We start from the raw sequence: 72,089 nt of genomic DNA, 5'->3' as shown, positions 1-72,089 counted from the left end.
TGTCAGGCAATGACCATCTCCAAGAAGAGAGAATCCAACCATCACCCCTTGATGTTCAATGGCATTACTATCACTGTATCCCTCACTATCAACATCCTGGGGGTTTCCATTGATCAGAAACTGAACTGGACTAGCCATATAAATACTGTGGCTACAAGAGCAGGTCAGATGCTGGGAATCCAGTGACGAATAACTCACCTCCTGACTCCCCAAAGCCTGTCCACCATCTACAAGGCACCAGTCAGGAATGTGATAGAATACTCCCAACTTGCTTGGGTGAGTGCAGCTCCTACAACACTGAAAATGCTGGACACTGTCCAGGACAAAGCAGTCTGCTTGATTGGCATCACATCCACAAACATTCAGTCCCTCCACTACTGACACACAGAAGCAGCAGTGTGCACCATCTACAAGATGTACTGCAGGAATTCACCAAGGCTCCTTAGACAGCACCTTCCAAACCCACAACCACTACCATCCAGAAGGGCAAGGGCAGCAGATAGATGGGAACACCACCACCTGGAAGTTCCCCTCCAAGTCACTCACCATCCTGACTTAGAAATATAGAAACCATAGAAAAGTTACAGCACAGAAGGAGGCCATTTGGCCCATCTTGTCCATGCCAGCCTGAGGACACCCAGGTGCCCTTTCTAATCCCACCTTCCTGCACCCAGCCCATAGCCCTGCAGCTTACAGCAATATAGTTCCTTCACTGTCCCTGGGTCAAAATCCTGCAACTCCCTTCCTAACAGCACTGTGGGTGTACCTACACCACATGGACTGCAAAGCTTCAGGAAGGCGGCTCACCACCACCTTCTCAAGCGCAATTAGGGATGGGCAACAAATGCTACGAAGCCCGCATCCCATGAATGAATTTTTTAAAAAATGATTGGGTCGGGCTCCTAGCTTATCTGCCCACTCAAGCAACACAGAGCCATCAAAGTGCCACCAAGTTCTGTAGAGCTCTCACTGCACCCCCCCACACCCCACACCCCCCACCCCCCGGCAGAGACTGCAAATTCATGAGCACTTTAGTGGACTGCAGAGCAGTTGGGCTGCACGCCTTGTACAATCTCCTCGCCAACGCTGGCCATGTAGCAGTCACTGCTGGAGGCGCTCACAGCCCTTTGCAATGTCAGCATCCGGCTTGGACCAGTATCCCTCCTGGTTCAAGCTAACAGGGCAGCCATGCAATGCACTAATCTCTGGCCATCAAGTGGTGGACAGCACTCTCTAGAAAGCATTAAGGGGCTGTCACACTTAACCAGGGCAGGTTCCTAGTATACCCATGCTAAACACGTGTCTTTCTCTTTCATCCTCAGGAGCAGTACATCAGGATCATGGAGCATGGTCACCTAATTGTATGTCTGATGGTCTACAGAGCACAAAGAAGACGGAGGAGAAAGCGACTGAGGCTCCTGGCTGCGCAGGGCAGCAGCAGCAACCTCAGGAAGAAGGGGCAGCTGGGGCTCCCGCATACGCCGCCCAAGAGCCACAGTGAGCTGTTGCTGGTCAGCACCTAGTAACACCCAGGGTGTGTAGACGCCGCCTTTCATTCCTGCAGATGACTGAGAACCAGTGTTGCATCTACTGCCAGTGGCTGTGAAAGTGACCACAGCACTCAATCTCTATGCCAGTGGCTCCTTTCAAGGCTCCACAGGTGACCTCTCACAAGCTGCCACCCACAAATGCATTCATGAGGTCACAAATACCACCTTCACACAGGCACACAACTTTGTGCATTTCGCCCAGGACCAGTAGAACCAGGATGCAAGAGCGATTGGATTCGCCCTCAGATCTCAGGTTTCCCACAAGTGCCACGTGTGATTGACTGTGCTCAGATATCTGTCACAACATATGGTGGACTGCAAGGGCTTCCATTTGCTGAATGTGCAGCTGGTGTGCGACCACCAGAAACCTGCATCCTGCAGGTTTCCAGGGACTGTGCGCAAGGCCTACATCCTCAGTAAGCCACAGATCCCTGGAGTCTTCCAGGGTCCACAGAGGCTGCAGGGATGGCTCTTTGGGGAAGAGGGCTACCCGCAGAGGCTGTGGCTGATGGCACCCATGCGGCAGCCTCAGACTGCAACAGAGCAACGGTATAATGAGGTTCATGCAGCAGCTCACAACTTGGTGTAGGAGACCATCGAGATGCTGAAGATGAGGTTCCAGTGCCTGGATCAGTCTGGTGGAGCCCTGCAATATAGTCCACAGAGGGTGTCACTCATCCTCGTCATCTGCTCTGCCCTTTACAACCTGGCACTCCAACGGGGAGACGAGCTGGCTCAGGAGGAGTTGCACATCTCCAATGAGGAGGATGTCGATGGGGATGAGGCGGCGACGATGACGCCCTCGACTGGTTAGATGAGGCAGGCGCCTTCGGGAGGCCCTCATAGCTGCTAGATTTGTGGAGGATGATGACAACATGCAGTGAGGTGACCCCATAGATCCTCACGTTGCATCTGTGAATGTTTGGCTCCAGCCTGGCTTATGGCAGCACGAATACCTGTCATGGAGACGCAGTGGAGGCCCTAATAGTCGCTCAATTGCAGGAAGATACTGGCGACATGCATTGAGGACGCTCCATAAATCTTCACACAGCCTCTGAGAATGTTTGACTCCTGTCTGACCGAAGGCAGCTCGCTTGCATTCCGTAATCAGGGTCATATCATAGAGATGCAGCCATGAAACTTTAGAAGCAGCTGGTGCTTTGTCCTGTGGAAGAGGACACATCACTCATGACATAGTTTTCTGATGGATGTTGCACTACTGGGCCCTCAATTGGTAGAGCAGCACCAAACTCACTGTCAGCACAGGGCTGGTCCAGATCCTTGCTGTCCAGCTGGATGGCTCTGTTTTCAAAGTCTGTGAGGACCTTGCTTTCGGGCATTCCTCTACTAGTCTGCGGCCTCTCCCTCTTCTTGTGTGCCAGTTTGTCCCTTTTTTATTCAATCATGGGATTTGGGTGTCACTGGCTAGGCCAGCATTTATTGCCCATTCCTAATTGCCCATTGCTGTGGGTCCAGAGTCACATGTAGGCCAGGTCAGGTAAGGACAGCAGATTTTCTTTCCTAAAGGACATTAGTGAACCAGATGGGTTTTTACAACAATCGACAATGGTTTCAGGGTCATCATCAGGCTTTTTAATTCCAGGTTTTTATTGAATTCAAACTTCCACATCTTCTGTGGTCATGGTCCACAATTGTACCAATGACATAGATAGGACTAGTAAAGGTTCTGCTGAGGGAGTATGAGCAGCTAAGGGTCAAATTAAAAAAACAGAACCTTAAAAGTAATAATCGCTGGATTATTACCTGAGCAATGAGCAAACTGGCATAAGGGAAATAAGATTAGAGAGGTGAATGTGCGGTTCAAAGACTGGTGTTGGAGAAATTGGTTTCGATTGATGAGGCTCTGGGATCAATAGTGGGGAAAGTGGCAGCTATACCGTTAGGACAGTCTTTACCTGAACCGTGCTGGGACCAGTGTTCTGGCAAGTTGTATAACTAGGATAGTAGAGAGGGCTTTAAGCTAAATAGTAGGGGGAAGGGAAGGGAAGAGGAGCTGTAGTAAATCAAAGGGCAACAATGAGGTATTGGAGCAGATTAACAATTTGGGTAATGATAACCAGAGTGTGGCAGGGAGGGGCATAGAGAATAAATTTAAGTGTGCACCAGCAGATAAAACTGGGGAGTGCAAAAAAATAGTAAAGAGACAGAGTTCGAGGCTCTGTGTCTGAATACGCGTTGCATTCATAACAAAATCGATGAATTGTTAGCACAGAGAGAAATAAATAAGTATGAATCGATGGCCATCATGGTTGCAGGCTGACCAAGGCTGGCACCTAAATATCGAAGGATATTTGACATTTCAGAAAGATAGGAAGCTAGGAAAAGTGGAGGGGTCGATTTGTTAAGTAAGGATGTCATTACTACACAAGTGAGAGATGGCCTTGGCTTGAAAGATACTTGACCTCATCTCACCAACCTGCCTGCCGCAGATGCATCTGTCCTGACAGTATTGGAAGGAGTGACAACTGCACAGTCGTTGTGGAGATGAAGTCCCACCTTCACATTGAGGATACTCTTCATCATTTTGTGTGACACTACCACCGTGCTAAATGAAATAGATTTCGAACAGATCAAGCAACTTAAGACTGGGCATCCATGAGGCGCTGTGGGCCATCAGCAGCAGCAGAATTGTATTCAATCACATTCTGTAACCTCATGGCCCAGCATATCCCCCACTCCACCATTACCATCAAGCCAGGGGGTCAACCCTGGACCAAAGAAGATTGCAGGAGGGCATGCCAGGAGCAGCAACAGCCATACCTAAAAGTGAGGTGTCAACCTGGTGAAGCTATAACACAGGACTACTTGCATGCCAAACAGCATAAGCAGCATGTGATAGACAGAGCTAAGCGATCCCACAGCCAACGGATCAGGTATAAGTTCTGCAGTCCTGCCACAGCCAGTCGTGAATGGTGGTGGATAATTAAACAATTCACTGGAGGAGGAGGCTCCACAAATATCCCCATACTCAATGATGGAGGAACCCAGCACATCAGTGCAAAAGATAAGGCTGAAGCATTTGCTACAATCTTCAGCTAAAAGTGTCGAGTGGATGATCCATCTCGGCCTCCTCCGGAGGTCCACAGCATCATAGATGCCAGTCTTTAGCCAATTTGATTCAGTCCATGTGATATCAAGAAACGGCTGAAGGCACTGGATACTGCAAAGGCTGTGGGCCCTGACAATATTCCAACAATAGTACTGGAGACTTGTGCTCCAGAACTTGCTGTGCCCCTAGCCAAGCTGTTCCAGTACAGCTACAACACTGGCATCTACCCGGCTATGTGGAAAATTACCCAGGTATATTTAGTACACAAAAAGCAGGACAAATCCAACCTGGCCAATTACCATCCCATCAGTCTACTCTCCATAATCAGTAAAGTAATAGAAGGGGTCATCAACAGTGCTAACAAGCGGCACTTGCTTAGCAATAACCTGCTCACTGATGCCCAGTTTAGGTTCTGCCAGGGCCACTCAGTTCCTGATCTCATTACAGCCTTGATTCAAACTTGAACAATCAGGGCTTCCTGGGGGTGCGTTCGGACCTGCAAGCCCTCACAGCGGCAATGACCTCAGGTGGTCAGTGTCAGCGTGGGAGATGGATTGGGCACTCAGTATCCCAGCAAGGTGCCCATCCATCAATGATAAGCAGGGAGGTCCGAAGCAATGAAACGTTGGCGCACAAGCTGCCTGTCGTCTCTACGAGCTCCTCTCAGGGCGTTCTGGATGATGGCAGCAGCTCCTCTGCCTCTCTGCCAGTGACTGTGGCATCTGGTGCGGCGACTGGGGAGATGCCAGCCGTGCCACTGGCCACTCCCTCCCAGTCGGGACCAGCACAGGCTCTACAGGCTCTACAGGCCAGAGGGCGCCCGCCAAAGTCATCAAGGCCAACAGGACAGCAGAGTGAGCAGGCTGTCTCCAATGGCTGTGCCAGCGAGGGGGGAGCACCTAGACGTAGCACCCGCAAATCACCTTAGGCACAACACGGGCTTATCACTGGTGGTTTTCTTTTTCCCCACGATTCAGTTGTTTTTCAGTAGGTGTGCTGTTCAACACCTTTTAATGTACTTTGATTTCTGTATGCAAGTTGGCAATCATTAAATGTTTTGGTTCTCAACAAGCCTCTGGGTGCTTCATTAGTTCTGCAGGTGAAGGGGAACCCATGATGTTCTGAGTGACTTGCTTGTCATTAAGCTTTATTGAATTACCCTATTCCCTGGGTAAGGGAAGGCCATCTGATACCTGGGAGACCCCAAGTGTTATGATTCCTCCAGAGCCCTAAACTGAAGCCTGTTCTTTCTGTCAAAGCAGCTCTGAAGCAAAATGAAGTTGTCCTGTTCACACAAGCAAGTAGCAGTAAGTAAAAAAGTAAAGTTCCAACTACTTGCATTAGTGAGCACACTCACCCCTCTTACCCCGCCCATGGATGAGGTTTTTAAAAATGTGGCCTACCTGCCTGCCTGTTGTACCCGTGCGATGCACTAAAAATTACACGGGCTGCGAAAAGTCGTCTTCAATTTGCTGCCTCAAGGGCCTTAACTGGCCTATTAATTAATGGCGGGCGCGCCTTGGAACTCACAGAGCCTCATCTTCTGAAATATTGCGATGGCGCACAGTGACATCGGGACGCAAGCCTGATGTAATTGCGCCTGTTGGGTCCGCCCCCGCATGCCAACCGGAAAATTCTGCCCCATGTTTAACTAATTTATTAGAGTTTTTTGAGGAAATGACAAACAGGGATAAAGGGGAGCCTGTACTTGAATTTCCAGAAGGCATTTGATAAGGTGCCACATTAAAGATAAGATTGATGTAGGTGTGTAACATGTTAGGATGGATAAAGGATTGGTTAGCTAACAGGAAGTAGAGAGTAGGGATAAATGGGTCTTTATCAGGCTGACAAGCTGTAACTTGTGGAGTTCCACAGGGATCAGCGCTGGGACTTCAACTATTTACAATCTACATTAATGATTAGGATGAAGAAAACAAATGTATGGCAGCTGAATTTGCCAATAACATCAAGACAGGCAGGAAGGTAAGTTGTCAAGAGGAGGTAGAGAGTCTGCAAAGGGATATAGACAGGTTAATTGTGTGGGAAAAAATGTGGCAGATGGAGTATAATGTGAGAAAATATGAGCTTGTCCACTTTGGCAGGAAAAATAGAAAAGCAGTATACTATTTAAATAGAGAGAGATTGTAGAACTTGGTGGTACAGAGGGATCTGGGTGTCCCAGTACATGAATCACAAAAAGTTAGTATACAGAAACAGCAAGTGATTAGGAAGGCAATTGGAATGTTGCCATTTCTTGCAAGGAGAAAGGAATATAAAAGTGGGGAAGTTTTACTGCCACTGTGCAGGGTCTTGGTGAGACCACATCTGGAGTATTGTGTACAGTTTCTGTCTTCTCATTTGAAAAGAAGACATAATTGCTTTAGAAGCAGTACAGAGGAGGTTCACTGGACTCATTCCTGGGATGAGGGGCTTATTCTATGAAGAAAGGTTGAAAAGGTTGTGCCTAAACCCATTGGAGTTTAGAAGAATGAGAGGTAACCTCATTGAAGCATATAAGATCCTGAGGGTATTTAATAGGGTAGATACTGGGAGGATGTTTCCTCTTGTGGGTGAGACTAGAAACAGGGGACACAGTTTAAGAATAAGAGGTCTGCCGTTTAAGATGGAGATAAGGAGAAATTTTTCACATCACATGGTCGTTAGTATGAAGACTACTCTTCCGCAGAGAGCAGTGGAGGCTGGATCACTGAATTTATTCATGACAGAGTTAGACAGATTTTTGATAGACAAGGGAGTCAAGGGTTATGCGATGCAGACGACAAAGTGGAGTTCAGGCCACAACCAGATCAGCCATGTCCTTATTGAATGGTGGAGCAGGCTTCAAGTGCTGAATGGCATACTCCTGTTCCCATGTTCCTAAAGATAAACAAGGAAGCTGAGTCATTCACGCGGTTTGTGGCAGTTCATGCTACACCCAGACCAATGACAAGAGAGATTGAAAGAGAGGCAGACAAAAATCCAAAATTGGATGACATCAGACAGAGAATCCAAGCTGGAAACTGGGAGAATTGCCTATTCAAGCTGTACAACTTGAGAAGAGGCAGCAGATTTGTAGTAGCTCAAAAGCTTCGGCTTAGACTGGTGACACCAGTTCATGAGGGGAACCATCAATGGCAGCATCTCCAACGTCCTCTGTGCCTGCACTAGCCTATCTGTTTCAAAATGTATGTATACACTCAACCTACAGAATAGGGCACCCATGAACAGCCTGATGGCATGATGAGTGGCCAACTGCAAGATGCCACCCAAGTTCGCAGCTGATCCCTGGAACGATAAAAATTCAGCGCCACAGTGACCTTAATAACTGCAGGTAGAGGGCTGCCATGGCGGCAATGAAGCATCAGGTCATTATGGACAAATGTCCTGGACCATCTGATTGGATAGGCATAGTCTCCTATGGCACTGGCATTCTGTCATTTGCAGGTCATGGTCGATACATCCGATGTCTTGAGTAGCACCTTCTTCCCCTTGCAGCCCCTCACCCTGTTTCTGTGGCCTCCTCTTGACCAGGAGGATGCCTCAGCTGAAGCTCCCCCTTGCTGCTCCCTCCAATGCTAGAGTAGCCTGCTCCATCTCAACTCACTCAGCCATTTTCCATTCATTCACCAGAGCTTCCTCTGCCAACCTCTGCTGCCCAAGTGATGCCAGCATCCTCCCACCACTCACTGTTCACAAATACAAGCCTCTAAGTACCAGTGATGGTATCTTGGTGCCACTGGTTAAGCAACTGAGCATTATTCCCCATTTCTTAAGTATGTTGACTATTGCACCCAATAGCCCTGATGATTCCCGCTGTGTTCATGACAGCTGTACCCTGACATATCCCAGACAGTACATATTCCCCATGCTTGCCTATTAAAAATTTCAAACTGCTCCTCTAAGGCCTGTTAATGAGCTCATCAATGAGCTCAGCACGCAGTTAATTGGAGACGTGAGAGTTCTCAGCTCCCTTCCCCGCACCCTCCCACCCTCCCCTTAAAAATCACATCATGTTCCGAGCATGTCAGAATCCAATGACACCCTCCAGATGCGAGATTTTCAATGCGAGTCAGCACTCATTATTGTCCCTTCTGGCATTGGAAAATCTAGCCCAAGGTCTCTGATCCTTATCTTACCCGCCAATAAGTTGAATGATATGAGAGGCAAAATAACTCAAAGAACAAAGAACAAAGAAAGGTACAGCACAGGAACAGGCCCTTCGGCCCTCCAAGCCTGCACCAATCATAATGCCCATCAACTAAAACATTTTGCACTTCCGGGGTCCGTATCCCTCTATTCCCATCCTATTCATGTATTTGTCAAGCTGCCTCTTAAACACCACTATCGTATCTGCTTCCACCACCTCCTCTGGCAGCAAATTCCAGACACTCACTACCCTCTGCATAAAAAACTTGCCCCGCACATCTCCTGTATAGTTTTCTCCTCTCACCTTAAATCTATGTCCCCTAGTAATTGACTCTTCCACCCTGGGAAAAAGCTTCTGACTATCTACTCTGTTCATGCCACTCATAATTTTATAAACTTCTATCAAGTCGTCCCTCAATCTCCGTCGCTCTAGTGAGAACAATCCGAGTTTCTCCAACCTCTCCTCATAGCTAATAACCTCCAGACTAGGCAGCATCCTGGTAAACCTCCTCTGCACCCTCTCCAACGCCTCCATATCCTTCTGGTAATGTGGTGACCAGAATTGCATGCAATATTCCAAGTGTGGCCTAACCAAGGTTCTATACAGCTGCAGCATGACTTCCCAGCTTTTATACTCAATAGCCCTGCCAATGAAGGCAAGCATGCCATATGCCTTCCTGACTACCTTATCCACCTGCGTTGCCACTTTCAGTGACTTGTGGACCTGTACACCCAGATCCCTCTGCTCGTCGATGCACTTAAGGGTTCTGCCATTTACTGTATAATTCCTGCCTGTATTAGACCTTCCAAAATGCATTACCTCGCATTTGTCCGGATTAAACTCCATCTGCCATTTCTCCGCCCAAGTCTCTAACCGATCTATATCCCGTTGTATCCTTTGACAATCCTCTTCACTATCTGTCATGACGTGAAATAGTTTTGCATAAATAAAATTACCAAATAATTAACATTTTTTTCAAATTATATAATGTTTTACTTAGAAGCCATTGTACCTTTAAAGTGAGATGCATAACACCATGATGATAACAGGGAGGAATTTTTTAAAAGATTTTTGGACACCTTTTTCAAGTGCAATAATACAGTTTTTATAAAGACTTGTTAGAGACTAAATAAGCCACTAATGAGATTTGTAAACCAACTGTCAATCTATATTGGTTTATGTTTGAAAACAACAGCAACTTATGATTTTTATAGCAAGTCTCTTGATTTTTAATAGTTTATCCCTTGATTTATGAGGGGTTGACATGTAAAGTGTAGGTTCATTTCCCAGGCATAGTGAAGAATTTTAATTATGACAGTGTGGGTTATTCCTCTGGGACTTTACATGTACAGAACCTATGGCACTTTCAGTATATTCCCATACAGCTGTAATTAAGGATCAATTTTTGAGGCATGTTACTTATTTCTGTTTAAATCAATTGTATTTCATAACTCAGTAAATTTGAATACAAAAACAAAATATTGCAGATGCTGGAAATCTGAAATAAAAAATACTGTTCTTGGATCTTTAAGGAATAATTTGACTCTCTGGGTTCCCAACAGAGCAGCGGTTGTAAAACCTTTTCATCTGTGGATCACTTAAACAGAGCAAAAGACCCTGTGAATCACCTACCATCGCAAAACAAAAACTTCAGAATTAATGGGAACTTATCAAAACCATAAATGTTTTACTGCTTTTTGCTACTAAATGTTATAAGTTTATGTTCATTAATTTTTCTTTTGTTAATTAACATTAAGTTAAGTAAATTATTAATACATGCCAGATATAAAAGTATAGAGATTTTCATGTCATAAACATTAGTACAATAAGAAAACAATTTTATTTGAAACATTCTACTATCTTAACACAATGATCTTCTGAGAAGCTAATTCTTACCTTACATCTATATTCATAAAATAAATTTAATAGTAACAAAAATCTTGCTTATATAACTAAATAGTTGTTGTTTGTGTTTATGATGATTCGTGCCATGCACGAGCTGGTCCGATTGTGTGACTTCATGCGAGTGGTGTGGATGAGGGCTCTGACCTGTTCTCTCATATGGCCTTGGCCATGGCCTTTTGCGTCAGTGATTTGTGTTCTGGATCTGTCCACGGACCGCCTGGAGGATCCTTGTGAACCGTTGACACTTTGAGAAACACTGCAATATAGCACTGTGCCTATGAGAGGGGCAATGCAATAACATTTCATTTTTTGGACCAGTTGTGAGATCAGCTCTCCCTCACAGTGCATGTCTGTCCTATGGGTCGAGGGGCTGAAGCAGGAGCATAGTTGCATGCCTGAGGAGCCTGCAGTTATGCCTCTGGCCGGTTCATGCAGAAGTGAGGGCTGGTGAGCGGTTAGAAATTTGAACATACCTGGTTCCTGATTGTATCTTTGAGCTGCTACTAGTCTGTGGAGTGTCCCAATGACAGCTGTTTTGAGATGTCCCTCCAGTTGGCTGCCTTTCATGAAAAATAGAATGACCATTGCAAGATAGGAAACTAAGTAGGTCATTCAGCCCCTAGAGCCATCATGGCATGGCTGAGATGTATCTCAACTCTATATTTCTGCCCTAGCTCCAAATCCCCTGATATCCATACTTAACACAAATCTATTGACTTCAAAACTTGAAAACTCCAATTGACCCAGCATTCACACCCATTTAAAGCAGAAAGTTCCAGATACTATGCTTTGTGTGAAAAAGTGCTTCCTGTTGTTTTTCTCTTAATTGGCCGGGGTCAAATATCAATATTATATCCTCCCATTCTTGTTTCCCCAATCAGAGAAAATGGTTTATTTGTATCTGTCTTTTTGAATCCATTTAACATTTTCAACACCTCGATTAGATCACCCTTCAATCTTCTGTACTCAAGAAAATACAAGTCATGTTTATGTAAGTCACATAATTTCTCTCTCTAAATTACAGTATCATTCTGGTGAATCTATGTTATATCCCATCAAAGACCAATACACCCTTCCCAAGGCATAGTGCCCGAAGTGAATGCAATACTCAACATGAGGTCCAACAAGGCTCTATACAAGTGAAGCACAATTTCTTCCCTTTCATATTGCAAGCCTCTTAAGATAAAGGCTAACATTCTATGAACATTTCTTTTTGCTTTTTGACAAGAGGGCAGCCCACTGAACAAGTATGAGTCGAGGTAACCTGTATATGATTTATTGTGCGTATTAATTTTCGCTTAGGAACTTAATTTTTTTTTTTATTCATTCACAGGATATGGGCTTCGCTGGCTAGGCCAGCATTTATTGCCCATCCCTAGTTGCCCTTGAGAAGGTGGTGGTGAGCTGCCTTCTTGAACCGCTGCAGTCCATGTGGTGTAGGTACACCCACAGTGCTGTTACGAAGGGAGTTCCAGGATTTTGATTCAGCAACAGTGAAGGAACGGCGATATATTTCCAAGTCAGGATGGTAGGTGACTAGGAGGGGAATTTCCAGGTGGTGGTGTTCCCATTTATCTGCTGCCCTTGTCCTTCTAGGTGGTGGTCGTATGTTTGGAAGGTACTGTCTAAGGAGCCTTGGAAAGTTGCTGCAGTGCATCTTGTAGATGGTACACACTGCTGCCATTCTGTGTCAGTGGTGGATGGAGTGATGTTTGAGGTGGTGGATGGGATGGCAATCAAGCAGGCTGCTTTGACCTGGATGATGGCAAGCTTCTTGAGTGTCATTGGACCTGCACTCATCTAGGCAAGTGAGGAGTATTTCATCACACTCCTGACTTGTGCTTTGTAATTGGCGCACAGGCTTTGGGGAGTCAGGAAGTGAGTTACTCACTGCAGAAATGCCAACCTCTGACCTGCTCTTGTAACTGTAGTATTTTTTATGGCTGGTCAAGTTCAGTTTCTGGTCAATGGTAACTCTCAGGATGTTGACCGTTGGAGATTCAGCAACAGTAATGCCATTGAATATCAAGGAGAGATGGTTACATTTTCTTTTGTTGGAGATGGTCATTACCTGGTACTTGTGTGGCACGAATGTTACTTGCCACTTGTCAGCCCAAGTCTGCACATTGTCCAGTTTGGCTGCACATGGACATGGACTGCTTTAGTATCTGAGGAGTCGCAAATAGTGCTGAACATTGTGCAATCATCAGCGAACATCCCCATTTCTGACCTTATGATGGAAGGAAGGTCATTGATGAAGCAGCTGAAGATGGTTGGACTTAGGACACTACCCTGAGAAACTCCTCCTTCCTGAGACTGAGATTATTGACCTCCAACAACCACAATCATTTTCTTTTGTGCTAGGTATGACTCCAACTAAAGGAGGGCTCTCCCCCTGATTCTCATTGACTTCAGTTTTGCTAGGGTTCCTTGATGCCACACTTGGTCAAATGCTGCCTTGATGTCAAGGGCAGTCACTTTCACCTCACCTGTTGAGTTCAGCTCTTTTGACCATGTTTGGACCAAGTCTGTAATGAGGTCAGGAGCTGAATGGCCTTGGCAGAACCCAAACTAAGCATCAGTGAGCAGGTTATTGCTGAGTAAATGTTGCCTGATAGTACTGTCAACAACCCCTTCCAGCACTTTGCTAATGATGGAAAGTAGACTGATAGTGTGCTAATTGGCCGAGTTGGTTTTGTCCTGCTTTTTGTGTGCAGGACATACCTGGGCAATTTTCCACATTGCTCAGTAGATGCCAACGTTGTAGCTATACGGGAACAAGCTTGGCTAAGGGCGCAGTTAGTTCTGGAGGACAAGGCTTCAGGGCTATCATTGGAGTGTCAGGGCCCATAGCCTTTGCAGTACCCAGTGCCTTCAGCCATTTCTTCATATCATGTGGAATGAATCGCATTGGCTGAAGGCTGGCATCTGTGATGCTGGGGACCTCAGGGGGAGGCCAAGGTGCATCATCCTTTTGGCACTTTTGGCTAAGGATGGTTGAAAATGCTTCAGCCTTGACTTTTGCACGGATCTTCTGGACTCCACTATCATTGAGTTTTGGGATATTTGTGGAGCTTCCTCCTCCACTTAGTTGTTTAATTGGCCACCACCATCCATGTCTGGATGTGGCAGGACTATAAAGCTTTAACCTGGTCCAATGGTCATGGGATCATTTAGCACTGTCTATCATGCTTGGCATGCAAGTGGTCCTGTGTTGTAGCTTCACCAGGTTGACATCTCATTTTTAGGTATGCCTGGTTCTGCTCCTGGAATGCCCTCCTGCACTCTTCATTGAACCAGGGTTGATCCTCCAGCTTAATGCTAATGGTAGGGTGGATATGCTGGACCATGAGGTTACAGATTGTGGTGGAGTACAATTCTGCTGCTGCTGATGGCCCACAGGGCCTCACGGATGTCCAGTCTTGAGTTGCTAGATCTGTTTGAAATCTATCCCATTTAGCATGGGCCAGAATTTTAACGCTCCGCCACTGGCGGGTTTTTAGACGGGGGGGAGGAGCGTGAAATTGAAGTGAGGGGACTCCCTCTGTGTTCCCGCCTGCCCTGACCACACAGCGACTTTACTTTAGGGCAGGCAATTATTGGCCACTTACAGGCTGTTTCCTGTCCATCCTCAATTTTTAGGCTGGCAGGAGGATTGAACTTCCGTGGGGATGCTCGAAAAAGAAGAGTTACATCTCGGGCAGGAAACAAGGGAAGCCTCCATCAGTAGCCCCCTTCTAAAGTTAGGTGCCCTCCCTTTAAGGTCCAGTGGCCTCCGGAACTCCCTTCCCTCCCAGCCCCCCAGCCGAGACCCCGATCGCCCTCTTCGCCTGCCCCCCCAAGCTTTCCCTACCATCCCCACCCTGGGGCCTCTTGAACTTGCCTGGGCCTCTGGGGGCCGGACTTGGGCTGACGTCCTCCTGCATTTCTTCTTCTGACCACTGTAACGCTGTCACTGCAGGGACTGGAAAGCTGCCAGCCAATCTGGTTGGCTGGCAGCTCTCCAAGGCGAGACTTCCTCCCGCGTGATGGGGGAAATCCCGCCTGCAGCCACTTAACGCTCTTTCGAGCATGAAATGGAGGTGTTCCCCGCCAAATCTTCAGATGGCAGGAAGCGAGACCCCCCATCCGAAAAATTCAGGTCATGGTGGCAGTGCCACACAACATGATGGAGGGTATCTCAATGTGAAGACAGGACTTCATCTCCACAAGGACTGTGTGGTGGTCAGTGCTACAGATACTCTCAAGGACAGAGGCATCTGCGGCAGGTAGCTTGGTGAGGATGAGGTCAAATAGGTTTTTCCTCTTGTTGGCTCCCTCACCATCTGCTGCAGACTCAGTTTAGCAGTTATGTCCTTTATGACTCAGCCACCTTGGTCAGTAGTGGTGGTACTGAGCCACGCTTGTTGATGAACATTGAAATCCCCCACCCAGGGTACGTTCTGTGCCCTTGCCACCTTTACTGCTTCTTCTAAGTGACATTCAACATAGATGAGCCCTGATTGATCAGCTGAGGGGGGAGCGGTGTGTGGTCATCAGCAGGAGGTTTCCTTGTGCATGTTTGACTTGAAACTATGAGACTTCTTGGGGTCCGGAATCAATGTTGAGGACTTCCATTGCAACCTGCTGTACACTATTGTGCCACAACCTCTGATGTGGCTGCCCTGCCAGTGGGACAAGACATACATGGCAAATGGTGTTGTCTGGGACATTGTAAGATATGATTTTGTGTGTATGACTATATCAGATTGATTTTGACTAGTCTGTGAGACAACTCTCCTAATTTTGGCACAAGCCCCCAGATGTTAGTAAGGAGGATTTTGTAGGAGCAACAGTTTCAGGTGAGTACGTTGATGTCAGGTGGTCTGTCCGGCTTCATTCCTTTTAAACTTCATAGCATTTGCTACAATTGAGTGGCTTTATAGGCCATTTCATTTCAGAGGGCATTTAACAGTTAACCATGTTACTGTGAGTCTGGATTCACATGTTGGCCAGACTTGGTAAGGAAGGCAGGTGTGCTTCCCTGAAGGCCATTAATAATCCAGATGTGTTTTTGCAACAATCGACATGGCAGTAGCTTTTAATTCCAGATTTATTAATTGAATTTAAATTCCACCAACTGCAATGGTGGAGATTTTATCTCCTATCCCCACCGCATTAGCTGGGCCTCTGAATTGCTAGTCCGATGACATTACCATGACCATTACCCCACCGCCTCCTTTATAATACACGAGAGGCATGCATTTCACTATGCAATTTCAAAACATTGCACATATCATCAAAAACTTCCCTTAGTTATACTGTCAGAATGTTTGCTTTTAAGGTGTCTTGAAACATTTGTATTATGCATGCATTGATGGCATAGGAAAGCCAACACAGCATTATTTGAGTCTTTCCAAACAGAATACTGTCCATATTGATAATCAATGTCAATGACAGAAGATGGATGACAACCTTTGATCAAACAAAGAGTAACTACTTGGGGATGATGCTGATGGGTTGTACTGAGGCTAAGTTAAGGAACCAATTAACGTGACAATATAAGGTCAGTGTTATTCTGCTTCAAGCCATGCTGTGGCTGAGCCTGGATATTTTTATTCTATCACTGGCTGCCAAAAGTGAAAATATGGCACTTTCTATTGAATGGATATCCAGCACCTTGATAAGTGACATTCTTCTCCAAAAGTGTAATTTTAAACTTGTGAAGTTGTCATAAAAAGTGTTTATTCAAATTATTTTGTTAATAATGTGAATTATGTTAAACTCAAATTGCGTGAAGGAACAAAAAAATTTGAAGTGCTGAGCATCATTTTTGTGACATCAAGTATTGTATTTGAAAGAGATTTATACTGTTGTTTCATGCATTTCTGTGAAAGGGTTGCAAAGTATTGCTTCATTACTGTTTTTTTTGAGGAATGGTATTAATCCTGAAGGATTAATATTTGAAGGAATAACTAATTCTTACCCACTCAAGAAAGAGGTGAAATCTTCCACCTAAGATCTAAATTCAGGTTCCATTTTTTAAAATATTGATATGTTGTGCTACTTCACTTCTGTCTCTACGTGCATCGTTGACTGAAGTGACCACACCTGTCGCTCAACAAAATAAGACTGCACATTCTCTTTATTCCTCCCAAAACACATTGAAGGATTAACTGCTGACAGCCATGGTTAGAGTTTAATTACAAGTTGGGGTAGAATTACGCTTTCCACATCTGCTTTATGAATCTGTCAACTTGAGATCAATCATTGATAGCTCCAGATGAACAAATTACAATTTCAGATTCTTGTCGTCTTCCCTGCCTTGGGCAGGAATACAATACAAGTCAAAAGCCCATTCGTCTGATGGCTTCTCACTAACACTCATTAACTTGTGTTAATCGAAGCCAATGGTAGTGTCTCCATAGCAATGGTAATTGAGATCATTGTTTTTCTTCTCCTTGGTAAAGATTATGGCTACATGGTTAACTTAAAGGAAGACAGAGATAGAGAACTTATGTTGAGTTTGTACTAAAAGACCAGAAGGTGGGAGAACAATTACTATATCTAATATTTACAAAAGTCCATGGACTACCAGCCCAAGCTCACCGATGTGGCACTTAGCTTACAACATTCAAGATAATTTTCAGGATTCACAGGTAGGATTTTCAAAATATTGGAATGGACTTTCATTTGATCATTGCTAGTATCAGTTTAATTCACCCTCATCTGAAGTCAGGAAGATGTGTATTCCTGGACATGAATATAGACCAACACTATAAAATGCAAAACTTGCACTTGTATAGCATTCGTGGATAGCATGTATAGAGAGGTGGTCACACCGCACGCTAAGAGTCCACAGGCAGGAAAGGAATGGGTGACCACCAGGTAGAGCAAGAGGACTAGGCAGGCAATGCAGGAATCTCCTGTGGCTATTCCCCTGCAAAACAGATATACTGCTTTGGATACTGTTGAGGGGAATGGCCTCTCAGGGGAAAGCAGCAACAGCCAAATTCGTTGCACCACGGTTGGCTCTGCTGCACAGGGGAGGAGTAAAAAGTGTGGGAATGCAATAGTTATAGGGGATTCAATTGTAAGGGGAATAGATAGGTGTTTCTGTGGCCGTAAACAAGACTCCGGGGTGGTATGTTGCCTCTCTGGTGCTAGGGTCAAGGATGTTTCAGAGCGGCTACAGGACAGTCTGAAGGGGGAGAGTGAACAGCCAGTGGCCGTGGTTCACATTGGTACAAACGACATAGATAAAAAAAGGGATGAGGTCCTAAAAGCAGAATATAGGGAGTTAGGAAGTAAATTGAAAAGTAGGACTTCAAAGGTAATGATCTCAGGATTACTACCAGTGCTATGTGCAAGTCAGAGTAGAAATAGCAGGATATATTGGATGAATATGTGGCTGAAGAGATGGTGTGAGGGGGGAGGGTTTGAGATTCCTGGGATTGGTTCTGGGGGAGGTGGGACCAGTACAAACTGGACGGGTTACACCTGGTCAGGACCGGGACTGATGTCCTAGGGGGAATATTTGCTAGGGCAGTTGGGGAGGGTTTAAACTAAAATGGCAGTGGGATGGGAACCTATGCAAGGAGTTAGCGGAGGGGGAATCAAGGACAAGAACAAATGACATAAAAGGAAATAAGGAAAATGATAGGCAGAGAAATCAAGGGCAAGAATCAAACAGGGCCTCAGTGAAAAATAGTGGGAACGGGACAAGTAATGTTAAAAAGACAAGCCTTAAGGCTTTGTGGCTTTGAGGAGCATTCGCAATAAAGTGGATGAATTAACCACGCAAATAGATGTAAATAGGTATGATATAGTCGGGATTATGGAGACATGGCTGCAGGGTGACCACGAATGGCAACTGAACATCCAGGGGTATTCAGCATTTAGGAAGGACAGACAAAAAGGAAAAGGTGGTGGAGTTGCATTGCTGGTTAAAGAGGAAATTAACGCAATAGTGAGGAAAAATATTAGCTCCAACGATGTAGAATCGGTATGGATCGAGCTGAGAAACACTAAGGGGGAAAAAAACATTAGTGGGGTTGTATATAGACCCCCAAACTGTAGTGGTGATGTTGGGAATGGCATTAAACAAGAAATTAGAGACGCATGCAATAAAGGAACATCTGTAATTTTGGGTGACTTTAATAGGCATATAGATTGGGCAAAACAAATTAGTAACAATACCGTAGAGGAGGAGTTCCTGGAGTGTATAAGGGGTGGTTTTCTGGGCCAATACGTTGAGGAACCAACTAGAGAACAGGCCATCCTAGACTGGGTATTGTGTAATGAGAAAGGAATAATTGGCAATCTAGTTGTGCAAGGCACCTTGGGAATGAGCAACCATAATATAACAGAATTCTTCATCAAGATGGAGAGTGACATAGTCGATACTGAGACTAGGGTCCTGAATCTTAATAAAGGAAACTACGATGGTATGAGGCGCGAGTTGGCTATGATGGATTGGGAAACGCTACTTAAAGGGATGATGGTGGATAGACAATGGCAAACATTCAAAGAGCACTTGGGTGAACTGCAACAATTGTTTATTCCTGTTCTGTTGAAGGGTCATGAGGACTCAAAACGTCAACTGTGCTCTCCTCTGCGGATGCTGCCAGACCTGCTGAGTTTTTCCAGGTATTTCTGTTTCTGTTTTTGTTTTGGATTTCCAGCATCCGCAGTTTTTTACTTTTATAATTGTTTATTACTCTCTGGCGCAAAAGTAAAACAGGAAAGGTGGCCAAACCATGGCTTACGAGGAATATTAGAGATAGTATTAGATCCAAGGAAGAGGCATACAAATTGGCCAGAAAAAACAACAGACCTGAGGACTGGGAGCAGTTTAGAATTCAGCAAAGGAGGACCAAGGGATTGATTAAGAAGGGGAAAATAGAGTACAAGAGTAAGCTTGCGGGGAACATAAAAAATGAATGTAAAAGTTTCTATAGGTAAGAGAAAAAGATTGGTGAAGACAAATGTAGATCCCTGACAGTCAGAAACAGGGGAATGTATAATGGGGAACAAAGAAATGGCTGACCAACTAAATACACACCTTGGTTCTGTCTTCACAAAGGAGGACACAAATAACATATCAGAAATGTTGGGGAACACAGGGTTTGGTGAGAGGAAGGAGCTGAAAGAAATCAGTATTAGTAGGGAAATGGTGTTGGGGAAATTGATGGGATTGAAGGGCGATAAATCCCCAGGTCCTGATAATCTACATCCCAGAGTACTTAAGGAAGTGGCCCTAGAAATAGCGGATGCATTGGTGGACATCTTCCAAGATTCTATAGATTCTGGAACAGTTCCTACAGATTGGAGGGTAGCTAATGTAACCCCACTATTTAAAAAGGGAGGCAGAGAGAAAGCAGGGAATTATAGACCAGTCAGCCTGACGTCGGTAGTGGGGAAAATTCTAGAGTCCATTATAAAAGATTTAATAGCTAAGCACTTGGAAAACAGTGGCAGAATCGGACAGAGTCAGCCTGGATTTATGAAAGGGAAATCATGCTTGACAAATCTACTGGAATTTTTTGAGGATGTAACTAGTAGAGTTGATGAGGGGGAGCCAGTGGATGTGGTTTATTCAGACTTTCAGAAGGCTTTCGACAAAGTCCCACATAAGAGATTAGCGTGTATAATTAAAGCACATGGGATTGGGGGTAGTGTATTGAGGTGGATAGAAAACTGGTTGGCAGACAGGAAACAAAGAGTAGGAATAAACGGGTCTTTTTCCGAATGGCAGGCAGTGACTAGTTGGGTACCGCAGGGATCGGTGCTGGGAACCCAGCTATTCACAATATATATTAATGATTTAATGATTTAGATGAGGGAACTAAATGTAATATCGCCAAATTTGCAGATGACACAAAGCTGGGTGGGAGGGTGAGCTGTGAGGAGGATGCAGAGATGCTTTAGTGTGATTTGGACAAGCTGAGTGAGTGGGCAAATGCATGGCAGATGCAGTGTAATGTGGATAAATGTGAGGTTATCCACTTTGGTAGCAAAACAGGAATGCAGATTATTATCTGAATGGCTATAAATTGAGAAAGGGGAATGTGCAACGAGACCTGGGTGTCCTCATACACCAGGTAAGCATGCAGGTGCAGCAGATGCTAAACAAGGCAAATGGTATGTTGGCCTTCATAGCAAGAGGATTCGAGTACAGGAGCAGGGATGTCTTACTGCAATTATACAGGGCCTTGGTGAGGCCACACCTGGAATATTGTGTGCAGTTTTGGTCTCCTTATCTGAGGAAGGATGTTCTTGCTATAGAGGGAGTGCAGCGAATGTTTACCAGACTGATCCCTGGGATGGCGGGACAGACACATGAGGAGGGATTGAGTCGGTTAGGATTATATTCGCTGGAGTTCAGAAGAATGAGGGGGGATCTCATAGAAACCTATAAAGTTCTAACAGGACTAGGCAGGGTAGATGCAGGAAAGATGTTCCGATTGTGGGGGAGTCCAGAACCAGGGGTCACAGTCTGAGGATATGGGATAGACCATTTGGGACTGAGATGAGGAGAAATTTCTTCACCCAAAGAGTGGTGAGCCTGTGGAATTCGCTACCACAGAAAGTAGTTGAGGCTAAAACATTGTACATTTTCAAGGAGTTAGATATAGCTCTTGGGGCGAAAGGGATCAAAGGATATGGGGAGAAAATGGGAGATTGCTATTGAGTTGGATGATCAGCCATGATCATAATAAATGGCGGAGCAGGCTCAAAGGGCCGAATGGCCTATTCCTGCTCCTAGTTTCTATGTTTCTATATCGAATTTTTCACAGCCACTGGATGTCTCAAAGCATTTTACAGCTAATGAAGTATGCTTTGAAGTGTAGGCATTGATATAATGTAGAAAACCCAGCAAGCATTATATGCACTGCAAAGTGCCACAAACAGCAATGTGATAATGACTGGGTCATCTGTTTTTGTGGTGTCAATTGAGAGATAAATGTTGGCCCGGACACCAACAGTTCCCTTGAACTTCTTTGAAATCGTGCCATGAGATCTTTTACACCACTGAGCAGACAGATGGGGCACCAGTTTAATGTCTCATCTGAAAGATGGCACCTCTCGTAATGCAGTACTCCCTCAGCACTACACTGAAGTATTAGCTTTGATTTTTGTACTCAAACCCTCCAGTGGGACTTGAACCCAGGTGGCAGTGCTACCAAATGAGCCACAGGACTGAGAAAGTGCTAGATTATTGGATGTCTCATTACTCAGCTGGTATGTCAAGCTGAGGCATCTCTTGCTTGTCTTGGTGTTTCAAAAGATGTTAATTATCCATTCCACCACTTGATGAAGAGCAGGAAGTTCTCTTATTGTTCTGAACTACATTCTTCCCTCCAAAAATAATTTGGCACATCAAGTCTGCCCCACACCATGATAGCTAGGGCAGTGTGACTAAACACTTCATCTCAAGATTCTATCTTGTGAAGTAACCTTGTGCGAGGTGGTTTATCAAAGGCTTTCAGAAAGCCCAGGTGATTAATACCTATCTCAAAAAACTCTACTACATTTGTACAGCACAGCATATCTTTTTGGGAGCAGTGTTATTTCCAATGGCCCCTTTCCCTTTCCCAGTGATCATAAAGGGCATCTCTTACAATCCCTTCCAATATCAAACTGATAATCCATTTCTTTGCTGCCTCTAGAATTTAATGTATGCAAACATAGCTGCTATATTTACCAGTAATTTTAGTTAAAATTAATTATTTGACTGCAAAACACTTAGGTATGTTCCTGTAAGATGTGATAAGATACTGCAGGGGCAGGGGGAACTGAAATTCAATTTTGGCTTGGGTGAGAAATGGGCAGATCAACTCCAGTGGAAAGAAAAATCCGACAAGGTGGTTCAGACATGAGCACTGGATACTGTTTACTCCCATTCCAATCTGGTGGGCTGCACACTTCCAGCTTGTGATGAGCATGTGCTTCCTGCTTAGCATATTGGAAGCTTATGCATCGTTAGCATCCAAAAATTATGTGTAGCCCTATCAGATTTTTAGAACCATATAGAATGCTTGCAGCAGACATGAAAGCCGTAGGGACTATCGAGTCCATGCCAAGTCTCTCTCCCCTGTTCTCTCCCTGTAGCCTTGCAAGTTCTTTCCTCTTCAGGTATTTATCCAATACCCTTTGGAAAATCACAATAGCATCTGCCTCCATCACCCTTTTCAGTCAGTGCAATCCAACACATAGCCACTTGCTAGATAAAAAAAGATTTCCTCATGTTTCATTCATTTGCTAATCACTTTAAATCTGTGTCCTCTGGTTCGCAACCTTTCCACTAATGGGAACAATTTCTCTCTATCTACTCTGTCTAGACCCCTCATGATTCTCCTGTTAACCTGCTCTTCTCCAAGGAGAACAATCCAGCTTCTCCAATCTAGCTACAAGACGGATATTCCCCACCCCAGAAGCATTCTCATAAAATTTTTCTGCAGCCTCTCTAAGGCCTTCACATCTTTCTCAAAGTGTGATTTCCAGAATTTGACTCGATACTCCAGTTGAGGATCTAACCAGTGTTCCATAATGGTTCATCATAATTCCCATCCTTTTGAACTCTATGCCTCTGTTATAAAGCCAGGATCTCATATGCTTTTTTACCGCTTTCTCAACCTGCCCTCGAACCTTCAACGATTTGTGCGCATACATCCCAACACCATCACACACACCCCCTGTGCCCCCGCTCCCACCCCCACAACTTGGTCCCTCTGCTCCTGCATCCCCTTTCAAATTGTATCTTTTGTTTATGTTGCCTCTCCTCATTCTTATCAAATTGCATCACTACATACTATTCTACATTAAATTTCATCTCCCATCTGCCTACTCATTCCACTAGCTTGTCTATAATCTCTAAGCCATGATCTTGAGCAGACCAGGATACTGTGTTATAAAATATTGAAAAGATTCCTTGTAATCTGTGCATTTTATATTGTTTCCACTTGACACAGGGGCTGCCAACAGATTGTTACCTACAATTCAGAAATAATCAACATCAGCAAGTTGCCATGAATTTCTGGTATCTGCACAACATGTACAAATGCTAAGAACAACCAACACTGCTAAGACCACTACAATTGACCTAAATGCGACTGTGCAAAGAAGAGCACGAAAATGAGCTTCTGACCCCTGCTAGAGAGAGAATGCATATGAACGTCAGGTGAGAACGAGACCAGGCTCAGCTGTAATGCCCTCTAGTCAACTAGCCTGCCAGCAATAACCATTTCCTCATGCCAACAGAGGGCGATGATGAGAAGTGACTCAAGCATTCTGGGAGAAGTCACCGCAGCCAGCGACTCAGGAGGGAATTGAGGAGAAGGACTCTTACACGCAAAAGGAGGAAGAGCATCCAACAGAGGGTGTTGGTGAGAAGTGACTGAAGCATTCTGGGAGAAGTCACCACAGCCACTACGACTCAGGAGGGAATCGAGGAGGACCGACTGTCAAAGAACCTCGGGGATTCGTGGCCTTGTTTCCAGGGAGCAGACTCGAAGGGAGGAGCACCGGAGCAGTGAGTATAAATCTAGCTTACCTCGGATTCGCGGCCTTGTCTCCAGGGAGCAGACTCGGAGGGAGGAGCACTGGAGCGGTGACCTCGGGGCACAGAGTAACTGAAGCCAAAACTGAAAAAGTGACATCACAGGAAAGCTGTGACCTGATTGGTTGGTAGGAAATCTACATCAATTTTGAAAAAAAAAACTGCAAAGCTAATTAATAAATTAATTATCTAAGTCGAGATGGCTGGGCAGGTGATGTGCTGTAGCTGTATGATGTGGGAGCTGGCAGATCCCATTGCGAGCTGCAATGACCACATCTGCAGCAAGTGTTGGTTGCTGGAGGAACTCCGGCTCGGAACTGATGAGCTGGAGTCCGAGCTCCAGACGCTGCAGCACATCCGGGAGGGGGAGAGTTACCTGGACGCTTTGTTTCAGGAGGCGGTCACACCCGGTAGATTAAGTACCTCAAGTTCGGTCAGTGGTCAGGGTCAGCAGGGTGTGACTGCAACTGAGGCAGGTAGACGGATCCTGTGTTCAGGAACAGAGGAACCTCAGCTCTTGACCTTGTCCAACAGGTACGAGGTACTTGCTCCCTGTGTGGATGAGCCAGCCGACCACGGCACCGTGGCACAGGAGGCCATTCAAGAGGGGGGAGCAAAAAGACAAGTGGTAGTTGTAGGGGATTCTATAATTAGGGGAATTGATAGCATCCTTTGTAAGCAGAATCGAGAGTCCCGCATGGTATGTTGCCTGCCCGGTGCTAGGGTGAGGGACATCTCTGACTGGCTTGAAAGGATATTGGAGAGGGAGGGGGAGGATACAGTTGTTGTGATCCATGTCGGGTCAAATAACATAGGTAAGACAAGGAAAGAGGACCTGTTTGGGGATTATCAGGAACTAGGAACTAAATTAAAGAACAGGTCCTCAAGGGTTATAATCTCCGGATTACTACCTGAGCCACGTGCAAACTGGCATAGGGACGCGAGAATAAGGGAAGTAAACACGTGGCTAAAGGAGTGGTGTGGGAAAGAGGGGTTCCATTTCGTGGGGCACTGGCATCAGCATTGGAACAGGAGGAATCTGTACCGTTGGGATGGTCTCCACCTGAACCAATCTGGGACCAATGTTCTATTGAAAAAGGTAAATAGGGTGGTCAACAGGACTTTAAACTAGAAACTGGGGGGGGAGGGAAGGGTAAAACTCCAAGAAATATGACTAATGGGAAACAAATCAGCAGGTTAGCGTTTGCGGGGGTGGATTCAACTTCATGGAAAATTATGAAAAACCTGAAAAAAAAAGGAGAGCCCAGGAGAGGCTATTAAAGTCTCCAGAACACAAAATAGAACAGAGTGTTTGGAAAGGGCTAAGAATCTAACTTCAAGCACATCAGACAAAGGGACAACAAAGAGAAAGGGGACGGGAAATACAGGACTGAAGGTGTTGTATCTGAATGCACGCAGTATATGAAATAAGGTAAATGAGCTTGTGGTGCAGATTGAAATTGGCAGGTATGATGTGGTGGGCATCACGGAGACATGGTGGCAAGGGGATCAGGACTGGGGCTAAATATCCAAGGATATACACCCTATCGAAAAGATAGGCAGGTTGGCAGAGGGGGTGGGGTTGCTTTGTTAGTAAGAAAGGAAGTTAAATCGATAGCAAGAAATAACGTAGGTTTAGATGATGTAGAATCTGTGTGGGTAGAGTTGAGGAACCGCAAAGGTAAAAAAAAACATAATGGGAGTTATGTACAGGCCTCCGAACAGTAGACAGGATGTGGGGCACAAGATACACCAGGAGATAGAAACAGTGTGTAAGAAAGGCAAGGTTTCAGTGATCATGGGGGATTTCAATATGCAGCTAGACTGGGAAAATCAGGTTGGTAATGGATCCCAAGAAAAGGAATTTGTGGAATGTCTACGGGATGGCTATTTGGAGCAGCTTGTGGTGGAGCCCACTAGGGAACAGGCAATTCTAGATGTAGTGATGTGTAATGAGGCAGATTTGATAAGGGAGCTTAAGGTGAAGGAACCCTTAGGAGGAAGTGACCATAATATGATAGAATTTACCCTGCAATTTGAGAGGAAAAAGCTGGAATCAGATGTAACGGCATTACAGTTGAATAAAGGCAACTACAGAGGCATGAGGGAGGAGCTGGCCAGAATTGACTGGGAGATGAGACTAGCAGGAAAGACAGTGGAACAGCAATGACAGGAGTTTCTGGGAGTAATTTGGGAGACACAGCAAAAATTCATCCCGAGGAAGAAGAACCATACTAAAGAGAGGACGAGGGAACCATGGCTGACAAGGGAAGTCAGGGACAGCATGAAAACTAAAGAGAAAGCATAAAATGCAGCGAAGAGCAGTGGGAAACCAGGGGATTGGGAAGCCTACAAAGACCAGCAGAGGACAACTAAAAAAGAAATAAGGAGGGAGAAGATTAAATATGAGGGTAAACTAGCCAGTAATATAAAAGAAGATTGCAAGAGTTTTTTTTAGATATATAAAGGGTAAGAGAGAGGCAAAAGTGGACATTGGGCCACTGGAAAATTATGCTGGAGAAGTAGTAGTGGGGAACAAAGAAATAGCGGAGGAACTGAATAGGTACTTTGCATCAGTCTTCACAGTGGAAGACATGAGTAACATCCCCAAAGTTCAAGAGAGTCGGGGGGGCAGAGGTGAATATGGTGGCCATTACCCAGGAGAAGGTGCTAGGAAAACTGAAAGGTCTGAAGGTGGATAAATCACCTGGACCAGATGGATTACACCCCAGATTTCTGAAGGAAATAGCTGAAGAGATAGTGGAGACGTTAGTGATGATCTTTCAGGAATCACTGGAGTCAGGGAGGGTCCCAGAGGACTAGAAAATCGCTAATATAACCCCCCGTTTAAGAAGGAAATGAGGCAAAAGACGAGAAATTACAGGCCGATTAGCCTGACCTTGGTCGTTGGTAAGATTTTCGAGTCCATTATTAAGGATGAGATTTCAGAATACTTGGAAGTGTATGATAAAATAGGGCAAAGTCAGCAAGGTTTCATCAAGGGGAGGTCATGCCTGACAAATCTGTTAGAATTCTTTGAGGAGGTAACGAGTAGTTTAGACAAAGGAGAGCCAATGGATGTTATCTACTTGGACTTCCAGAAGGCCTTTAACAAGGTGCCGCACAGGAGGCTGCTCAGTAAGATAAGAGCCCATGGTGTTAGAGGCAAGGTACTAGCATGGATAGAAGATTAGCTGTCTGGCAGGAGGCAGAGAGTGGGGATGGCGGCTGGTGACTAGTGGAGTTCCGCAGGGGTCAGTGTTGGGACCACAACTTTTCACTTTATACATTAATGATCTAGATGAAGGAACTGAGGACATCCTGGCTAAGTTTGTAAATGATACAAAGATAGGTGGAGGGACAGGTAGTATTGAGGTGGCGGGGAGGCTGCAGAAGGATTTGGACAGGTTAGGAGAATGAGCAAAGAAGTGGCAGACGGAATACAACGTGGGCAAGTGTGAGGCCATGCACTTTGGTAGAAAGAGTAGAGGCATAGACTATTTTCTAAATGGTGAGATAATTCAGAAATCTGGAGTGCAAAGGGACTTGAGAGTCTTAGTCCAGGATTCTCTTAAGGTTAACTTGCAGGTTGAGTCGGTAGTTAGGAAGGCAAATGCAATGTTGGCATTTATTTCGAGAGGACTAGAATATAAAAGCAGGGATGTGCTGCTGAGGCTTTATAAGGCTCTGATCAGACCACATTTAGAATATTGTGAGCAATTTTGGTCCCCGTATGTCAGGAAGGATGTTCTGGCCCTGGAAAGGGTCCAGAGGAGGTTCACGAGAACGGTCCCAGGAATGAAAGGCTTAACATATGAGGAACGTTTGAGGACTCTGGGTCTATACTCGATGGAGTTTAAAAGGATGAAGGGGGATCTGATTGAAACTTACAGAATACTGAAAGGCCTGGATAGAGTGGACATGGGGAAGATGTTTGCATTAGTAGGAGAGATCAGGACCCGAGGGCACAGCCTCAGAATAAAGGGAAGACCTTTTAGAACAGAGGAGAAACTACTTTAGCCAGAGAGTGGTGAATCTATGGAATTCATTGCCACAGAAGGCTGTGGAAGCCAGGTCATTGAGTGTATTTAAAACTGAGATAGATAGGTTCTTGATTGGCAAGGGGATCAAAGGTTACAGGGAGAAGGTGGGAGATTGGGGTTGAGAAATTTATAATCCATGATTGAATGGCGGAGCAGACTCGATGGGCCGAATGGCCTAATTTCTGCTCCTATGTCTTATGGTCTTATTTAGGCAAAGTACTGGAAGGCTGGTGGCATTCGTAAAACCAAAAGCAGGATGAGTCAAAGCCCTTCAGGAGGGGAGGACAGGAAATTGTGAGTAAAAGAAAGTTCACAAAAGGTTCTTTCATTTACATCCACTATTTTTCGCTTGTGTATGTGCTCCCAATATGAGGCAGAATGTAACTTCGTAAATATTATCTTTGGTTGATAGCACCTTAAAGAGCTGATGTATTTTACTTATGCTGGCTAGGCTTCAGGTATGTGAGCAATAAATTAACATTTATTATTTTGAATTCATCCCTTTTTGACAATTAGATAATACTGGTGTCTGTACCTTGTGATGTTTCTAACAGCAGTGATCTTAAAATCCAGGCTCTTCAGCAGCAGTAACTGGAGTCAGTTCCCATTAGTGTTGAAAATGGAACAATGCCATGTAAGTTAAATTTCCAAGCAACAGCAAAGTGAACAGCTTTACATTACTTAAATAAAAAGGGAAAGACAAATAGAAACCATCAAATTGCATTTACAAACCACCAGGGAGCACTCTTTATCAACATTGCCTTGACATGATAATACAAGTGATCAGGCTGAGCAGCAGACAATTAGTAATGGGAGGAATGAAATACAATCAAAATGAATAATATTTAATCTTGCATTTAGCACTTACCTTTGCAGAATACAATGAGATATATTGAACTATGAATCCAGTAGAACACCGCATATCAGACTTCAATGATGCCAAGCAGTGGGTGGTAATGTGACGAGGTAAAATAAAGTGAGTAAAAGTGAATGCATATGATTTTCCATATAAAAAGATAGTTAAAAAAAAGAAAGAGCTTGCATATGCTCAGGATGTCACCAAACACTTCACAGCCTATTCATTACTTTCTTATATGCTTCATTACATAGGCAAAGATATCGTGCAATAATCACAAAAAGATCTCAATCCTGATAGTATCGCACAGAAAAGAATTGCAAATGGAAATGAAAGACAGTGCAATGTAATGTTCTCATATCATTGAAGCCTCATATTGGTGAGGACGCACTATATTGTTTTACATGAAGGACGAATAACATTAAAAAACAAGTACACTGTTTGTGTGAGCTGTCATATAATTGAGATTGATGCTGATCAGGCTGAATATGTGACATTTGGATATAGAATAATGTAACTACACTTTCAACTCTAAAGTGCTCAACTTTTAAAATGGTAGGAGGGTACCTAGCTGTAAGCAAAGCACTCAACATTTTTCCAGACATCAGAATGTAAATGCAGTAACAACTCAGGGGTGAGGTTTGCCAGCACTGGTTATGTTAAATAAAACAAATATGTTAAGATCATATGATCATAAGAAATTGGTTGCAGGAGTAGACCATTCCGCACATCAACCCTGCTCCAGCATTCATTAAGATCATGGCTGATCTGAACTCCATTTCAATTCCACTTTCAACTTCCTCAACTCCATTTTCCTGCCTGCCCGCCCAGAATCCTTAACTTCCTTGCTGATCTGTATAACTCAACCTTGAATATATTCAATGAGCCAGTTTCCATTGCTGTCTGTGGAAAAGAACTCCAAAGACTCACAACCCAAAAGAAGAAATTCCTCGTTATCTCTGTCTTAAACATAGAAAATAGGAGCAGGAGTAGGCCATTCAAGCCTGCTCCACTAAACTAGCATTTAATTGATGTTTATTTTTCCTTTGAGGTTGTATTTAAATTCCACCTACTGCCTTTGTGGGATTTGCACCTGTGTCCCCATCTTGCACTATCCATAGTTGTACCCTCTTGTTTATTTTGCCTCTCCTCCTTCTTCCTCCTAAAATCTATCATTTCACTTTGCTGGGAGTTGGAGCAGAGTGGACCTGCGGGAGACAGTCGAGAGCTGAGGAACAACTATAAAAACAGACTGGGGATTCGAGTGAGGCCTACCTTGCTGGGAGTCAGAGCTGAGCTGAGGACTGCACTGTTTCACAGTTTCAGCTGCTGTGAGGCTGCAGGAGGAGCTAGGGAGGCAGGAAAAAAGCAATGGTAATGTCATAGGAAGCTATAAAGTTGACTGGCCGGTAAGTGCTCAGTCTAAGGGACTGTGTGTGAAAAACCAGCTTAGGACAAGCGAGTTCAGGTAGATCTATAAATAAAAAGAATTAAAACTTTAAAATAATAAAGCAAAATTTGAAAACTTTAAAATTAAAATAAAACAATGAAGATAAAAAAGCAATAAAAATAGAGTAATTTAAACAAACATCTAAAACACATACCTTGAGGTTAAGAAGCATATAAGCTTTAGTTGTCAGTGGTACCAGCATTAATATCTGGATCTGGGCACTGCTGGCCATGCCAGCATTTGTTGCCCATCCCTAATTGCCCTTGAGACGGTGGCAGTGATCCCTCTGTACCACAGCATTCTGCAGTTTCTCTCCATTTAAATAATATTCTGCTTCTCTATTCTTACTGCCAAAGTGGACAACATCCCATTTTCCCACATTATAGTCCATCTGCCAAATTTCACCCCGCCTCCTTTTCCTTTATTCCTGTACTTCTAAAATGTCAAATACCCTTGAATGTTCACGGTCCTAGTCATGGTCACTTTACAACCATGTCTCTGAAATGGCTATCATATCATATTAATGTATTCAATAAACACAGTAAATTGTAGCATACATAGGAACAAAGTAATTAAAGTAAATTAACTAAATAACATAAGTTAGAATGGGGGGACAGATGTTATATTGCAGCTATGAGATGTGGGAGCTTTTGGACGCCAAGGCAATTCATGACAAACACGTCCATAGGAAGTGTAAGCAGCTTGAGGAATTCCGGATCAGGATTATTGATCTGGAAGCCGAAATCCCAACATAAGGGAGGGGGAGAAATAGACAGTCACACCTCATAGAAGGGGGTCATCTGCTTTGGTCAGCAGTGAGGGACAGAAGAATGTAACTGTCAGTGAGGCAGGTAATGGGACCGAGCAGACAGTAGGGGAGGAGCCTCAGACTTTGCAATTGTCAAAAAAGCCTGAGGTGCTCACAACCTGTGTGGATGAAAGCAAAGTCTGCAAGGTGGATGAGCTCGCTGGCCATGGGACTGTGGTACAGGAAGCCGTTCAAGCGGGGGGAACTAAAAGTAATGTAGTGGTAGTAGGAGATAGTATAGTGAGGGGGATTGACACTGTTCTCTGCAGCAAAGAACAAGACTCCAGAAGGCTTTGTTGCCTGCCCGGTGCCAGGGTTCAAGACATCTGCTCAGGGCTGGAGAGGAACTTGCAGTGGGAGGGGGAGGATCCAGTTGTCGTGGTCCATGTCGGTACCAATAACACAGGTAGAACTAGGAAAGAGGTTCTGCAAAGTCAACATGAGGAGCGAGGTACCAAATTAAGAAGCAGAACCTCAAAGGTAACAATCTCTGGATTATTACCTGAGCCATGTGCAATTTGGGCATAGGGCAAATAAGATTAGAGAGACGAATGCGTAGCTCAAAGACTGGTGTGGGAGAAGTGGATTCTGGTTTGTGGGGCACTGGCATCAGCACTGGGGAAAGTGGGGGCTGTACCGTTGGCACGTTTTACACCCGAACCATGCTGGGACGAGCAACCTCGCAAATCGCATAACTAGGGAAGTAGAGAGGGCTTTAAACTAGACAAGGGGGGTGAGGAATCAAGCTTGGGTAAAGGTAGTAATTCAAGTTGTAGAGTCAAGACAGGAGAGCAAAATAGTAATGTGAGAAATGAGAGTCAGAGAATGGCAGGAAGGGACAGAGAGAAAAAACCTAACAATACATCAACAGTCAAGACTACATGTTACAAAGGTAACAAAAAGACAAAATTGAAGGCTCTCTGTCTGAATGCATGTAGCATTCATAACAAAGTAAATGAATTGATGTCCCACATTGAAGTAAATAAATGTGATCTGATAGCAATTATGGAGTCGTGGCTGCAGGACAACAAAGACTGGGTCTTTAATATTGTGGGGTACATGACATTCAAGAAGAATAGGAAGCTAGATAAAGGTGGAAGGGCAGCACGGTTAATCAAAGAGGGCATTGTTGTAATAGTTAGAGATGACCTTGGTTCAGGAGATCAGGATGTCAAATCGGTTTGGGTGATGAGGAATAGCAGGGGAGCAAAATCATTAGTGGGAGTGATCTGCAGGCCCCCTAACAGTAGCCACAGTGTAGAACAAAGTATTCAAGAGAACATATTGTGTGCTTGTGATAAAGGGACGGCAATAATCATGGGTGATTTTAATCTACACATAAACTTGAAAAATCAGATATGCAGTAGTAGTCTGGATGAGGAGTTCTTAGAATGCTTTCGAGACAGTTCTGGAACCAACCTGAGAGCAGGTTACATTAGACTTAAATAAGGGCAACTATGTGGGGATGAAAGCTGAGCTAGCTAAAGTGAACTGGGAAACCAGGCTAGAGGATAGATCAATAGAGAAGCAGTAGCAGACATTTAAGGGGATATTTCAGAGTATTCAGAATAAGTACAATCCTACTATAAAGAAAAATTCTAAGGGGAGGACCCACCATCCGTGGTTAACTAAAGAAGTTAAGGAAAGCATCAAACTTAAGGAAAAAGCATGCAACTCCGCAAGGATGAGTGGCAGAACAGGCGATTGGCCAGAATATTAGGAATGGCAGAGAATAGCTAATTGGTAAAATAGGAGAAAGAAATTAGAGTATATGGGGAAGCTAGCTAGAAATGTAAAAACGGATAGCAAGTATTTCTACAGGTACTTAAAAAGGAAAAGAATAAGTAAACTGAGCGTTGTTCCTCCAGAGAGTGACAGTTATTAGTAGATAATAAGGAAATGGAAGAAATGAACAAACATTTTGCTTCTGTGTTCACTATACAGGATACAAAAAACATTCCAGTAATAGTGAAACATCAGGAGGTGATCGGGAGAAAGGAACTTGGTGAAATTGAAATCACTAGGGAAATGGTACTGAGCAAATTGATGGAGCTGCAGGCTGGCAAGTCTCCGGGTCCCAATGTACTACATCCTAGGGTCTTAAAAGAGGTGGCTAATGAGGTAGCCGATGTTAATTTTCCAAAATGCACTAGATTCTGGAAAGGCTCCATTAGATTGGAAAATAGCAAATATAAGCTCTATTCAAGTGGGGAGGGAGGCAGATAAGAGGAAACTATAGGCTAGATATCTTGACGTCTGTCATGGGGAAGTTATTGGAATTGATCATTAAGGAGTTTATAGCTGGGCACTTAGAAGAGCTCAAGGCAATCGGGAAGGGTCAGTATGGTTTTGTGAAAGGAAAATCATATTTAACCAGTTTATTGGAGTTTCTTGAAGGAGTAACATGTGCAGTGGATAAAGGGGAGCCTGTAGGCGTACTGTACTTGGATTTCCAGTAGGCATCTGATAAGGTGTCACTTCAAATAGTATTATGGAAAATAAAAGCGCATGGTGTAGTGGGTAACATATTAACATGGGTAGAAGATTGGCTGGCTGGCAGAAAGCAGAGAGTATGCATAAATGGGTCTTTTTCTGATTGGCAGGATGTGATGAGTAGAGTCCCACAGGGGCCTGTACTGGGGCCTCAACTTTTTATGATTTACATCAATTACTTAGGTGAGGGGAGTGAAGACATGGTAGCTAAATTTGCAAATGACATAAAGGTAGGTAGGAATGTATGTTGTGAAGAGGGCGTGAGGAGGTTGCAGATGGATATAGAAAGGTTGAGTGAGTGGGCAAAGATCTGGCAAATGGAGTTTAATGTGGGAAAAAGTGAAGTTGTTCACTTTGGCAGGAAGAACAAAAAAGCAGATTACTACTTAAATGGAGAATGGCTGCATAATTCTGAGGTGCAGAGGGGTCTAGGTGTTCTAGTACATGAGTCACAAAAAGTTAGTATGCGGGTACAGCAAGTAATTAAGATGGCTAATGGAATACGATCCTTTATTATGAGAGGGATTGAACATAAAAGTAAGGATGTTATGCTTCAGTTATGCTGGGCATTGGTGAGCCAGCACCTTAATTACTGCATGTAGTTTTGGTCTCCTTATTTAAGGAAGGAGGTAAATGCATTGGAGGCGGTTCAAAGGAGGTTTACTAGATTGATACCTGGAATGATTGGGTTGTCTTATGAGGAAAGGTTGGGCAGACTGGGCTTGTTTTGACTGGATCTTAGAAGAATGAGGGGTGATTTTATTGAAGTATACAAGATCCTGAATGGCTTTGACAAGGTGGATGTCGAAAAGATGTTTCCTCTCATGGGTGAGTCCAGAATTAGGGGGCACTGTTTAAAATTTAGGGGTCATCTTTTTAGGGCAGAGATGAGAACAATTTTTTTCTCTCACAGGGTTTTGCAACTTTGGAATTCTTTACCTCAGAGTGTGGTGGAGGCGAGGTCATTGAATATTTTTAAGGTAGAGGTAGGTAGATACTTGTTCGGCAAGGGAATCAAAGGTTATTGGGGGTAGATGGGAACATGGAAATCGAACCACAAGATCAGCCATGATCTTGTCGAATGACAGAGCAGGCTCGAGGGGTTGAATGGTCTCCTCCTGTCCCTATTTCTTATGTTCTTATGTTTGCATTAAATATTATCTACAACATGTCTGCCCATTCTACCAGCCTATGTCCTCTTGAAGTCTATCATTATCCTCCTCACAATTCACAATACTTCCAAGTTTGTATGATCTGAAAATTTTAAAATTGTGTCCTGTACATTCATGAATGGGTCATTAATATTGATCAAGCAAAGCAGTGGCCCTAATACTGATCCTTGGGGAATCCCACTGTATACCTTCCTCCAGTCTGAAAAACAATCGCGACTCTCTATTTCCTATCACTCAGCCAGCTTCTTGTCCAAAATGTTAATGTCCCTTTTATTCCAGGGGCTTCAACTTTGCTGACAAGCCAATAATGTAGCATTTTATTAAATTTATTTTGGAAGTCCACCTACACCATATAAACTGAATTCCCCTCATCAACCTCCTCTGTTACTTCATAAATTAACTCAATTATATAGGTTAAACATGATTTACCTTTAAAAAAAAATCATGTTGACTTTCATTACTTAATCAATACTTGTCCAAGTGACTGTTAATATTGTCCTTGATCTAAAACTTTTCCTCCATTGCAATTAAACTGACTGGCCTGTAGTTTCTGCTTTATCCTTATAGCCTATTTTGAACAAGGGTGTGGTATTTGCAATTCTCTGATCCTCTGGCACCATCCCATATCTTAGGAGGATTGGCACATTATGGCCAGTTTCTCCGCAATTTCCAACCCTACATCCCTCAGCATCCTCAGATGATCCCATCCGGTCCTGGTGATTTATCAATCTTAAGCACAGACAACCTTTCTAATACCTCCTCTTTATCAATTTTTAGCCCATTCAGCATCTCAACTACCTCTTTTTTCACCATGACTTTGGCAGCATCTTCCTCCTTGGTAAAGACATATGCAAAATACTCATTTAATCCCTACCCTTAGCCATGCCCTCTGCATCCATGTGTAGATCCTTGTTTTGGTCCCCAAATTGGTTCCACCCTTCCTCCAACTATCCTTTTACTATCATATCCCCATGGAAGACTTTAGGATTTGCTTTCATATTAGTTGCTCATTCTCTTCTCATACTCCCTCTTTGTGCCTGCTATTTGCTTTTTTACTTACCCTCTGAATTTTCTATATTTTGCCTGGTTTTCATTTGGATTATCAAACTGAGATCTGTCATACATACCCTTCATCTTACTCCCTATCGCTTTTGTCAACCCGTGAGTTCTGGATTTGGATGCCCCTCTTTTTCGCCTTGTGAAAATGTATCTCAACTGCAGAACTTGCGACGACCCTAGCCACACTGTTCCATTACAGCTACAACACTGGCATCTATCCAGCAATGTGGAAAATTTCCCAGGTATGTCCTGTTTACAAAAAGCAGGACATATCCAACCTGGCCAATTACTGCCCCATCAGTCTACTCTCAATCATCAGTAAAGTAATGGAAGGGATCATCAACAGTGCTATCAAACGGCACTTGCTTAGCAACAATCTGCTCACTGATGGCCAGTTTTGGTTCAGCCAGAGCCACTCAGCTCTTGACCTCATTATAGCTTTGTGTCAAACATGGGCAAAAGAGCTGAACTCCAGAGCTGAGGTGAGAGCGACGGCCCTTGACATCAAGGCCGCATTTGACTGAGTGTGGCATCAAGGAGCCCTAGCAAAACTGGAGTCAATGGGAATCGGGGGAAAACTCCCCACTGGTTGGAGTCATACCTAGCACAAAGGAAGATGAGTGTAGTTGTTGAAGGTCAATCATCTCAGTTTCAGGACCTCACTGCAGGAGTTCCTCAGGATAGCGTCGTAGGTCCAACCATCTTCAGCTGCTTCATCAATGACCTTCCTTCCATCATAAGGCCAGAAGTCAGGATGTTCGCTGATGATTGCACAGTGTTCAGCAGCATTTACAACTCCTCAGATACTGAAGCAGCCCATGTCCAAATGCAGCAAGACCTGTGCAACACCCAGGCTTGGGCTGACAAGTGGCAAGTAACATTTGCACCACACAAGTGCCAAGCACTGACTATCTTCAACAAGATAGAATCTAACCATCACCCCATGACATTCAATGGCATTACCATTACTGAATCCGCCACTATCTTCATCCTGAGGGTTACCATTGATCAGAAACTGAACTGGAATATCCATATAAATACTCTGGCTACAAGAGCAGGTCAGAGGCTAGGAGTCCTGCAGTGAGTAAATGACTTCCTGACTCCCCAAAGCCTGTCCACCATCTACAAGGCTCAAATCAGGAGAGTGTTGGAATACTCTACTTGCCTGGATGAGTGCAGCTCCAACAACACTCAAGGAGCTTGACACCATCCAGGACAAAGCAGCCCACTTGATTGGCATCCAATCCAGAAACATTCATTCCTTCCACCACTGACATATAGTGGCAGCAGTGTGTTCCATCTATAAGATGCACTGCCACAACTCACCAAGACTCCTTGTACAACATCTTCCAAACCCATGGCCATTAACATCCAGAAGAATAAGGGCAGCAGATAGATGGGAACACCACCACTGGAAGTTCCCCTCCAGGTCACACAACATCCTGACTTGTAAATATATTGCCATTTCTTCACTGCTGCTGCGTCAAAATCCTGGAATTCCCTCCCTAACAGCAATGTGGGTGTACCTACACCACACAGACTGCAACAATTCAAGAAGGCAGATCACCCCCTATGATGGATTGGGAAACGTTACTTAAAGGAATGACAGTGGATAGGCAAAGGCAAACCTTCAAAGACTCATGGGTGAACTGCAACAATTGTTTATTCCTGTCTGATGCAAAAGTAAAATAGGAAGGGTGTCCAAACCATGGCTTACAAGGGAAATTAGAGATAGTATTAGATCCAAGGAAGAGGCATACAAATTGGCCAGAAAAAACAATAGACCTGAGGATTGGGAGCAGTTTATAATTCAGCAAAGGAGAACTAAGGGATTGATTAAGAAGGGGAACATAGAGTACGAGAGTAAGCTTGCAGGGAACATAACTGTAAAAGTTTCTACAGGTATGTGAAGAGAAAAAGATTGGTGAAGACAAATGTAGGTCCCTTACAGTTAGAAACATGGGAATTTATAATGGGGAACAAAGAAATAGCTGACCAACTAAATACATACTTTGGGTCTGTCTTCACAAAGGAGGACACTAATAACATGCCAGAAATGCTGGGGAACACAGGGTTTAGTGAGAGGGAGGAGCTGTATAAAATCAGTATTAGTAGGGAAATGGTGTTGGAGAAATTGATGGGATTGAAGGCTGATAAATCCCCAGGGCCTGATAATCTACATCCCAGAGTACTTAAGGAAGTGGCCCTAGAAATAGTGGAAGCATTGGTGGTCACCTTCCGAGATTCTACAGACTCTGGAACAGTTCCTACAGATTGGAGCGTAGCTAACGTAACCCCACTATTTAAAAAGGGAGGTTGAGAGAAAACAGGGAATTATAGACCAGTCAGCCTGACGTCGGTAGTAGGGAGAATTCTAGAGCTGATTGTAAAAGATTTAACAGCTGAGCACTTGGAAAACAGTGGCAGAATCAGACAGAGTCAGCATGAATTTAGGAAAGGGAAATCATGCTTGACAAATCTACTGGAATTTTTTGAGAATGTAACCAGTAGAGTTGATGAGGGGGAGCCAGTGGATATAGTTTATTTGGACTTTCAGAAGACTTTCAACAAAGTCTCACATAAGAGATTAGCGTGTAAAATTAAAGCGCATGGGATTGGGGGCAGTGTATTGAGATGGATAGAAAACTGGTTGGCAGACAGGAAACAAAGAGTAGGAATAAACTGGTCTTTTTCCGAATGGCAGGCAGTGACTAGTGGGGTACCGCAGGGATCGGTGCTGGGACCCCAGTTATTCACAATGTATATTAATGATTTAGATGAGGGAATTAAATGTAATGTCTCCAAATTTGCAGATGACACAAATCTGGGTGGGAGGATGAGCTGTGAGGAGGATGCAGAGATTCTTTAGTGTGATTTGGAAAAGCTGAGTGAGTGGGCAAATGCATGGCAGATGCAGTATAATGTGGATAAATGTGAGGTTATCCACTTTGGTAACAAAAAAAGGAAGGCAGATTATTATTTGAATGGCTATAAATTGAGAGAGGGGAATGTGCAACGAGACCTGGGTGTCCTCATACACCTGTCGCTGAAGGTAAGCATGCAGGTGCAACAGGCGGTAAAGAAGGCAAATAGTATGTTGGCCTTCATAGCGAGAGGATTCGAGTACAGGAGCAGGGATGTGTTTCTGCAATTATACAAGGCCTTGGTGAGACCACACCTGAAATATTGTATGCAGTTTTGGTCTCCTTATCTGAGGAAGGATGTACTTGCTATAGAGGGAGTGCAGCGAAGGTTTATCAGACTGATTCCTGGGATGGCGGGACTGACATATAAGGAGAGATTGAGTCGGTTGGGATTATATTCGCTGGAGTTCAGAAGAATGAGGGGGATCTCATAGAAACCTATAAAATTCTAACAGGACTAGACAGGGCAGTTGCAGGAAGGATGTTCCCAATGGTGGGGGAGTCCAGAACTAGGGGTCACAGTCTAAGGATACGGGGTAGACCATTTAGGACTGAGGTGAGGAGAAATTTCTTCACCCAGAGAGTGGTGAGCCTGTGGAATTCGTTACCACAGAAAGTAGTTGAGGCCAAAACATTGTCTGTTTTCAAGGAGGAGTTAGATATAGCTCTTGGGGCGAAAGGGATCAAAGAATATGGGGAGAAAGCGGGAGCAGGCTATTGAGTTGAATGATCAGCCATGATCGTAATGAATGGCGGAGCAGGCTCGAAGGGCCATTCAGGCCTACTCCTGCCCCTATTTTCTATGTTTCTCAAGGGCAATTATGGATGAGCAATGAATGATGGCCTGGCCAGAAATGCCCACATCCCATGAATGAATAATAAAAAAAAATGAACCATCTGCTCTCTAAAGGCAACCCATTGTTCAGTTACAGTCTTTGATTTCCATTTACATCAGACAGATGCACTCTCAACCCACTGAAGGTGGCCCTCCTCTAATTATGTATTTAATTTTAAATTGTACTTTATCATAGCCAATCTCAACCTTATGATATGATAAATACTGAATGCACTAATTAAGTACTTTTGAATGTAATTAATGGAAAAATGTAGGAAGACAACAATTTTTTCATGCTGTAGTTTACTGAAAATGCAAGCTTATACCAGTAGTGCTGGCAATAGGACCTCTAGAACATTAATGAATGGCAGGATCACCAGTGTATCTCCTTAGTCAGTGAGATTTAAGGATTGAGAAGAACCAGATGATCAATAGAGAAGGAATGTGACTTACAATGGGTGAATTAATCAAAATCAGTTACAGAGAGTGAAATAAGAGTGAGAGAGAGGCCTCATTAGATATACTTGGCTGAGAGCCCAGACATCAATTAAAATATCAGAACTCCTGCTCCCCAGAGGAATCAGTTTTTTAAGCATAGGAGAAAGCTATCAATGGATTATTTTTTTTCAGATCTATTTTTTACACACACCACTATACACTATGGGGTTCATTGGTCCTACAAAGTGTACACTGGGTCAATGGGCATGGAAGTGCCCGTGTTTGGCATGGAGGGCATGAACAGACATCGCGGTGGAAGGACAGAGCCTGGTATAGTGGGCATAAGAGAACATAGGGGGTGGGTGGGAGGGCAGAGCTGGTCATAGACGGCATGAGGGCCTTTTGAACTTACCTTTTAAAAGGTCCCCTCATTCATATTAGTATTCACAACTCCTTTAATGAGCCGTGAACCATGACTCTTTAAAAACCTGGCCTGACTCCATGGAAATTGCAGAGGCATGAGCACAATGGAAGTGACAGGTCATGAGTGCCAGATTTGGGCTTCTGACAGGAAGCAACCCACATCCTTTAAAGGCACTCACAAAATTCACAAAGCCCGGGAATGCATCGAGAATCCCGGAATTGGGACATGCCCACCATCACTTAAAGGGCTCTTGACTTAAGCCAACTCAGTGGAAATCCTGGCCTATGACTCAAATTTATACAGATTTCTGATCGGCTGAATTGTATTTTACTGAAAACTCTTAATTGGATCAACAGAGGCTATCTGCTAAAATCACTGGAAGTTTCCAACCTCCTTAATTCCAGGTATAAAAAGACAAGGGTCTTGTGGATTTGGGTATGTGCCAGTAAATCTCTCACCTCTTTCAAGGAAATATAGTTTAAACATATCTTTCAAGTTTGGCATTTAAGTTGCAGGTGAAAAAATTATGAATTATCGGTAGACTCGTGGAATCTCAAATCAAGCACATGAGTTTTGGTTATTTATTAAAATCTGATCTTTACTACTTTACCTTTCCAAGAATGTCATTGATACTTCTATTATAAGTATATCATTGTATTATATCACTGTTAGTTTATTTGCTTGTTTTTTTATTTATTTAATAAATTTTCCTCATGATTTATACTTTAAGCAAGATATATTCTAAGTAATCACTTGATAGTACAGAACTTGAATAGAGAGACATGTTGCCAAAGTTTTTGTCTTGCACTCATCAGGACAAATGCGAGAATGCCAAATTTCAAATGACCAACAACAATTTATACTACAGGAGAAAAGCGTGCTTGTTGGTTGTAGGGGAGGTGATGACGTGGTGGTAATGTCACTGGATAAATAGTCCAGAGGCCTAGGCTAATGCTCTGGGATGTGGATTTGAATCCCGCCACAGTAGCTGGAGGAATTTAAATTTAGTTAATGAATCTGGAATTAAAAAACTAGTCTTGGTAATAGTGTCCATGAAACTATTGTTGATTGTCATAAAGGCCCACTCAGGGAAGGAAATCTGCCATCCTTACCTAGTCTGGCTTATATGTGACTCCAGACCCACAGCAATGTGTCGACTCAAGTACCCTCCAGCAATCTAGCTCAGGATGTTCTCAGTCATCAGCTGTAGTAAATCACTACAAAGTGCCCTCCAGCAATCTAGCTCAGGATGTTCTCAGTCATCAGCTGTAGTAAATCACTACAAAGAGGAATGATACCAGACGGATCACCTGGCATTGACCTAGGCACCGGAAAAAACAATGGCAAACCCAGTCCTGTTCACCCTGCAAAGTCCTCCTTACTAATATCAGGGGGCTAGTGCCAAAATGGGGAGGGCTGTCCCATAGAATAGTCAAGCAACAGCCTGACATAGTCATACTCACTTACAGAAATGTCCCAGATACCACTATCACTATCTGTCCAGTTGGTGGGACAAATCAGAGATGGTGATAGTGTTGGGACCAGAGGTGGCGGCACACGAAGCAGTTGCCCAGGGAGTTCTCAATATCGATTCTGGACAACATGAAGTCTCATGGCATCAGGTCAAACATAGCCAATCATAGGTAGCACCATAGCTGGTCAAGTCCTAGAGGAAATCGCTGCTAGATTGGGTCTGCCACAGGTCGTGAGGGAACCAACAGGGGGGAAAACATACTTGACCTCACCCTCACCAATCTACCTGTCACAGATGCATCTGTCCATGACAGTATTGGTAGGAGTGACCACCTCACAGTACTTGTAGAGATGGAGTCTCACTTTCACATTGAGGATACTTTCCACCGTGCTAAGTGGGATAGATTTTTAACATATCTAGCAAACTCTAAACTGGGCATCCATGAGGTACTGTAGGCCATCAGCAGCAGCAGAACCATGCACAACCACAATGTGTAACCTCATGGCCTGGCATATCCCCCACTCTACCATTACCACCAAGCCAGGGGATCAACCCTGGTTCAATGAAGAGTGCAGGAAGGCGTGCCAGGCATGCCTAAAAATGAGGTGTCAACCTGGTGAGGCTATAATAGAGGACTACTTGCGTGCCAAACAGCAAAGCAGCAAGCGATTGACAGAGCTAATTGATCCCACAACCAATGGCTCAGATCTAAGCTCTGGAGCCCTACCATATCCAGTTGTGAATGGTGGTGGACAATTTAACAACAACCTGGAGGAGGAGGCTCCACAAATATCCCCATCCTCAATGATAGAGGAGCCCAGAACACCAGTGCAAAAGATAAGGCTGAAACATTTGCTACAATCTTCGACCAGAAGTGCCGAGTGGATGATCCATTTTGGCCTCCACCTGAGGCCCCCAGCATCATAGATGCCAGTTTTCAGCCAATTCGATTTACTCCACGTGATATCAAGAAACGGCTGAAGGCACTGGATACTGTAAAGGCTATGGGCCCTGTTAACATTCCAGCAATAGTACTGAATACTTGTGCTCCCCAACTTGCCATTGCCGTGCCCCAAGCCAAGCTGGTCCAGTACAGTTACAACACTGACATGTACACAGCAATGCAGGAAACTGCCCAAGGATGTCCTGTCCACAAAAGCCTGGACAAATCAAACCCAGCCAATTACTGCCCCATCAGTCTACTCTCAATCATCAGCAAATTGATGGAAGGACTCGTCGGCACGTACTCAGCAATAACCTGCTCACGTAGAGAGCAGCTTCCAAACCCACAACTGCTACCATCTAGAAGGACAAGGGCAGCAGGCACATGGGAACACCACCACCTGGAAGTTCCCCTCCAAGCCACACGCCATCCTGATTTGGAAATATTTCACCGTTCCTTTACTGTCACTGGGTCAAAATCCTGGCACTCCCTCCCTAACAGCACTATGGGTGTTCCTATACCACATGGACTGCAGCAGTTCAAGAAGGCAGCTCACCATCACATTCTTAAGGGCTATTAGGGATGGGCAATAAATGCTGGTGTAGTCAGTGACGCCCACATCCCATGATTGAATTTTTAAAAAACTAACGTTCATTTGGGTTCCGCCAGGCCCACTCAGCTCCTGACTTCATTACAGCCTTAGTCCAAACATAGATAAACGAGCTGAGTTCAAAAGGTGAGGTGAGGGTTACTGCTCTTGACATCAAGGCTGCATTTGAACGAATGTGGCATCAAGGACAAAAACAAAAATAGCTGGAAAAACTCAGCAGGTCTGACAGCATCTGCAGAGAGGAATACAGTTAACGTTTCGAGTCCATATGACTCTTCATCAGAACTAAGGAAACTGAGGTGAAATATTTCTGTTAGAAATAATGCTGTCAGACCTGCTGAGTTTTTCCAGCTATTTTTGTTTTTGTTTCAGATTTCCAGCATCCACAGTATTTTGCTTTTATCTTCGCGGCATCAAGGAGCCTGGGCAAAACTGGAGTCAATGTGAATCGGGGGGAAACTCTCCGCTGGTTGGAGTCATACCTAAGACAAAGGAAGATGGTTGTAGTTGCTGGATGTCAGTCATCTCAGCTCACTGCAGGAGTTCCTCAGGGTAGTGTCCTAGGCCCAACCATCTTCAGCTGCTTCATCAATGACCTTCCTTCCATCATAAGGTCAGAAGCGGGATGTTCACTGATGATTGCACAATATTAGAAATATATCACCGTTCCTTCACAGTGGCAAGGAAAATTTGCACCATTCAAGTGCCAGACAATGACCATCTCCAACAAGAGAGAATCCAACCATCTCTCCTTGACATTCAATGGCATAACCATCACCGAATCCCCCACTATCAACACCCTTGGAGTTACCATTGACCAGAAACTGAACTGGACCTGCCATATAAATACTGTGGCTACAAGAGCAGGTCAGAGGCTGGGGATTCTGCAGTGAGTGCACCTACTACTCCCCAAAGCCTGCCGACCAGCTACAAAGCACAAGTCAGGAATATGATGGAATACTCTCCACTTGCCTGGATGAGTGCAGCTCCAACAACACTCATGAAGCTCAACACCATCCAGGACAAAACAGGCCGCTTGTTTGGCACCCTATCCACCACCTTGAACATCCATCCCCTCCACCACCAACACACAGTGACAGCAGTGTGTACCATTTACAAAATGTATTCACCAGGATCCCTCAACATCACCTTCAAAATCCCTACTACCTAGAAGGACAAGGGCAGCCAACAGATGGGAACACCACCACCTGCAAGTTCCCGTCCAAGCCACTCACCATCCTGACTTGGAGATATACCGCTGTTCCTTCACTGTCACCTTATCAAAATCCTGGTACTTCCTCCAGAAAAGCACTGTGGGTGTTCCTTCAACACATATTCTGCAGTAGTTCAAGAAGGCAGCTCACCACCACCTTCTCTAGGGCAATTTGGATGGGCAATAAAAATGCTGGCTCAGCCAACGACGTTGGCGTCCCGTGAATGAATGAAAATTGGTCGACTCTGATCAGCCAGAGCATTGGCATGGAGAATGCAATTGGGAACTATAGGTTCTGCATGTTTCCAGGTTATTTAAAAAAGGCATAAGGCTTGAATAAGTTACTTATGGGCAGAATTTCCCCCCCGCCCATCAGGGGGGGAGTTGAAGAGAGGGCGCGCGGAGGCGCACCTCCAATCGGCACCCCTGATTGGGAGTGCGCCACCATTTTATGTGGGCGTGCCAATTAAGGCCCGCCCAGCGTTGCATCTGTGTGGAAGTGCTGTGCGCTCCTTGTGCGGGCGGGGGGGAAATCCCTAAACCCAAGAGTGCGCTGTTTCGCGCACGCGCACGAAAGAGTGCACTCATCTCCCTGAGGCTAAGTGCTGCCTCTGAGACATCGGCTGTACATTTAAAAATTTGAAAAATAGAAAAAAAAAAATCCCTGACATGCCCCCTCATGTGACACTGTCACATGAGTTGGGACATGTCCATAACTTTTACATACACTTTAATTCCATTTTTAAAAACCTACATGAAACCTCATCCCGCCCGTGGATGAGCTTTCATGCTTTTTCCAATGCCCGACAGGGCTCCTGGCCTGCCTGCCAATCTTAAGGTTGGACAGGCAGGTCCATTAATTAGTTCAATGACTCTCATTGGCCATTGACAGGTCGGCGGGCGCACAGCAGATTCTGCTGAGCTCCCGTCTACCTGAAAATTTAAATGGGGCACGGTGACGTCGGGCGTTCCGTCCAACGTCACCGCGCGTCATTTTACGTCGGCAAGCGGACCCCGCTCCCCTCGCTCGCCGACCGGGAAATCCTGGCCTATGTTTGCAGAGAACAGGTCCATGCATATGAATCTATGTCACTTCTAGAAAGTGTAAATAAGCCATATTATGAGCTTGTCCTAATATCTTAAATCTGTAGTATAAATTGTTGCAAACATTTGAAATTTTGCATTCTTGTGTTTGTCCAGATTATTGCGAGACAAAATGCTGCACCAGCATCTCTTTCTTTTCAGCAATATTCTATTATGAGTGTTCACTTTGGAAGCCAGAATGGATATCTTATAACAGCATAAGATAGCAAAATACCAAATGACCATTACAAGCAGGGTTTGCTGTGGGTTAACCTGTGTGCATTACCAGAACATCTCCTAGAGTTACAAGCTAAGATGGGCACTCTCAAATGCTTGGAAAATGATCAAATACCTATGATGATGGTGTAAAACACGAAAGCAAAATTAACTTAGGATAAGAGGATTTGGAAGGACCCAAACAACTGACAATTAAATTGTTTTATAAAGTAATTGGCCAGGCTAATTAACAAATGGGCCATTTAAGCAAGGTACTAGAGAGTGACTGGCACCTATGCAACATCATCCAGCCAGGATTAATGCCATGAGGCGGTGAAAAAAATTATAATGGAAAATAAAGATAATAACAGGATATGTGGTAAATGCATGTTGTTTGTTAAACAAGGATAATTACTTGAAACATTAACCCAATCTTTCTATTTTTGAATGCTGACTGACCTGTTGTGCAGTTTCAGAATTTTCTGTATGCACTTCAAATTTTCAGTATTCATTTTTCTTACCCCAACTGCTTCCTCCCTGTAACATTTCTTTAAGAGCAATTAACACCAAACAAAGCTGAGCCATTCACAGAACAGCGTTATTTGTAAGATTATTTGGTGCAGAATATATGTTTATAATGTTACTTCCTACTAATCAACTGAGCTTATCACTAAATAAACTTCTACAACTGTGTCACAATATTCAATGTAGGCAACATCATATCTCAACTAGATGAGCTGTATCCATTGGTAATACCTGTCTTGATAACCTACTGCTGCCACAAAGATGCAAACAATAAATAGACTCAAACTGCCTCGGCAAACTCCATGCTGCAGGTGACATAAAATAAACAATCCAGGCTACAATGTCATCTCGAAGCTCAGTTGTTCTTTATATATTAATTAAAATGCAAATTTCAAATTAAATCACATAAGATAGAAACACAGCCATGTTTTTGAACCATCAAATAAACATTGAAAAAATTTGAGATATATGAAACAACTAAAATCTAATATTCATGCCCTCTAGGCAGCAGCTCAATATTTTCTATGAGAACTGAAGATTATAATTTGATATAAACAACAGTACCTCAGCAGTGGCTTACCTCAACATTGATGTCCGTACTACATGACAGGTATTACCAATGAATACAGCTCATCTAGTTGAGATATGATGTTGCCTACATTGAATATTGTGACGCAATTGTGGAAGTTTATTTAGTGATAAGATCAGTTGATTAGTAGGAAGTAACATTATAAACATATATTCTGCACCAAGTAATCTTACAACCACATGGGCTTTGGTTCGGGACAACAATCTCAGGGTCAAATGGGAAACAACCACCCATCTTTTTAAACTTTTAAACTGAAAAATGGACTCAGCAGTTGGTCCATCACTGTGAAGAGGGAGCCCCTCCATAAGGTGGCCTACTGCAGTTGTGGCCCAGCAGGTGGGCTGGGACTCGAAGCCTGCCTAGAGTGTTGGCCCAAGGACTGTGTCTGCAGGATAACTCCAGGCAGCTAAGCTAGTTCACGCACCTCAGGGATCCTACAGGTTGACTGGAATGTTCCAGTTGGGCTCTGAAAGCAGGCTTTACTAGCCCTTTAATTCCTCCTACCTAAGGAAATAAGAAACAGGAGCATGAGAAGACTATATGGCCTGTTAAGCTTGCTCCATGATTCAATATGATCATGCCTGATCTTGGCTTCAAATCCATTTTCTTACCTGCTCCCCATACCTCTTGATTCCCTGAGAGACCAAAAATTTGTCTATCTCAGTCTTAAAGATATTCAGTGATGGTGCATCATTGAGGTAGATAATTCCAAAGATTCACTACACTTTGGCTAAAGAAATTTCTCCTCATCTCATCCTAAATGAATGAAACCCTTATCCTGAAATTGTGCCCCCTTGTTCTAGATTCCCAGCCAGGGGAAACAAAATCTTAGTATCTACCCTGCCAAAGTCCCTTCATAATCTTGAAATCATTGAGATCACCTCTTATTCTTCTAAACTCCATATAATGTAGACTCATCATAGGACAACTTTCTCATCCCAGGGACCAATCTAATGAACTTCCGCTGTACTGCCTCCAATGCAAATACATCCTTCCTTAAATATGGAGACCAAAACTGCGCACAGCATTCCAGTGTGATCTTAACAAAGCCCCGTACAATTGTAACAGCACTTCTTTATTCTTGTATGCCAATCCCCTTGCAATAAAAACCAACATGCCATTTGCCTTCCTAATTGCTTGCTGCACCTGTATGCTAACTTTCTGTGTTCCTTGTATGGATACAGTGAAATCTCCCTAAACATCAAAATTTATAGGTTTCATGCCTTTTAAAAAAATCTACTTTTCTATTCTTACGATGAAAGTGATTAACGTCATACTTTTCCCCATTATTCTCCATCTGCCAACTTCTTACCAACTAGCTTAACCTGTTTATATCTCTTTGCAGCCTCTTTGTGTCCTCCTCACAACTTGCATTCCACCTACCCCTGTATCATCAACAAATGTAAATGCATTACTCCCTGTCTCTTCATGTAAGTCATAAATTATAAATAGCTGAGGCCCAGCACTGATCCTTGTGCACTCCACTAGTCACAGCCTGCCAATTTGAAAATGCCTCATTTATCCCTACTGTCTGCTTCCTGTCAACCAGCAAATCCTCTACCTATGCTAATATATTGCCCCAGCTCCATGAGCTCTTACCTTGTGTTTGGACATTTGGTGTCACACCTTATTGAATACCTTTTGGAAATCCAAGTATCCTGGTTCCCCTTTATCTATCCTACTAGTTACCAAACACCCTAATAAATTTGTCAAACGGAATTTCCCTTTCGTAAAACCATGTTGACTTGGGCCAGGATTTTTCATTTGGCATGTGGGGGCTGTCCCGACATGCTGGAACATAAAATGACGCGCGATGACGTCAGGCGTGCGTCCTGACATCATCATGCTGTCTCACGATATTTTGCTTTGCGGGAGTGCACCAGAGTTGGCTAGGTGCCCGCCAATAATTGAAAGGCCTATTAAGGCCATTAACGAACTAATTAATATCAAATTTACGCTGCTTGTCCAACCTTATGTTGACGGGCAGGTGAAAAGGCCAAGCAGCCTTTACGTTTTTTAGGAAACCTCATCCAGGAGCGGGATGAGGTTTCCTAAAGCTTTTACAACTTAAATAAAAAGTTTCTTTGAAACACAAAAACATGTCCCATCTCATGTGACACAGCCACACAGTCACATGAGAGGACATGTTTCATTAATCTTTTAATGTTTTCAGTTATTTTTTTAACAATCGCATCAATCTCCCTGAGGCAGCCCAGTGCCTCAGGGAGATTGAAGTGCTCTTTCGTGTGCATGCGTGAAAGAGCACTGGACCTGACTCTCCCTCCTCCCCCCGCCCGCAGCGCTACTGCTCGTGTTCCACACTGGGTGGGCCTTAACTGGCCCATCCATGTGAAATCGCAGTGCGGAGCCAATCGCAGGTGGTAGTTGGCTCCACGACCGCCCATGTCCCCTCACACCGAGCCCACCTGACCAATGAAAAATCCTGGCCATAATATGCTTTTCTAAATGCATTGCTAAAACTTCTTTAATAATGGATTACAGCACATCCACAATGACTGAGGTCAGGCTGACTGACCTGTAGTACCCTGTTTTCTCTATTCCTCCTTTCTCAAATAGCAGGGTTGAATTTGCTTACTTCCAATCTGTTGAGACCATTCAAGAATTTATGGAATTTTAAAAAATCATAGCTAGCACACCCACCATCTCTGCAGCTATTGCTTTTCGAATTCTGGCATGTAGGCCATCAGGATCTAGAGATCTGTCAGATGTTAGTCCCTTTAATTTCTCCAGTACTTGTTCTCTGCTGATATTAATAATCTTATTTTTTTGTATCCATTCATGGGGTGTGAGTGTTGTTGGCTAGGCCAGCATTCATTTTCCATCCCTAATTGCCCATGTGAAGGTGGTGGTGAGCTGCCTTCTTGAACCGTTGCAGTCCATGTGGTGTAGGTGCACCCAAAGTGCTGTTAGGGAGGGAGCTCCAGGATTTTGATCCAGCGACAGTGAAGGAATGGCGATATACGTCCAAGTTAGGATGGTGAGTGGCTTGGAGAGGAACATCCAGGTGCTGGTGTTCCCATGTGTCTGCTGCCCTTGTTCTTCTAAATGGTAATGGTCGTGGGTTTGCTGCCTCAGGGGGCTTGGTAAATTCCTGCAGTACACCTTGTGGATGGTACACTCTACTGCCGCTGTGCGTTGGTGGTGGAGGTGTTGCCAATCAAGTGGGCTGCTTTGTCCTGGATGGTGTCAAATTTCTTGAGTGCTGCTGGAGCTGCACTCAGCCAGGCAATTGGGGAGTATTCATCACACTCCTGACTTGCGCCTTTTAGATTATGGACTGGCTTTGGGGAGTCAGGAGGTGAGTTACAGTTTCCTCAGTCTTATTAGCCACTAGGTTGCCCTCCATTTCTGGAATGTAAATGGTCATTTCTACTGTGAAGACAGGGACAAAATATTTGTTCAATGTCGCTGCCATTTCCTCATTCCCCATGATAATTTTTCCTGTCTCTGCTTCTAAGGGACCAACATTTACTTTAGCTACCCACTTCCTTTTTATCGACTTGTAAATCTCTTACAACCTGCAATCTATTTTTATATTCCTGGCTAGTTTAGTCTCATATTTTTATCAACTTTTTGGTGACCCTTCGCTGGTTTCTGAAATAGTGCCAATCTTCAGAATAATAGTAAGCTATTATTCCTTACAATATTGTAAGCCTCTTCTTTTAACTGAATCCTCTCTTTAACCTCCTCATTAAGCCACAGATGGATCGTTCTCACTGAGTTTTTCATTTCATTGGAATGTATTTTTGTTCAGGGTTTTGAATTGTTTCTTTAAATGTTTCTAATTTACTGCCATGGGCAGGATTTTACCGTCGGTGAGCAGGGGGCAGGCCTGCTCGCTGACGTGTAAAATGATGCATGATGATGTCGGGCGGAACTCCCGACGTCATCCCAGTCCATTTAAATTTTCAGGAAGGCGGGGGCGCAGCAAAATCAGCAGCGCGCCCGCCGACCTGTCAATGGCCGATTGAGGCCATTGACAGCATCATTAAAACAATTAGGACCTGCCCGTCCAACCTTAAGGTTGGCGGGCAGGCCAGGAGCCCCGGCGGAAAGTAGAAAAAACATGAAACCTCATCCACCAGCGGGATGAGGTTTCATTTAGGGTTTCAAAAATGTTAATAAAGTTGTTATGGAAATTATGAACATGCTCCAACTCATGTGACATTGTCACATGAGGGGACATGTAAGGGAATTTTTTTTTCTCTATTTTTAATATTTTTTACAGTAGAGGCAATCTCCCTGAGGCTAAGTGCAGCCTCAGGAAGATGAATGTGCTCTTTTGTGCGCATGCGCAAAAGAGTGCACTCTCAATTTTAGGGATTCCCCCTTCACCCGCACAGGGAGCGCATAGCGTTTCCTGGTGGATGTCACGCTGGGCGGGCCTTAAATGGCCCACCCACGCAAAATAGCGCCACGGCCCGCGATTGGGTCAGCCCTGCCCGGCCGACGAACGGAAAATTCATCCCCATATCGTTTTTGTCTATTTACAAATACAACCTTAGCCAGCCCTCCCCTCATATCTATTTAGTTGGCTTTGTTTAAGTTCAAGATTCTGGTTTGTGATTGGTGCATCTCATTTTTTAACTTAATGTGGAATTCAATGGTATTATGATCACTATTTTACTTTGATATTACTAATTAACCCTGCCTCATTGCACAGTGCTAAATCTGAAATAGCTTTATCCCTAGTTATTTCCACAACATATTGCTCCAGGAAAGTGGCACAAATGTATTCTACGGAGCCATCTTCCAGACTACCTTTGCAATTTGTTTGGTCCAATCTATAAGAAAATTAAAGTCCCCCATAACTTAATTGGCAGGCAGATAGCCCTTCCAACCCCTATCCACTCCACTGAAAAATAGTCCATTGCTGGCACGCTGGCCAGCAGTGTGAATTTTTGCACCCGCTTTTCTCCACATTCACCCCCATTTGGGGGCAAGAATTCAGCCCCTGAGCAAAAAATGATCCAAGTAATCCTTCAAACAAATTTGCTTCAGGTAAAACAGATTAATGTATTCCTGTAAAATTCCTTCCTCCCCTATTTTGATGAAGTCACCCTATTAATTTCAAATAGATTAATACCTTTGCTAAAGTAAATAGAGGAATTTTATGATATAGCTGCAATTATATCTTATTTGATATGATTTGTATTCCGCATTTAAAGATTTGGACATGAGGCCAGCTGCAGCTTGCATGCCATGGGAACTAGCCTGACCAAAGACGATTTAAGAAAGATTTGAACATGGGAAGAGCTGGACCTAAGACATTAGTGATTAAGTTCTGGCTTTCAGGAAGTGGTTACTAAAAACCAAGTATTTAAAATAATATTTTAATTAATTTAAGATTAAGTTAATTGCAGTTTTTGTCTTTATTATCTTGTTTGGTAGGTTATCATAGATTACTTTCTAAATTGCCATGTACTAATTCAATTCTGTTCATCATATACTTATGTCCCAATTGTTTTCCACCCTATGTGCTATACATTTTACGTTAAATTTCATCTGCCATATATTTACCAGGTTGCATAATTCACCTAAATCCTTTAGAAGATCTTAGCTGCATTCCCTCTCTCTGCCACTCTTCCTATTTCATATTGTATCAGTAAAAGTTACAAAATTACAGATAATCTCAATATCTAGGTCATAATTGCAGATTTTAAACAACAAAGGTTCAAGCAAAATCCATGTGGGACTCTTCTCAACACTTGTTGTGAGTCCAACATTGCACTCCTGGGAATTGCTGACTCAGTATCTCATGAGGAAACCCAGATACACCCAGTTAGACTTTTTTCTAATTTAGCTGCGTACTTGACACAGTACTCAGCCTGGATTATTTCAAATCTGTTTGGTGCTGAAATTGGATTACTGAGCTTGCTATGGAGGGTCAACTCATTTTGAATCACCCAGTCTCACTGCGTGAGTTTAATCGTTATTTACCTCCCTCACAAATAGGATAGTTACAATTAGCTAGCCTACAAAATCTGGGCTCCTCCTCGTTGGATAAAAATAAACAGGATCACTCTTGAGCGACTTAGATGAATTATGCAACCTGGTAAATATATGGCAGATTAAATTTAACATAAAATGTATAGCACATAGGCTGGAAAACAATTGGGACATAAGTATATGATGAACAGAATTGAATTAGTACATGGCAATTTAGAAAGTAATCTGGGATTAACAATAAATAAATCACTTTTAATGTTCAGGCAAATTCATTTCAAATTTAACTGATAGAATGCTAAGATAAATATCCAGTGCAGTAGAATATGTAGATCTACAAAGTTTATACTAAAGCCTTACAATTCACGTATCAGATTACATTTAGAATAATACACTCAAATTTGGTTACTACATCTTAAAAAGGATATTTTTACATTAGAATGAGCACAGAAAAGTAAACCCTTCTGGCAACTGTTTTTCTCTTTTACCACAAATCAATCTTGCAGGTTTGTCTGGAATGTTGAACATGGGAAGAATGTGGAAGCCTTTTATTGAATCATAGAATCATGGAATGGTTAAGCACAGAAGGAAGCCATTCAGTCTGTCTTGTCCGTGCGGGCTCTCCGCAAGAGCAATTCACCTAGTCCCACTCCCATGCCTTTTCCCCATAGCCCTGCATTTTTTTTCTCTTCAGATAATTATTCAATAGCCTTTTGAGAGCCAAGGCTGAATCTGCCTCCACCACACTCAGGCAGAGCATTCCAGATCCTAAACATTTGTTGCGTAAAACAGTTTTTCCTAATGTCGCCTTTGGTTCTTTTGCCATTCACCTTAAATCCGTGTCCTTTTGTTCTTGATTTTCTGCCTATGGGAATAGTTTTGACCCATCTACTCTGCCTAGTACCCTCTTGATTTTAAACACATCTATCAAACCTCCTCTCAACCTTTTTTTCTCTAAGAGCAGCTCCAGCTTTTCCAATCTATCCTCGTAACAGATGTCTTTCATCCCTGGCACCATTCTTGTAAATCTTTTTTGCACCATCTCTAATGCCTTCAAGTCCTTCCTAAATTGTGGTGCCCAGAATTGAACAGCTGAAGCCAAACAGCTAAAGGTCCACCATAACCTCTTTGCTTTTGTACTCTATTATGCCTCTGTTTATAAAGACCAGGATCCCATTTGTGACTGTTTTTTCTACCTGCCCTGCCACATTCAATTTGTTCACATCTGCCCCCAAGTCTTTCTGCTCCTGAACTTGCTTTAGAATTCCCTCCCTTTGTTCTTCCTACCAAAATAAATCACTTCACACTTATCTGCTTTAACTTTCATCTGCCACAAGTCCACCCATTCCACCAGCCTGTATACCTCCTCTTGAAGCCTGAAATCCTTCTCCAAGTTAACAATACTTCTAAGTTTTGTGACATCTGCAAAGCCTTGTGTTTATGTTAGTTTAATTTACAGAATATATCCACAAGCGGAAATGGATGAGTTTTGGGAAAGTTGAGGTTTATCTTGGTGGTTCATGTGGGTTGAGCATTGAAGAAGTGAAGTCTGCTGGTAATGAGAGAGACGATAAGAGTCTCAGTGCCAGCAGTAGTAAAGTATGAAAGGGACAGAGGATGGTATTGTAATGGTGAGGTATGTGGTCTTGTTGAAGGATAAGATAAGACCATAGGACATCGGAGCAGAAATTAGGCCATTCAGCCCATCGAGTCTGCTCCATCATTCAATCATGGCTGATAAGTTTCTCAACCGCATTCTCTTGCCTTCTCCCCGAAACCTTTGATCCCCTTACCAATCAAGAACCTATCTATCTCGGTCTTAAATACACTCAATAACCTGGCCTCCAGAGCCTTCTGTGGCAATGAATTCCTTAGATTCACCACTCTCTGGCTAAAGACGTTTCTCCTCATCTCTGTTCTAAAAGGTCTTCATTTTACTCTTGAGGCTGTGCCCTCGGGTCCTAGTCTCTCCTACTAATGGAAACATCTTCCCCATGTCCTCTCTATCCAGGCCTTTCAGTATTCTGTAAGTTTCAATCAGATCCCCCCTCATCCTTCTAAACTCTATCGAGTATAGACCCAGAGTCCTCAAACGTTCCTCATATGTTAAGCCTTTCATTCCTGGGATCGTTCTCGAGAACCTCCTCTGGACCCTCTCCAGGGCCAGCACATCCTTCCTGAGATACGGGGCCCAAAATTGCTCACAATATTCTAAATGTGGTCTGACCAGCGCCTGATAAAACCTCAGCAGCACATCCCTGCTTTTATATTCTAGTCCTCTCAAAATAAATGCCAACATTGCATTTGCCTTCCTAACTACCGACTCAACCTGCAAGTTAACCTTAAGAGAATCCTGGACTAGGACTCCCAGGTTTGCACTCCAGGTTTCTGAATTCTCTCCCCATTTAGAAAATAGTCTATGCCTCTATGCTTCCTACAAAAATGCATGACCTCAAACTTCCCCACGTTGTATTCCATCTGCCACTTCTTTGCCCATTCTCCTAACCTGTTTAAATCCTTCTGCAGCCTCCCCGCCTCAATACTACCTGTCCCTCCACCTATCTTTGTATGATCTGCAAACTTAGCCAGAATGCCCTCAGTTCCTTCATCCAAATCATTAATGTATAAAGTGAAAAGTTGTGGTACCAACACTGACCCCTGCGGAACTCCACTAGTCACTGGCCGCCATCCTGAGAAGGACCCCCTTATCCCCACTCTCTGCCTCCTACCAGACAGCCAATCTTCTATCCATGCTAGTTATGGAGTTTGTAGCCCAGTTTAGGTTTGAACTAGATACTGAGGTTGCAACTGAACCATTTTACTATGACCAATAAACTGCAGTTATCTATAGAATATTTCAGTGGGCAAGTATTTACCTTTAATGCAAATACAATAGTCTGTTTCCAAAGGCATGACTAGGAAGTCAGTAAATATATAAGTTCCAGTCTCAGAGCAATGGCTGTGCATCATGTCATGTTCCAGTATATTATTAACTTTCACTTAGTACTTTGAAATTTGGAGCACAGAAAGACTGTTAAAGAACTAAGAACAAAGAAAAGTACAGCACAGGAACAGGGCCTTCGGCCCTCCAAGCCTGCGCCGATCATATTGCCTGTCAAACTGAAACATTTTGTACTTCCAGGATCACTATCCCTCTATTCCCATCCTATTCATGTATTTGTCAAGCTGCCTCTTAAACACCACTATCGTACCTACTTCCTCTGGCAGCGAATTCCAGACACTCACTAGCCTCTGCATAAAAAACTTGCCCCGCACATCTCCTCTAAAGTTCTCTCCTCTCACCTTAAATCTATGTCCCCTAGTAATTGACTCTTCCACCCTCGGAAAAAGCTTCTGACTAATCTACTCTGTCCATGCCACTCATAATTTTGTAAACTTCTATCAAGTCGCCCCTCAATCTCCGTCACTCTAGTGAGAAAAATCTGAGTTCCTCCAACCTCTCCTCATAGCTAATAACCTCCAGACCAGGCAGCATCCTGGTAAACCTCTTCTGCACCCTCTCCAATGCCTCCATATCCTTCTGGTAATGTGGTGACCAGAATTGCACGCAATATTCCAAGTGTGGCCTAATCAAGGTTCTATACAGCTGCAGCATGACTTCCCAGCTTTTATACTCAATACCCCTGCCAATGAAGGCAAGCATGCCATAAGCCTTCCTGACTACCTTATCCACCTGCGTTGCCACTTTCAGTAACCTGTGGACCTGTACACCCAGATCCCTCTGCCCGTCAATGCACTTAAGGGTTCTGCCATTTACTGTATAATTCCTGCCTGTATTAGACGTTCCAAAATGCATTACCTCGCATTTGTCCAGATTAAACTCCATCTGCCATTTCTCCGCCCAAGTCTCCAACCGATCTATATCCCGTTGTATCCTTTGACAATCCTCTTCACTATCTGCAATGCCTCCAACCTTAGTGTTGTCTGCAAACTTACTAATTAAACCAGTTACATTTCATTCCAAATCAATTACGTATACTACAAACAACAAAGGTCCCAGCACTGATCCCTGCGGAACACCACTAGTCACAGCTCTCCATTCAGAAAAGCACCCTTCCACTGCTACCCTCTGTCTTCTTCATCCATCTTTCCTGCTCAATTCTGATCCCGTGCGACTTTACCTTCTCTGCTAGTTTTCCATGAGGGACCTTGTCAAAGGCCTTATTGAAATCCATGTAGATAACATCCACTGCCCTTCCATCATCGATCATCTTTGTCACTTCCTCGAAAAACTCGATCAAGTTAGTGAGACACGACCTCCCCTTCACAAAACCATGCTGCCTCTCACTAATATGCCCATTTGCTTCCTGGAACGTTTATCTGCCAATCCTGTCCATCCTTCAGCCAAGTCTCTGTAATAGCAATAACATCATAGTCCCAAGTACTTATCCAAGCTCTAAATGGCCACTTCAAATCATGTGACCTTTGGCATTTTTGAGCTCTAGACAGTCCTGCATGTCAGGCAAATATCCAATTAAATATGGACATTCACAGCCATCTGGGGAATTCACACATACCTTTGTTTAAGGACGGGTCATCAACAAAAGAACAATAGCATTCCAACTGGCTTGTCTTCCTGTTTCACCACAGACAAAAGAAACATCAAAACTCAATGTGTGTTAGATGAATGTGAATGGATCCCATCAATCTTCCATTGTATTATGATGGTCCATCATCCAAACTAGACTGGAAAAGTGACTTTGAACTTGTACAAGTCACATGGTGAGGACATCATTTCATTTTTTGCTTTTAAAATAACAGCAAGGAGCTGTTCTGCAGACAGAGTTCCATCAGAAAACCATCAAAACAGCTGCAAGTAATCTATGCAGCCAAGGTAATAAATAGCAATACCTTGAAAGTGGGAGAAGGACAACCACAGTGTGTTCCAATTTTGAGTACACTTGAGAACCAACTTCTTGGAAATTCAACTACAAGAAGCCTCTGCTTAACAAAACCTTCACTTCAGCTAAAGCATCAATACATCTAAGAAACTGCAGGCTTGCAGTGAAAGAGAATGAAATAATAATAAATTGCAATTGCATTGTTTTACCTTCATCTATATCTAACCTTTGTGTGTGTGATAGTGTGTGTGAGTCAAGTGAGTGAGATGTTGTGTTTAAACATCCAGGAAAAGTGTGCAATAATAAATAATCTTCTTCATTTTTAAAACTCACAAAAATCTTGCTACTGGGACTATTTAAATTGGGACAATCACTCTGAGGGTAAGTAAACACATACCTTTTACATACCAGCATATTGACCCTGGGCAATAAAAAGGAACACATAGTCCTATTTTCTGGTCCTGCCCTCCATGGGAATTGTCACAGGCAGGATGGAAAATTTGATGGAGCAGCAATAGTCTGTTGACTTCAGACAGGAAATTCAGGACCTGAAAATCCCACGTATAAATTCTGTTTGTAAAAATTGTGAAATTAATCCTAAGAAGCTGACACTACTTACACCTGCATTGCTTGTACAGAGCAACCATAGAGCTCAGACAATATGTGCTTCATTAAATGGACCACTTGATAGTATTTTAAACTTTGTTTGCTCCAGACTGCAGCTGTCCACTTAGAGACAGTCCCACAATTCTTGTCATTACTGTAGTTTGTAGTCAGATTGCTGGTTTCAGTTCTGAGATACTGTTTGCTTGAAGTCATTGCATATCCAAAATTGCTTTGAATTGATACAAAGCTGGTAGTACAAGTGGCCATCAGGAATGTTTATTCTTTTGATTATAGTCTCATTCAGGATTCAGTCTATTGTTCCTGGGTTGATGAATTACTGATTTTTATTTATTCTTTCACAGGATGTGGGCGTCACTGGCTAGGCCAGCATTTATTTCCCATCCCAATTGCACTTGCGAAGGAGGTGATGAGCCACCTTCTTGAACCGCTGCAGCTAATGTGGTATAGATATACCCACAGTGCTGTTGGGAAGGGAGTTTGAGGATTTTGACCGAGTGACAGTGAAGGAGAAGCGATCTAGTTCCAAGTCAGGATTGTGTGTGGCTTGGAGGGGAACTTTCAGGTAGTGGTGTTCCACAATGCATTTGCTGTCCTTGTCCTTCAAGTTGGTAGAGGTTGTGGTTTTGGAAGGTGCTGTCAAAGGAGCCTTGGTGAGTTGTTGCAGCACATCTTGTAGACGGTACATATTGCTGCCACTGTGTGACGGTGGTGATGTTGAAGGAGATGAATGGGGTGTCAATCAAGTGGGCTGCTTTGTCCTGGATGATGTCAAGTGTCATGACAGCGGATCACAGCCCAAATTACTTACGGACATATTGAACCTTTTAAAGGAAGACGTATTTTTTTTTAAGTCATACAAGCAAAAGCTGGCTGAAAATGCAAAGTAACCACTTGCTGGAAAATTCCTATGTGGATTACACTTGACCGACTAGTCCAGAGAAAACAGAATGTTGCACCTCAAGGCCCACTTCAGACAGAGACATTTGAAAAGGAAGAGATGCAATGCAAATATCAGAATGTGGAAATGATCTGAGTTGAAAGAAAGCAGATTCTGGGCGAAAGATATGTTTGCTTTTACCTTCCAGAAATACACAAGAAAAGGGATTAAAAAGCCAGCTGCAACCATGATCTGTGTGCACTGGTTCTAGTGTTCTAGTTCTGGTGTGCTGTGAAGGTCACAGCTGAAGAACATCGACCAGGCATCCCTGCAAGTCACAAGCCAGCAAAGCCACAGTCAAAAAGGAAACAGTATAACTCCTTCAACTAACCTGCAGAGCCAGTGTCTCCAAACCAACTCAACTGCCAAAATCAGCTCTATCAGAATCACCCAACTTAACGTCTTCTCCTCACGGAAAACCCAAAGATTGATTCTTATATCTTTTTTAACTTTTATTTTTGGACTCAGCTTCTCATTTCTAATCTGTGTGTATATGTGTTGCGTTCTTATTTTTTTTATTGGGTTTTTAGTAACTAATAAACTCACTCTTTCTTTGACTCAAGAAAGGATCTAACCATATTCCCTTGACATTCAATGGCATTAGTTAAATTGGCTTCTTCTAAAACATAAATACATTTGGACTGGGAAAAGGGATCCTTTTTGAATTAACCTTGTTGTGGCCAACCGAGGTTGATTAAAGAAGGGGAGCCAGTTCATCCCTCCTCACCCGGGAGCATAAAATTTGGGGTACCTCATCTGGGATCATAGCAAATTCGGGAATCTCATCCGGGGACCAGTCATAGCACAAGATTCTTGAGTGTTGTTGGAGCAGCACAGATCCAGGCAAGTGGGGAGTATTCCATCTCACTCCTGATTTGTGCCTTGCAGTTGCTGGGCAGGCTTTGGGGAATCAGGAGGTGAGTTACCCCCTGCAGAATTGCCAGCCTCTGACCTGTTCTTGTAGCCACAGTATTTATATGGCTAGTCCAGTTCAGCTTCTGGTCAAAGATAACCCCTAGGATATTGATAGAGGGAGGATTCAGTGATGATAATGCCATTGTATGTCAAGGGAATATGGTTAGATCCTTTCTTGTTGGAGCTGGCCTTTGCCAGGTATTTATGTGGCAAGAATATTACTTGCCACTTATCAGCCCAAGCCTAAATGTCTTGCTACATATCATCGTGAGCTGCTTTAGTATCTCAGGAGTCACGAACTATGCTGAAAACGAACAGTGATCCTGCAGCAATATAAAGGCAAAATACTGCAGATGCTGGAAATCTGGAATGAAAACAAAAAATGTTGGAAAAACTCAGCAGGTCTGACAGCATCTGTGGAGAGAGAGACAGAGATAACGTTTTGAGTCCATATGACCCTTCTTCAGATCTACAGGGACGTAGAGATGTGATGAAATATATACTGATTAAGGGGGGTGGAACCGTTGAAGCTGGATAGAAGGCCAGCGCTAGGTGGAGGCAAAGGAGAGATGGCAAAAGATGTCATAAACAAAAGGTCAAAGTGTTGTTAATGCTGGTGGTACTGGCTAAATGAGGTGCTAATGGCGACATTAAGAAAGCGAAATGTGATAAGCCAGAAACCCTGCAGTGATGTCCTCAGACTGAGATAATTGACCTACAACAACCACAGCCATCTAACAGACTACTTACACATTTACTGTCCTCCTTGGTTTGGACAGCATTACTGGAGTGACAGACTGTGGTGCAGTTTTAAGGGACAGAGCGCTTGATGAGCTAGCCAGGGTATCACCAGCAGGGCCAAAAGCAGGTGCTGACCACACTTTGGCAGGCAGCAGGATTCAGGGTGGCATTTTTCCTATAGCGACCAATTAAGTGGCTACCGCAGCCACTGCTAAGAGCAGCAGGACCAGTCAGAGGGTGAGCAGCTCAGCAGTGCGCACGGCTGACGGTAATCATTGCTAAGGCTACAGCTGCAGGGAAAGGGTCCTTTAATGGCAGGGCATCCAGGAAAACAGGTGAGTGGGAGGGGGAAAATACCAGCAGGCCTCAGCAATCAGGCGGAGGGGGATCGCTGATCCCCGGCTGTGCCGTTGCCCTGAGGGTGGACATTGTTGCCGGGGTGGGGGGGGGGGGGGGGAGAGAGAGAGAGAGAGAGAGAGGGTGGGGAGGTCATGGGAGCCCTCTGTGAGCCATAAATTTCTTATAATGGAGGGCCTCCCTCCAGCCCACCCCCTCCAAAGAGACTGCTAGGAGGCTGCCAGATTTCATCTCCCCATGGCCAGGATTTCCCAGTCGGTGAGCGGGGAGGCGGGGCCTGCTCGCCGACGCATAAAATGACACAGGATGATGTCGGGTGGAATTCCCGATGTCACCCCACCTCGTTTCAATTTTCAGGTCAGCGGGGGCCCGGCTGTGCACCCACTGACCTGTCAATGGCCCATTGAGGCCATTCACAAAGTAGTTAAGGTAAGTAATGGACCTGCCCATGTCACATGAGGGGACATGTCAGGGAAATTTATTTCTTCTGTTTTTAAAATTTTTTCAGACAGGAGCCAATCTCCCTGAGGCAGCACTTAGCCTCAGGGAGATGAGCGCGCTCTTTCGTACGCATGCGTGAAAGAGTGCACTCTCGGCTCAGCTAATCCCCCCACCGCCCGCACAGGGAGCGCATAGCGCTTCCTTGTGGACATCACGCTGGGCGGGCGTTAATTTGCCCGCCCATGTAAAATAGCGTTGCACCCCCAATCGGGGGCACCGATCGGAGGCACGCCTCTACGCGCCAGTTCCTAAATGTCCGCCCCCCCCTCAATGGGGGGAAAATTCTGGCCCATGTGAAGGCAGGGCCTACTGACATGGGCAAAATGTTCACAGAGGCAGGAAGTGACTCAATTGGCCTCCCAGCAGATGGGTGATCTGGCAGCTTTCCCATCTCTGGCAAGATCACATGGCGGTAGGAAGACGATGGGGATCTCATCCCTGATGCCTTCCTGCACTATTTTGCTGACCTTCATACTTCCCAGTCTGTCCCCAAAGGGCCAGGCACATTCTGGGCAGCATTTCACCTTCTCCCAGAACATACATCTTTATAGGTAGCTTGATTGTTCCATAGGGAAGAATAGGTGTTCATGCACCTCAGCCAGATGTCATTTTGGGGATACACATCTGAAAGGTCCACTGGTCCGGTTTCACATCCAGTTGTGTTTGAATAACAGCTGTTTTGGTATCTCAATGCTGAATTGATTTAGCCCAATTTATTCAAATGTACCAGCTATTTCGTTCGGAGCTCCTCCATAATGGTTGCCCAACTAACCTTCAGGTGCATACCGAGGAACAGCTGGATTGTCAGAGGAGCCTTCTTTTGGATAAGAATTAAAACTGTCACCCTGCCAGCTCTCTCAGTTGGATGGAAAAGATCCCATGACATAGCTCACGAAGCACAGGAGGGAACTGCCAGTGAGGTGGCGAATAGTTATCCCTCAACCAACGTGGCCAAATACAGGTGACCCAGTCGTGTGGGCCATTTCTATTTGTGGGTTTTTGCAGTGCAATTTGGCTGCTGAGTTCGCTCACATCACCATGGTGACGACTTCAAACGTACGTGGTTGGCTGTGAAGCACATTGCGAAAGAAAGTGAAAAGGATCGCTATAAATGCAACTTTGCCTTACTTTTACCTGGCAACTTTAGATCAGTCGAATGTTTTTTTTCTAAGTTTCGTGTTTTTTATATATATATGACTGAGAGCCTCAATACCACAGCAAAGCGGAATACAGAGGCTGGTTTTCTGGATCTTCATATGAAACAGTCTCGGATTGAATGGCGCGGGAGCATTTTTTCCACGTTATTTTAGGAATGCATTGTGCTTTTCACAGCCGGGCTTTACCAGGCTGTGCCCATTAATCAGCGTTTCACATCACAACTAAACTTGAAGTCAAATCAGTGGAGACCATCCTTTGAAAGGTCATTTTCAGCTCGCATTCTGAGACTGATTTGCTGAAACACAAATGCATTCTTTGCCACAATAGATTCCAACATCTCTTTACACTGATGCGTTTATTAATTATAAGGAACAGTTTCATAACCACCAGCAAGTGGTGGTTTTGGGATCTGATCCACACAGAAACCCGGAGCTCCGGTGCACTCCATTAGTGTCCATGTGAAGTTTGTTTTAGAGAAATGTTAATGTTAAGCAGCACGCCTCTGTTGGTTTTGCCCTGTTGAAGAGGCAGGAGGGGCTGGATTCCAAGTGTTAGTCATGTCGGGTAAGGATGTCACTGACGCAGGGTGGCTGAGTGACGTTACCCGTTCAGAATCACTTAAAAATAGCTGCAGCCAGCCGCTTCCTGCAGATCCCTCCACCAACTGCCTCCAAAACCCCGCTGATCTTGAGCCCGCGCATCCATGCTGTCCACGGCATCCAACCTCTCCTTCAGAGCTAATATAGAAAGTATGCTGCCCTGGGTCAGCGTGAAAAAGGCAAACGCCAAACCGGTCACAGGAGGCAAGAGCGGGGGCTCCAAGAGGTCCATGGACATCTTCAGCGTGATGCTGACTCCTGACCGCATCCCCAAGTTCTTCATCCCTTCCCTGGACGTCCACGTTCAACGGGACGAGGAGCAGGGAGCGGGGAAGGGCTCCCCGTCGCCGGACTTGCTGTTTTTATCGTGCGGACAAGGGTCGAAAGCCCCCAGCTCCAGGAGGAGCCTCTCGGAGCCGCACGTTGAGAGAGGTCGCCTTCTGAAGAGGCAAAGCCTGCGCAAAACCTCTTCAGTGTGTTGTGCGGATAGCGCCCAGTTCTCCGATGAGCTGGAGGGGGCGGCTGATCATTCAGACCCTCCAACCCGAGCTGCCATGTCCCTGCCGCACCTCCAGAAAATCACTACCCCTTACGGCTTCCTCGCCCTCGGGGAAGTCCCCCACATCAAGAGGAAGGAGTCACTTTTCTTTGAACACGACATAGCAGATGTCAGGACACTGCTGAACAACAGGAAGAGGAGCACAGTGCTGGGCAGGAGCTGCTCCACTCCCCTCAGTGATCTCCAACAGCAAAACCCCGCTGGCCCCATCCTAGTGAGCAGGACAAGCAGATCCGTGTCCTGGGAAATCATCAGTGACCCCAGCCCCCCGCCTTACTCCCTGGCAGCACCCAGCCCCTATACCAGTTTCACGAAAGACAAGAGTAAGTTTCAGCTTCTGATCAAGAAACATCTCAACAACATTAAGCGCTTGAGGTCCAGCTGTTCGTCCGAGCGGTTTGCAGGTCGGGCTGTGCACAGTCCCAAGGCGTGATCTGGCAGCTCGGTAACTCCCTCCCTGGACATCCAGGGGCGCGCTTCGTGCACAGACTCCGTGGTTTATCCGCTAACACCAAGGACAAGGTGATATTCAACACAAGAGCTGGACTCGCAGTTCCCGGCATCTCAAGGTAAACGGAGTTCAGAATCCAGCATGTAGTGCCGACTTTTGCAAAGTCTTTTGCAAAGTGTTGCCACGATTGGAATTCCAATCTGCAAGTTTATCATAATTCAAAGCAGGGAGAGGAACTGAGTTCGAACACTAGGTAGAATAGCAATAATCTGTATATACTGACATGCACATTTCATATTCCCTACATATATCGTTGACATTTCATGTCCTTAAATACCCTGAGACTAAATATTACCTCCCCCACATTCCAAGAACCAATTTACTAAGTTACTAATAGTAACGATTGATGACTTCAGTTTGAACTCCATACCAAAGTTGAGCTGCCCTATCCAATGTGAAGCCGGAGGCGAGTCAACACTCATTATAACCCTTTTGTTTTACCAGGTTACTTGTGCATTCGCTGCTCTCCTTTTGGATCCAAGCAAGTTTTTTAAAGAATATCTCCGGGATACTGCACTGCTAATGACCCTCTTTGAACAATGTCCTTAATGAATGTCCATGTCCGAACAGAACACAGTGTCACACGGTTGGTGCACAGTATTTGTGTCCGTGCTTTGTACTATGGAGCGTCCTAGAGTTTAGATTGATGTCAAACTGTATCAGTAATAAAGTGTTCTTTATTTTCTTGCGCAAAATAAAGCACTGTTTAATGGTGTTTTGCTTCTGGTCTAAGTCTCTTTAACTGAGTACTGTCATAAGTTGGCATAGAGACAAGTTGCTTCATGGAAACAAGGATATCTGCCCTGTGGCTGCAGGGCACAGGTTGGACTATACAAAACTGTCAATAAATAACAGGGTGACGTCAGCCAGAATACAATCTGCGCACGTGGATCAGGATCAATATTAACTTATCGCCTGCAATACAATCAAAATGGAAAATAAATGAACGATGTCCTCTACCAGAGGCTCGACTGCAAGAGCTTTATATAATTATTTCGTTAAAGTTGTTTTCTTAAGGGAATTTGGAGGGCTTAAACTCTGAATCGTCAGAAGCTGCCTACTCAGAATACTGCACCGTAAAGCTATCATGTCTAACATGCTTGCAGAGGTTTGCTGCAGTAGTCCAGATTATATTAAAAAAAACATACGTAACAGACATGGCCAGTGACAAAAGATCACCAGTTATACCTCCTGCGCACTCCTATTAAAAATTATAAATTATAAATTATAACTTGCCTCTCCGGTTGAAGTAGGTATAGGAACACACATACACCATGGATGGTCAAAAACTTAATCAAAAAAATGATGTGGGAAGAGTTTTAAAGGCAGAGGAAAAAGTAGATAGAACTTTGCAGGTGAAGATGCAGATTTTTTCAGGAACTGCAAAGGAACGTTCAGAGATGAGGGAATGGTCTAAATAGTGTCAATTTGGATTTGATGTCAGTGTGAAATGATAGATTTTGGTAATAAAAAGTAATTATATTCTACATAGTAGTGGTCTGGGTGCTATGGAAGAGCAAAGAGATTCAAGGATACGGGTTGACAGGGCACCAAAAGTAACATGTAAGGATGATAAAGTTAAAAAAAGAAGCTAATAGAATTCCTATTATCACAAACAGTATATAACGTAAAGTCCAGAATTGATGAGGTTATGGCGTTATGACCACAGGCAATGTTATTTGCTGAGCAAGTCCAATCCTAGAGGGAAACTTGTATTACGGATCATAACATTTTTTTTTGAATTTTGAAAACAAGGTAAAAGCTACTGATTCCAGAAGCATAGAATCCTGGTAACACTTTTAGGATTTTAAAATTAAAAGATTTATTAACACAAAGAAATTGAAACTTAAACATACAAGATTAAAGTTACACAATTAAAACGGTTTTGCAAAACATCCCCAAAAAAGCCTATCTGGTCACAACACACACATAAACTACTTGGCAACAGTCCCCTTATAGATTCTTAACCACAAAAACCCAGTAATATTACCCAAGGCAAAAACTGCTGTCACTTTAGTACAGGTGTACCACACAACATCTCACTCTGTTCCACTATGCTGTGGAAATCCAAAAGAAAGATTCAGAAACAGACTGCTTTCTGAAAACTGAAGGCTTCTCTGGCTTGAAAACTCGATGGCTGCTTCAAATTCACAACTTTCACACCTTCTCCCAGCACAGATCTGGCCTCAGGACATCTTCCCCACACAGTCACACAACTCAACTTAACATCTTTTCTTAAATACACTTTCCCCTTTCATCTATCCTAATCAACTCTTTGCACTCAACTTTACCAAATATAAAAAATTTTCATGTTTTCCTATTGCCTCCACTTTTGGGTCAAATAATACTTACCAACCTTCCCTTGTTTACATATGAAACCTTTGTAAGTTGTAAAAGTACCTTGTCACTTCTAAACTCCCCTTTGGGGAGTTCAGTCATGCCTGACGAACCTCATTGAATCTTTTTTGAAAAAGGTGACTAAAATAATGAACAGGGGAATGTCTATGGATGGCATTTATATGGACTTCCAGAAGGCATTGATTAAAGAGTCTCATTGGAGAATGTTAGCTAAAGCTGAAGGTCCTGGGATGACCATCTCCAACAAGAAGGATTCTAGCTATTGCCCCTTGACATTCAATGGCATTACCAATACTGAATACCACACCATCAACATCCTGGGGGTTACCATTGACCTAAAACTGAACTGGACTAGCGATACAAATACTCTGGCTAAAAGAGCAGGTCAGAGGCTAAGAGCCCTGCGGTGAGTAACTCACCTCCTAACTCCCCAAAGCCTGTCCAAAATCTACAAGGCACAAGTCAGGAATGTGATGGAATATTCTTCACTTGGCTCGATGAGTGCAGCTCCAGCAACACTCCAGAAGCTTGACACCACCCAGGACAAAGCAGCCTGCTTGATTCGTACCCCATCCACAAACATTCACTCCTTCCATCACCCATGCACAGTAGTAACAGTCAGTACTATCTACAAGATGCATTGCAGGAAATCATCAAGGCTCCTTAGGCAGCACCTTCCAAACCCACGTTAACTTCCATATAGAAGGACAAGGGCAGCAGCTAGATGCGAACACCACCACCTGGAAGTTCCCCTCCAAGCTACTCACAATCCTGACTTGGAAATATATTACCATTCCTTCACAGTCGCTGGGTCAAAATCCTGGAGCTCCTTTCCCAACACTGTGGGTGTACCTACACCACATGGGCTGCAGCAGTTGAAGAAGGCAGCTCACCACCACCACTTCAGGGGCAAACAGGGATGGGGAATAAATGCAGGCCTAGACAGCAATGTGCAGACCCCATGAATGAATTTTAAAAATTGAAGACAAATTACCAACCTGCCTAGGAAAGTAGCTGAGCGGCAGAAGAGAGAGAAAGGGATAAAGTACTCTAATTGGGTATTCAAACAGGTATCCTAATTGGCAGGATATGACAAGTGATGTCACACTGGAACTGTTATTGGGGCTTCAACTATTCACAATATTCATTATGACTTAGATGATGGGATAGAGAGGTACATATCCAAGATTGTTAATGGCAAAAAGATAGGTGGCAGTGTAAGTGGCATTGAGGGAAGCAGAAAAATACAAAGAAATATTAATAGATTAAGTGAATGGGCAAAACTGTGACAATACGATTTTAGTGTAGACAAAAATGGAATTTGGAGGTGCCAGGAAGTGTTTAGATAAATGCACAGAGAGCAGGGATAGCACTTTGGTTTAATGATGCTTCCATGAGTTATTGTAGGATGCAGTTAGGGGCAGGATGGATATACTTTTCCCCAGCAATTAAAATAAGACTTTTTTTACTCATTCACAGGATGTGGGCTTCGCTGGCTGGGCCAGTATTTATTGCCCATCCCTAATTGCCCTTGAGAAGGTGGTGGTGAGCTGCCTTCTTGAACCGTGAGTTTGGAAGGTGCTGTCTAAGGAGCCTTGGTGAGTTCCTGCAGTGCACCTTGTAGATGGCACACACTGCTGCTGCTGTGCATCAATGGTGGAGGGAATGAATGTTTGTGGATGTGGTGCCAATCAAGCAGGCTGCTTTGTCCTTGATGATGTCGAGCTCCTTCAGTGTTGTTGGCCATTCACCTTTGGGGAGAGCAGTTGGAGAGGTGGACCTGTCAGCTGCTCGGTGCCGGTCCATGCTGAGCTCAAAAGGAGTAGAATAAAGTAGGAACTGTACTTTTTGCTAAGTAGAGCCAACTAAAACAATTTTCTACTTGGATTAAACAGCGAGAGTTCGGGAGATAAAGCGGCGAGACTTCAGGGGTTAAACAAGCGAGAGTTCAAGGAATCATGCAGCGAGAGTTTGAGGGATAAAACAGAAGAGTTCAGGGGATAAAACAGCGAGAGTTCAGGAGATAAAACAGCGTGAGTTCAGGAGATAAAACAGCGTGAATGAGAGACAGTAGGGGATTGAAAAGAGCGCAAGTACAGAAACATAAATTTCTAAACAAGCACACGGAAAGTAAGAATTCATAGGCACAGGAGAGGGAGATGATTTGTGAGTAAGGGTGAAGAAGGGGGAAGAATCCTTTCTACTAAATTCCAGTTTATAGCTAATAGTGCAAGAGTAAGGTTAAAGTAAGTAAAAGTAACTAAAGTTTAAGTAAAAAAGGTGATTTAAAAGTTTAAGGTTAAGGCATGGCAGGACAGCTCAGCCAAGCAGAATGCCCATTTTGTGGCATGTGGGAAGTCGTGGACACTTCCCGTGACCCAGACGATCCCATGTGCAGGAAGTGTCACCAGCCGCACAAGCTTGAGCTCCGCGTTTCAGAGCTTGAGCAATGGCTGGAGTCACTGAGGTGCATCCATGAGACAGAGAACAATGTAGATAGCACATTCAGAGAGGTGGTCACACCACAAGTTAGGGGCAAGCAGGCAAATAGGGAATGGGTGACTGCCAGGCAGTCCGAGAGAAACAGGCAGGTAGTGCAGGAGTCCTCAGAGGTCCCGCTCAGTAAACAGTTTTCCATTCCGGATATCATTGGATCCTTGGAGGAGTGCAGCAAATGCCAAGCCCATGGCACCACGGGTGGCCCAGCTGTACTGGACGGGAGGAAGAAGAGCAGAAGGGCAGTACTGGTAGGGGATGTTTTAGTGTCAGAGTATTCAAGGACAGAATCGATTTGGCTAGAGCTAAGGAATAAGAAGGGTGCAATTACATTGCTCAGTGTGACAGATAGACCATCAGCCAGTGGGAAGAATATAGAGGAACAAATCTGCAAGGAAATGACAGGGAGGTGCAAACATCATAGAGTAGTTATAATGGGGAACTTTAATTACCTGATTATGGACTGGGATAGTGATAGTGTAAGGGGCAATGAGGGACAAGTGTTCCTAGATTGTGTTTAGGAGAATTCCCTGCAGCAGTATGTGTCCAGTCCAACAAGAATGGAGGCACTGTTTAACCTGGTTCTTGGGAATGAGGTCGGCCAAGTAGATCAAGAGACAGTGGGGGAACATTTAGGAGACAGTGATCATTGTATCATAAGGTTTAGATTGACAATGGAAAAAAATATATGTCAATCCAGAGTTAGAATAATGAGCTGGCAGAATGCGAACTTCAATGGGGCAAGAACGGAGCTGGGCCGCAGAGACTGGAACCAAAAGTTGATGGGAACAATGGGCTACCTTCAAAGAGGAGATGGTTTGGGAACAGTCAAGGTATGTTCCCTCAAAAGAGAAGGGTAGGACAAACAAATCCAGAGCTCCCTGGATGACAAAGGAAATAGAAATTAAATTAAAGAAGAAAAAGTGCGCTTACGACAGGTGTTTGGTAGCAAATACAATTGAGAACCAAGCTCGATACAGAAAGTTCAGAAGGGATGTGAAAAAGCAAGTGTGAGGAGCAAAGAGGGATTATGAAAAAAGACTGGCAGCTAACATGAAAGGAAATCCCAAAGTATATTATAACCACATCAAAAGTAAAAGGGTGATAAAAAGAGGAGTAGGGCCGATTAGGGACAAAAAAAGGGATTTACACATGACAAGAGGCGTGGCTGAGGTGTTAAAAATGAATACTTTGCATCTGTCTTTACCAACGAGATAAATGCTGCCCAGGCCATGGTGACAGAGGAGGAAACTCAGTCACTAGAAGGGTTTAAAATTGATAAGCAGGAGGTATTAGATCAGCTGTTGGTACTTAAAGTCGACAAGGCACCTGGGCCAGATGAGATGCATCCAAGAATATTGCAGGAAGTGAGAGTGGAAATTGCAGAGGCACTGGCAATGTTCCCACGGATTCAAGGGAAGTGCCAGAGGACTGGAGAATTGCAAACATTACACCCTTGTTCAAAAAAGGTTTTAAAGGTCTGCCCTACAATTACAGATCAGTCAGTTTAACTTCGGTGGCAGGGAAACTGCTAGAAATAATTATTTGGGATAGAATTAATAGTCACATGGAAAAATGCAGAAGAGTCAGCATGGATTTGTTAAAGGAAAGTCGTGTCTAACTAACTGGCTGGAGTTTTTTGAAGAGGTAACAGAGATGGTTGATGAGGGCAAGGCTGTTGATATGGTGTATATGGACTTCCAAAAGGCGTTCGATATAGTGCCGCACAACAGACTTGTGAGGAAAGTTATAGGTCATGGGATAAAAGGGACAGTAGCAATGTGGGTACAAAATTGGTTGAGGGATAGGAAAGAGAGAGTAATGGTTAATGGGTATTTTTCAGGCTGGAAGAAGGTTTGTAATGGAGTCCCCCAGTGGTCGATATGAGGACCCTTGCTTTTCCTGATATATATATAAATGATCTAGATCTTGGTGTGCAGGGGGCAATTTCAAAGTTTGCGGATGACATAAAACTTGGGAGAATTGTAAACTGTGAGGAGGACAGTGTAGAACTTTAAAAGGACATTGACACATTGGTAGAGTGGGCAAATAGGTGGCAGAGGAAGTTCAATGCGGAGAAGTGTGAGGTGATGCACTTTGGTGCAAAGAACATGGAAGTTCAGTATAAAATAAA

General features: G+C 43.9%; 1 long non-coding RNA gene across 1 annotated transcript; it reads left to right on the top strand.

Annotated features, from left to right (window-relative positions):
- The first annotated feature begins 23,625 nt into the window (after positions 1–23,625).
- On the top strand, positions 23,626–65,816 carry LOC144685794 (uncharacterized). Its single transcript, XR_013577781.1, has 4 exons — positions 23,626–23,834; positions 23,915–24,185; positions 28,467–28,549; positions 65,546–65,816. It is a non-coding gene; the product is annotated as an uncharacterized LOC144685794 (long non-coding RNA).
- Positions 65,817–72,089: the final 6,273 nt, after the last annotated feature.

Source organism: Cetorhinus maximus, chromosome 1 (genome assembly GCF_964194155.1).
Source record: "Cetorhinus maximus chromosome 1, sCetMax3.hap1.1, whole genome shotgun sequence".
NCBI classification, from domain to species: Eukaryota; Metazoa; Chordata; class Chondrichthyes; order Lamniformes; family Cetorhinidae; genus Cetorhinus; species Cetorhinus maximus.
The sequence above is the reverse complement of the archived record's forward strand: the minus strand, read 5'-3'. Positions and strand labels throughout refer to the sequence as shown.